The sequence below is a fragment of the Juglans regia genome, chromosome 4 (genome assembly GCF_001411555.2).
Source record: "Juglans regia cultivar Chandler chromosome 4, Walnut 2.0, whole genome shotgun sequence".
Classification (NCBI taxonomy): Eukaryota; Viridiplantae; Streptophyta; class Magnoliopsida; order Fagales; family Juglandaceae; genus Juglans; species Juglans regia.
In genome coordinates, this window is record NC_049904.1 from 3949993 (window position 1) to 4022081 (window position 72089).

Sequence of the window (72089 nt, forward strand, 5' to 3'; positions counted from 1 at the left end):
CTCTTGCTCATTTTCCAGACCGTAACATACATACATACTAATGTTAGTATGTATGTATGTATATGTATGTATATGTACATGTGTGTGGAAACCTCAAATTCCCTATATATCAAATTCCCTAACATTAATCATCTTTATTTTATAAAAAAGAGGTCTTGATAGATATATACCTGTTTCGAAGGGCTGTGGCCATAAAAATATTAGTTGATGCAGCAGGTGGACCATGAATGAAGCAGGAAAATCATGATCACTAGGTTGCTCCAAGTGTGAATACCTTGCACCCTGACCAACGAGTTCATAGATGACAAGTATCTAGCAATGCTAATATTTTCTGCATCCCATCCAAAGTTTTTGGTACCATACCGTACTATGCCGTACCGGCCAATCGGCCGGTACCGGTGAAATAAGTGTTTCGTTTCGGCCGAAATTTTAGCTGTACCGGCCGGTATTTTATGTTTCGGCCGAAACACAAATTTTGGCCGGTACGCTTTTCAGCAGCTTGGTTGATGGCATTTTTGTAATTTTTGCAAACTCTAAGGGCAAGTTTGGCCTTTCACCACAAAATGAAAACCTATTTTGGCCTTAGTTTTGGTCCTTCAGATTTCAGAATTCTCAACTCTCAATTCTCAAACTTCATTTTCGGCGCCCAGGCTCCCAACATCTCACAAGTTCACGCAGCTGCAGCGCACCCGAGCTGTCCCAGACCAGCCAGCGGCCAGCAGTCCACTGCACGTCGCCGACCACCACAGGCCTCAACTCGATATTTTATTTTTACTATTTTTTTTGTTTATATTTATAACTTAATTTAATTATTTTTTTGTTACTTTTTTGATAAACAAATCAGAATTGTATTTTGATAGATGCTTTAGATTATATTGTTATAGTGTTTGTTTGTATTTTTATAGATATTTTAGATTATATTGTTATAGATGTTTGTTTTTATTTTGATAGATGTTTTAGATTATATTTTGATAGATGTTTTAGATTATATTTTTATAGATGTTTGTTTTTATTCTTATAGATGATGTTTTAGATTATATTTTTATAGATGTTTGTTTTTTATTTTGATAGATGTTTTAGATTATATTTTTATAGATATTTTAGATTATATTTTTATAGATGTTTGTTTGTATTTTTATAGATGTTTTAGATTATATTTTTATAAATATTTTAGATTATATTGTTATAGATGTTTGTTTTTATTTTGATAGATGTTTTAGATTATATTTTGATAGATGTTTTAGATAATATTTTTATAGATGTTTGTTTTTATTCTTATAGATGATGTTTTAGATTATATTTTTATAGATGTTTGTTTTTAATTTTTATTCTTATAAATGTTTTTGATTATATTGCATAAGTAGTTTAGATTTGATGAGTTTCTTCTTAATGACTTACTTATAAGTGTTAATTTTTTATACTTTAATAGTTATAAATGTCTAGTTGTCAATCAACTGGTGGTATGACTTCAACTCCAACACTTGCTCCTGTAAGATCAGAAGATCCAGTATGGGCCCATGCACGTGCTGTGCCAGTGGCAAGAAATAATACTGAATGTTTATATTGTAATAAAATAATTAGAGGTAGCGGGATCACTCGGTTGAAGCATCATCTAGCTGGAATTTCAGGCGATGTAGAAGCATGTAAAAAGGTGTCTGAAGATGTAAAATGGCAAATGAATGAGTTGCTTAATGAAATGAAAAAAAGCAAAGAGAAGAGAAGGAGAATAAGGTCAGAGATTGGAGGCGATATAGATTTAACATCTGATGATATTGATGATCGTAATAGTATGGAGGGACAGTCTCAGCTTTCAAAAGGTAAGGGGAAGTCGAAAGAATCTGGAACTGGAGAGTCAGTGGGGGGATTGAGTAGATTTTTTGCTCCAAGAACAACTCCTGGGGCCCAACCTTCAATTAAGAGTTCTATGTGTTCAAATGAGATGATTGTAAAAGCAAATATGGCTGTAGCACGCTGGTGGTATGATGCTAATCTACCTTTTAATGCTGCTCAATCTAAGTTTTATCAACCAGCTATCGATGCCATGACTGCCATTGGGCCATGACTCAAAGGCCCATCTTTATATGAGTTGAGAGGAAATTTGTTAAAAATGGCTGTGAATGAGATTCGAGATTATTTGCAACAAATTAAGAAGATTTGGAATGAGACCGGTTGTTCACTAATGGCAGATGATTGGACAAACCAAAAGCAACAATCAATAATCAACTTTCTTGTTTATTGTCCGAAAGGTACAATATTTTTGAAGTCTGTTGATACATCTGGTCTTAGAAAAGATGCTGAAACATTGTTTAATATCTTTGATGAGGTTGTTCAAGAAATTGGACCTGAGAATCTTGTGCAGTTCATAACGGACAATGATGCAAGTTATAAAGCTGCAGGAAAAAAGTTACAACAAAAGTATGGCTCTTTCTACTGGTCCCCATGTGCAGCTTATTGCATAGATTTAATGTTGGAGAATTTTTCTGATCCAAGATATTTTCCCCTTATTGATGATACCATAAAAAAGGTAAAAAAGATAACAAAATTCATCGATAACCATGGCTGGGTTTTGGCATTGATGAGAAAAGACTTTACCAAAGGTCATGATTTGTGTCGTCCTGCAGTTACAAGGTTTGCGACAAATTTTTTAAGTATCCAATGTTTGCTCTTGTTTAAGAAAGAACTCAGACAAATGTTTACTTGTGATAAATGGATTGCATCAAGTCATTCTAAGAGCAGCATAGGGAAAGAGATATCTGAGATTGTTTTAGAAGATAAAGAGTTTTGGGTTCAATGTCAATTCATTGTTAAAGTTAGTGAACCTTTGGTTCGTGTTCTACGACTTGTTGACGGGGATGAGAAGCCTGCAATGGGATACTTGTATGATGCAATGGAAAGAGCCAAAGAGAACATAAAAGCAAGATGCAATAACAAAGTCATTTTATTCAGTCCATTCACCAGGATCATTGATTCCAGATGAGATAGGCAACTTCACAGTCCATTACATGCGGCGGGTTGTTTTCTTAACCCTGGAATTTACTATAGCCCCAATTTTAAAAATAAAAATGATGTTATAAGAGGCTTCAACAGCTGTGTTATGAAAATGGAACTTGATCCCGATAATCAAGACAAGATCATTGCAGAACTTGACTTGTATAAGAATGCAATAGGTGAGTTTGGACATTCTTTAGCAATCCGCCAGCGTGATAAGATTAATCTAGGTATTATCATTTATCAATATCATTTGTTAAATAGTGTGACTTTGTACTTTAAATTTTATCTTATTTTATTTTTACTTGTATTTAATTAATAATTTATAATTGCATTATTGTTATAGTTGCATGGTGGACCCAATTTGGTTGCAAGGTTCCAACGCTTCAAAGGTTTGTTGTTCGAGTACTAAGTCAATGTTGTAGTGCAACTGGATGTGAGAGAAACTGGAGCACATTTGATTTTATTCATTCGAAGAAGAGAAATAGATTAGTGCATAAACGTTTGAATGACTTAGTATTTGTTCGTTATAACTTGAAGCTGAGAGAGAGGTAAATTTTTTTAATACTAATGTTTTCACTGTTGAAAAATATATAACATTTTCACTTATGTTTGATTTTATTTTGACAGGAGCATAAAAATGGGAAGAGATGCTTTAGATCCAATCAATCTTGAAAACATTGATTTGATGGAAGAATGGGTAGGTGAAGAATCTGAGCTTCTTGATGGAGAAGATTTGGATTGGGCAAGTATTGAGGAGCCATTGGCCTCACTAAATGAGGAAGACAATTATAATATTGGTGTTGATGTTGATGACGGAGATGACGTTGATGAAAATATTTTGATTAACATGTCGAATCCTGATCCTTATTGTCTTTTTGATGAAGATGATCATCTTTGATGACGTAGTGAAGTTACTGATTTTATCATGATAATATTGGTATTTATAACTTTGTGTTAGTTGTAACTTAAAACTTAAGACTTGTATTGAGAATATTGAGTTTGACTTATTTTGTTGTTATTTTGGAATACAGTTAATGCTTGTATATATATATAATTTATCCAGGTTTAAATTATTCCAAAACGGTATACAAAACGGTATCGGTACGGTACCGGTACCGAAACGGTATCGTGACCGAAATATTATGCCGGAACGGTACACGAAACGGTACCGGTACCGAAATATTTCATTCCAGTGCCTTGACCGGTATGGCTTCCGGTACGGTATTCAAAACTTTGATCCCATCCACCCAACCATGTATGCCATCATAAAAGGCACCCACAAAATTTTATAGATTCCTTCCCTCCCTATGACAACAAAAGCATTTCCCACCCGTGACAGCCAAGTAGGACACTAAAAAACAATACTGCTATGCACAGTCGCCTCATACAGACGGCGTGCAGTCGGCTGACGTGGCATAACGCCACGTCAGCTAATTTAAAAAAAAAATGCGAAACGAAGATGAAAAGCGGAAAGGGATTAGAAATCATTTTCCCGCTTTGTGTTGGTCCGTGAGCCGTGCGAGACCAGAAGGAGACCAGAAGATAGATCCTGCTACGGCCTTCTTCGTCGTTTTGGTCTGCAGTTGAAATCGATAGATCCTGGATCGAACGTCGTTGGGTGCCCAAAGCAAGGCCGGTCTGCGTTGGGCTGGGTCAAGGCGGAGCGCCGTTTGGGCTAACTTGGTGGGCTTCGTTTGGGTCAGGTTCGTGGGCCATCATCCCGGGTCAGATAACTGGGCCAGCTTTTCGGGTCAGCTTCGTGGGTCGGTTTCGTGGGTCATCTTCATCCCCAAACCGTCACACCGTGGGTCATCTTCATCTGTGAATCTGAAATTTTCACTTTGCATTTTGATTAAATGTTTTGGTTTGCTGATAAACAATGAAACATGTTATGATTTAGTTGTTTTTTTTCTTCCATTGTTGTTGTGATTTAGCTGATTTTTTTCTTCCACAGCTTGGTTTTTTTCATCCAATTCATGTTGTAATTTAGTTGTTTTTTTTTTTCATTGCTGTTGTGATTTATTTAGCTGTTTTTTTCTTCCACAGTTTCATTTTTTTCTTCCGTTGCTGGTGATTTAGCTGTTTTTTCTTCCACAGCTTGGTTTTTTTCTTCCACAACATATAGTGATTTAGTTAGTTTTTTTTTTTCATGTTGTGATTTAGATTTGATATTGTTAAATACAAGATTTTTGCATTGCATAGAGTTAGATATGTGAAAATTTGTTAGCTGAAAAATTAATTTACTTGTTAAATATTGTGGTTTAATTATTATGAGAACAAAGGCCCAATGAAATATTGTGTGTTTTTCGTGGAAGATTAGTTCTAGCTGCTAATTTGTTAAATTAACAAATTAAATTAGTCTAGTTTGTTTTTACAGATAAAATGAGATTATTAAAACAAACGAGGCGCGGTTCTTCTGTGTTACAACCTAGCTTGAAACACACCACTACAAAATGCATTGACTAAGCCATACTCCAAACTCATAAATTTTTCCATATGACATCAATCTTTTCAATCAAACAACTCGATTTTTTTTTCAAGATATTCATAGTCTCTAAAATCATAATCCTTGGTGCATACTTCATAAAACGTGTATGGTAATGTGATATGTTCATAGAATGTACTTGACCTAAAGCTTACATTTAAAATAAATAAATAAATAAATAAAAAAATAAATTGGGTTGTTAATTAGTTAATTTAATGCATACTTAACTTGCATCAAACGACATTTAAGTGCATTCATATAAAAGGTGACAAATTCCCATTACCTATTGACTGAAGAAATTAGAAGAGTTTGAATTGATTAATATATTTGTAGTTGCAAGCATCAAAGATATATAATTTACTCTGTATGCATGGACGTTAATTAATTAGGCTCAATGAAATCATGTCTGGCATGTGTAAATCTTATGTGATGCTAAGCAAATTTTGATTAGTTTTTTTTTCTTCTAAGAAGTGTGTACAATATTAGTCTTCACTCTTGGTTGATTAAAGTAATTTTCCTGATAACTTATCAAAGACTGACTTTGGATATTGAACAACTTGTACAGGGTATGGGAAAAGGAGAAGAACACCCATCTCCGCTAACACCATCTAGCTCAAATCCGTCAAACTCAGTATGCTATTTCATAATTAAAGTTCTTAATTGCAGCTCAATGTTTAAAATCCTAATTATTATTATTATTATTATTTTTATGTTAGGACATCCCTCAAAGTGGTCTACTAAACTATCAACATTACATGCACGGTTACTTTGGACCAGTGCCTGCATGGTCACCAGCTTTCTTGCCATATCCAGATGGAACTAATAATCCAAGCAACATTCAGGTGGTTTTTCAACTTCCTTCTTAATTTTTAGTTATAAGATAATTATTTTTGAAACAAATTAAATGTTTTAATTTTTTTGTTTTAAGCAAAACGTTGGTTACCCATTTCAATTTGGAATGGGACCTTCGAGGCCATTTATCGCTAGAAGCTTTGCAACGAGCGCAAAAGTTGGTCAAGAAGATAGACCTGATTGTCTACAAACTGAAGCGCCATGTACTTCTGCTATAGTAGATGAAGAAATTTTGTTGGATAGATCAGATGAACGGGAAACTGACGATGGCACTACCGGTACATCACAGGTAGTGCCATCGTCAGATGGTGATGATATCATTGAGAAATCAAAATCGGGGATGGAGTTCAATTCGTTTGAAAATTTGTTCAGCTATTATAAGCTTTATGGTAAAAAATGTGGATTTGAGGTGATGACACAAAAGAGTGAAAGGTCAGAGGATCAGAGTGTGAGATATGTCACCCTCGGTTGTGCACGGGGAGGGAAGGCCCGAATTAAGAGTTCCAATCTCGCCAACCCACGTCCGACGGGAAAAACGGACTGTAAGGCAAGAATTAATGCCTTAAGAGTCGAGGGAAAGATGTGGTTGACAACAGTGCACAATACACATAATCATGGCCTCAGTCCAATGAAATTCCACTTCTTTCGATGTAACAGAGAAGTGAGTGAGTACTTTAAAAGAGTCCTAGACACAAACGACTTAGCTGGCATCCGATTGAATAAGAGTTACGGATCTCTTGTCGTTGGAGCTGGTGGCTTTGAGAACCTCCCATTTTTGGAAAATGATTGTCGCAATTACATCGACAAAACACGACATCTACGACTTGGCGCAGGTGGTGCTGGAGCACTTCAAGATTATTTTATGAGGATGCAGTACAAGAATAACAGATTTTTTGCATTGATGGATTTAAACAATGATGGGAGGTTAAAAAATGTTTTTTGGGCAGATCCACGTAGTCGGGCAGCCTACCAGTATTTTGGAGATGTAGTTACATTCGACACCACATACCTGACGAATAGGTATGGGATGCCATTTGCACCATTTGTTGGTATAAACCACCACGGCCAGTCGATTCTTTTGGGAGCTGGGTTGATTTCCAGTGAGGACACGGAGACCTTTACATGGTTATTCCAAACCTGGTTGCAGTGTATGGACGGTATAGCTCCAAAGACTATTATTACTGATAAAGACAGAGCAATGAAAAATGCAATTGCTATTGTCTTTCCAGAAACTCGACATAGGTTATGCCTATGGCATATACTGAAGAAAGTCCCTGAGAAGCTTGGGTCATATGCTGCATATAGAAGTGGGCTGAAAACTCAACTGATGAAATGTGTGTACGACACACAAACTATTGAGGATTTTGAGAAATGTTGGGCCGAGTTTATTAATACATACGACTTAAATGACAATGCATGGTTGAACAGTTTATATGCGGAGCGTGAGAATTGGGTACCAGTTTTCCTGAAAGAGCATTTTTGGACTGGAATGAGTACAACCCAGCGCAGCGAGAGTATGAATACTTTTTTTGACGGTTATGTTCATTCAAAGACAAACTTGAAGGAATTTGTCGACCAGTTTGACAGCGCGCTGAAGAAGAAAATTGAGAATAAAAATCATGCAGAATTCCAGTCATTTAGCCAGGTCATTTCCTGCATATCTAGATCTCCAATTGAAAAGAAATTCCAAGAGTTGTACACTAAAGCAAAATTCAGGGAAGTTCAGCAGCAAGTAATAGGTGTGCTCGATTTGGATCTATCTATACTTACATCAGATGGTTTAAAGAAGAATTATTTGGTAGAAGATGAAGTTCGTATTGAGGAGTTCACTAAAATGGTTACATATTCAGTGAATTTTAATGAAGAAGGTTGCAATGCTAAGTGTTCATGTGGGTTATTTCAGATGAGGGAGATTCTGTGTAGGCATATTTTGGCCGTATTCAAATCTAACGGTATAAAATCATTGCCACACCGGTACATTCTAGACCGATGGAGGAAGGACATCAAGAGGAGATACACGTTAATCCGCACTAGCTATGATGCAGGGGATCAGGGGCCAAATGGTAATAGATATTCAATTCTGTTGAATATGTGTTATGGGATGATTACATATGCGGCGGATTCTAATGAGCAATTTAAAGATGCAAAGAAGAGGATACATGATATGACTGAATGTTATCGTGAGTAAACACGCAACAGATCTTTGACCCAAACAGGTTTGAAGGCGACGATTTCAAATTGTCTATTAATCTGGTTGAATTCTTTCTAAGTACTTAATTTATATTATTTAATGATGTCGTATTTAACAATTCTTTGCCCATAACAGATTCGAATGCTGGTTTTATGACAGTGGACACAACTGCAATTGTTGATTCACAACAACTCAAGAGTCCACTTGTTATCAGAGGGAAAGGAAGACCCCCATCTCTGAGGAGAGCATCCAGGATGGAGACAGATATGCGAAAGGTTAAAGCCAAACAGAAAAAAGCCCAAGTAACAGGGAAACTCAAACAGGTGATTCCTTTAACGTGTGAATGTGTGTTAGCTTTATAATGTAAACTTTGAAAAAAAGTATTTGAGTTTTGTTACGTTATTATTAGCGAGATGAAAGTTCCAATCTCGGTGATACACCAGCCATGGGCATGCGTAGGAATTTATTTGGGCCATCAGAAGTGGGTTTCATCAATCCTGGACAAATGCAGGTATAAAAAATAGATCTATTTATAAGCCAAACCATAATTTCGCCTCAGTTGAGATGTCCACTTATCCTGCCTTTACTATTTACTAAGAATTTTGTTATTTATAAACAACCTGTTATAGACAGCTCAATAATTGACACTAGTGGAATCCAACACCGAGAAACAGTAATTGGTAGCCAAGAAAGTGTAATATTTCTAAACTTTACACAATTTAATTGTAATATTTAGATAACATTAATATTTAGTCTATTAATGGTAACAGATTTTTTTGGATTCGATGGCGCACGACCGGACGTCCCTGGATTGTGATGGATCACAACCGGTGCAAAAAAGTTGAAATGAAATTTTTGCAAGATTTGCAAGATACCCAAGGTGATATTATGTTATTTTTGTGCCATATGATTGTTACATATTCTGGATTGTTCTTCACGTACTTAACTAGTTATTCAAATGAATTTTAATAACTTCATTCCAGGAACATGTGCGAAAATGGAAACAATAATAATAACATAAAGACATTATCAGAGTTTTGAATTAAATTGAATAATAATAATAATAATAGAAATGTTGTAAGTATGAAGCATATAAAAATATTTAAAAATGGATATGATGAGACCCATCCATCTCTATTAATCTTGGATATGCCAAGCGAGAGCCATCTTGCATGGTGGGACATTGTGATCAATTGAGTGGTGTTTACACTTTGTTGTTCAAGAGTGCCTGATGAAAGTACCCATTTTCATATTCCTAGAATAAATTAATGACCTAAAAAAGTTATCTTTTTATGAAGCTAATACTCTACTTTCAATTTATCTCTACAATTAGAAGAGTACTTCAATTCCTGAATTTATAGGAATTATAGGATAGGCGAAGACGAAAGTAGAATCAATTACAACTTCACGACTTTAAGCTGTGCATGATGCACATGCACCCATTTTCATCTTCCTTGTGATCCTTGGTCAGAATAAATTAAAGATCCAAAAAGTTATCTTTTTTTTGAAATAAGAACATCCATTGTGTTACTTATGAATTAACAATGTACATCTTACCATTGATGCCCTCCATCTGCCCTTGGCACCAACTGATTGGGTTTCATTCCTCCTATGATTTATTATTGTAGAACTGTCATAACAGGGGATCGATGATCATGAGGTTCGGGTCCTAGTATTGATCCCATATCATTTTATATGCATGGCATTGAGGAGGTTTTGTAACTATTTTGTAAGTAGAAATGTTGGTTGGTGGCATTGAGTAGTTTTTGTAACTATTTTGTTGGTGGCATTGAGGAGGTTTTGTAACTATTTTGTAAGTAGAAATGTTGGTTGGTGGCATTGAGTAGTTTTTATAACTATTTTGTTGGTGGCATTGAGGAGGTTTTGTAACTATTTTGTAACTATTTTGTTGGTGGCATTGAGGAGGTTTTGTAACTATTTTGTAAGTAGAAATGTTGGTGGGTGGCATTGAGTAGTTTTTATAACTATTTTGTTGGTAGCATTGAGGAGGTTTTGTAACTATTTTGTAACTAGAAATGTTGGTTGGTGGCATTGAGTAGTTTTTGTAACTATTTTGTTGGTGGCATTGAGGAGGTTTTGTAACTATTTTGTAAGTAGAAATGTTGGTTGGTGGCATTGAGTAGTTTTTATAACTATTTTGTTGGTGGCATTGTGGAGGTTTTGTAACTATTTTGTAACTAGAAATGTTGGTTGGTGGCATTGAGTAGTTTTTGTAACTATTTTGTAAGAGGTTCTTGACATATTGTAATTATCTTGTAATTATTTTTTAAGAAGAAAGGTTGGTTGGTGGAATTGAAGAGTTTTTGTAATTATTTTGTAACAAGAAAGGTTGGTGGTTAATGTTTTGTAATTATTTTATATTCACAAAGCTTGGAAAGTGATACTATTTCCAATTATTTTTGGAAGGGTGAAATAACAACATAACTAATTCCAGGTACTTGTGATGCAACAGATTTGAGTAAAATGCAATTGGTATGCCCGAATAGAAAGACAAATGGAATAACTAATACATGAAAAGCTCTCGGCGCAGTGCATAGCAGTATTGAATATTGATTGCTAATACGTTGCCTGGGTCAATAGAAACACAAATGATAGAAATGGTCTATTGCAGAAAGACAATTGGAATTATTGGGTCAATTGCCTGGGTAAATGTTTTAACACAAATGAGAGAAATTGTATGAATGCCTCGGTTCAATAGAAAGACAAGTGGAATAAATGCTCAATTGCCTTGGGTCTTTTGAAACACAAATGGTATAAGTAAACAGGTTTGAGTAGGACTTTTTGTGTTGTGTTAAAGCTGGGTTCATGTTTGCATTTGGCCAACTAGCCGAGTTCCAGCAAGAAGAATTAGTTTCCGTGGTTGGAAATAGTACCTGTATTAATTCCTTAACTTACATACACAAGCTTGAAATAACAACATAATCCTTTAATTGTCCGTTCAACACAAAAGCTAAAGTAACTTATACAAATATAATAAAAACATAAAGTAACTTATAACACTTTAACTACAATGGAAAGGCTCTAAATAACTAATAACACTTAATAACTAATAACACTTAAACTAAATATTTAACGCACTAAATAAGTAATAACACTTAATAACTAATAACACTTAAACTAAATATTTACAGCACTAAATAACTAATAACATTTAACCTACAAATGCAACATAAATCACTACCGAGAGTATAAATAACAAAAAACAACTACAAAAAGACCAAGGTACATCCGGGATAACGTGCGTGAACGCCTTACTACAGCTTCTCTCTCAAGAAGCACCAACTCCTTTTTCAGAACTTCCTCAGATATACTGTATAGCACCGTCTCTATCTTCTTGATGTCATCCACTATCTTAAGGAGCTCATTTACTTTATTTTTGGCATCGCTGAGTCTCTTCTTGAGCTCTTCCTCCTTCATTGATAGTTCATTTTTTCTTTCTTCTAGCTCTATGTCTTGATCACTATCTGCCCACTTGAAATATTTACAATATGGTAATCCCTGATATTTGCACACAAAAACAATTCAAATGTTAGACGTACGTAATATTAATCATATCATTAAACACGTTATATTACAAGTCCTGTAGCTACCTTCATGTTATAGTTTGGACAACCTAAGAAGGGTCGTCCTGGATTTGCCTTAGTACTTGAGTATCTCAATATAACTTCAACGTCACAGAAGCACAAGGGAGATGCCAAAGTATGTTTGCCAAAGGATGCAGAAGACAGTGATGATGACGACATTCTAAGTGAAGAAGGCAGAAATGAATTAGACTTGCTTTTTGAAAGTCTCTCAATAAAGTAGATATTTAGTCTATTTATTTATTAGTTCAAATAAATAACTATATAATTTGCCTATCTAACTATAGAGGAAGACAAGTTTTTAGAGGAATACTCCAATATCTGTCATAAAAGACATACCTAACACCAAAAAAAAAAAAAAAAAAAACTAACAAAGTCATTGAAGTCATAACTAGGAGAGAAGTTTTCTTTGACTCAACTTTTCTTTCTTTTTATTGTTTCCTCTCTCTTCTATATACTTGATTGAGGGGGTAAGAAAACCTAACCAAAATATATAACCTTGCCATGCAGCTTCTAATGAAACTGAAGTCAGAAATCTACATTTATAAGACGTTGGACAAATCAAAGATACAACATGCTTGGATATGAACAATTTTTACAATTGATGCACAAGCAGAAATTAAGAAGAGTATTAAAAACTGATGATTATAGTGAATCATCAACATCAGTATAAATAAGATACATGTTAAAATATATATATATATATATATATATATATATAGCTTCAAAAACAACAAATAACAACTTACAATCCATATATATGTTCTTTATCCCTTGTGTCTCATAATCGGGAGATATGCACAGCGGAGCTGAAGTTGACCTGATACCACTTCCTACTTTCTCTGAAGAATGACTTCCGTGGAAATTAAGGTTAATTTTCTGTGTAGAGTCATTTTGTTCAGGTATTGAATTAGTGGAATATGGTTCAATAAGCTGTCACAGAGAATATAGTCCAAATTAACTTCAAGATTTGTAGAAAATTATATAGATCAAATTTTCAAAAGCAGAAGTTAGAAAAAAGTGACCAGTTACAAGAAAAGATAAAGGTGAAAATTGATATATCTGCTGCCCAAACTCCAACAGAATTCTGATAGTATGAGCAAGCTAGAAGTTTTCCATCATGAATGCATAAGTCACCAAGTGTTGACCATCCCATATCAACAGCATCATGACATATTATAGGTTCCCATGAGTAAACCTACAATATACAAACATGGATATATAATTATCATGAACCATCTTCATATGATCCCACAAAAATTCAGGATGTGGACAACCCAAACCTTCAAACTGTCTTCCACCCCTGAAACCAGGGTCCTCCCATCAGGATGAAAGGCAATTGCGCGTACTCCTGTAGCCTGGAAAGGATTAACGTATTTTTCATTGACAAGTAGGATTATACCTTAACTACTATTATCAATAAGAACATCATCAAATTAAGAAGGGAAGATAAAGAGATCTTTCTAGCTAAACCAAAGAATGGATTTTAATTAAATTAAAGTAAAAAGGGAGGCTTGGTTTATGTCTTTTGAATTTGAGCGTAACCCCAGCAAAAGTATTTGGGCTATGCCTGATTACGTTTAAAGATAAATTTCTTACTTATAAAAAAAAATATCTATATATTTTGCAAAATTACCAAAAGACATTGCACAAGAAATGAATAAGTCAGATTCATATCAAACTTTAATTGCTCTTTCCTTTTTTCTTTTTTTTTTCTTTTTTCACAACTCAAATCCAGGGAACAATTAAGAATGTTGACTGTGGTAACAGTACAGCAACAAAATTGGGTTCTTAAAATGAGTGGAAACGTACGGCTTAGCACATCAAAGACATTATCAGAGTTTCAGTTTTGCATTCATATGGCGTTTTCTTGTGTTGATATTGTGATGTTGTGTGAGTGTCAACTCCTATTGCCAAATATAATTTTTCTAAACTAAAAACTCCATAAAAAAACACAATGACGGAAGGAATTGAAAAGAATGTGTACTTGCCTTCAACCTGGATCGGACAGGGGCGAGTCTCTTCCTTGTTCCTTAATTTCTGCTAGGATTAGGGTTTCGGGATGAAGGGAAATTAGTTGGTTAGTGCTAGGGTTTCGGGATGAGGGAAAGATGCGGCTTAGGGTTAGGGTTAGGGTTTCAGGATAAAGGGAAATGGGCTGGGTTAGGGTTAGGGTTAGGAGGGATGGAGCGTCGTTTGGGTCATATTCGGATGTGAGAACTCGGGATTGTGGGAAATGGAAGGGGGCTTCGAGTGAGACGAATGACGTAAGGGGCAACTGGAGCTTCGCCGCGACGACAAACAGAGAGGAAGGAAGGGGCTTCCGGAGCTGGAGCTGGAGTTCGCGACGCAGAGATGAATGACGGAAGGGGCAGTGGAGCTAGGGTGAGAAACAAAATGCCACACCGAGAGAGGAAGGAGAGGAAGGAATTTCGTGAGGAATGAGGGAATCGGGGTGACTCGAAACACAGAGAAGGAGGGAGAAAAGGGGTCACAGGAGGGAATGGGGAAAAGTTAAACAACGAAAACGTGGAAAATTGAAAACGACGTCGTTTTCAATTTTTCACGTCAGCCCGTTTGCATCGCGACTGCACGACTAGACTGCGCCCAGAGTTTTTCCACTCAAAAAACCCACAAAAAAATGTCACCCAACAAATTTAGATAGCTCCCGGAGTCTCCCTTGAAGACTCCCCCGGGGATTGTTGCTAAGACGTACATTGAATATGTCATAAACTTATCGAATTCTGCTTGCTATAGCAAACTTTCCTGAGCATTGGACTTCAAGAGGGCAGCCAGCGTGATCTTTTCGTCTTGGTCGTCTGTAGTCACTTTCTCTTTGTTGAAACGGCTCAGATACGCTTTCAAGCTCTGTCCTTCTTTTTGCTTGATCGTCAGCAAGTAGACAGTTGGTCTGCAGTGCCTCCTGCTCACCAAGAATTGTGTAAGGAACTGTTTGGCCAGTTCCTCAAAGCTGCTAATGGATCCTAGACATATGTTCTGAACCAGCCTCTAGCTATTCCTTTCAACATCAATGGGAAAGTATGGCACGCGACCTTGCCAAGAAATCCGTGGAGGGTCATGTGTGCTTTGAAGTTTTCAATGTGATACACAAGGTCTCGCGACCCGTCATATAAGTCAATCTGAGGAACCTTAAACCTCGGTGGGAGGGGAACCGCCATCACTTCCTCGCTACAAGGGAGGTCAGTGCGGGTGAGCAACTATTCCACCGAAGAGGATTCTCCCATCCTTCTTGCCATCTCTTCATATTTGTCAACAAGGCTACGTACTTCATCGTGTAGCCTTTACTTTTCCAAGCCTTCCATATTTATATCTCCTGCACTGTGTGCATGTCCTTCTACCTGTCCATTCTGAACAATTGGTATGACGGCGCTATGCTGCTTCTATTCTTTGTTCTCCTTTTGTAACTACTCCACTACCATCCCAGCCTCTCCCAGCTTCTGTTTGGCCTCTGCCAGCCTCGCTTCTATCTCCGCTGCATTCATCTCTTGATCACGGGTTGTTTGAGATCGCTTAGTAGTTGGCAAGTGAAAATCACGCTGAAATCTGCAAAGATCCCACAAAAAGCGCCACTATAAAGGATGTGTTTCACACCACCAACTATTTGAACGAATGGCAATGAACAACTCGACGGTACTGGGTGCCCAGGAAAAGCTCTGATGCCTAATTAGAGATGTGGTCTCAATATATAATATCTCAATCAAATTCAAGAGAGTATTTGTTACCTTCATGTATCATTTATAGAGACGCAAGAACGTGTCCACAGAGTTGATAACCATATGTTCCTTGCATTTATCACTAATTATTCCTTAGCAGAGGAGGAGATGAAAGAGATAATCGCTCTAATTTATAGGGAGTTATCTCCTTGCAAATAGAGGCTCTCCCTTGTTGATACTATGTTCATGTGGGCCTTTGGACCGCGAGCCTTGTAGGTCAAAGTGGTAACCTACCAGTAGTGAGCCTGGCAACAAGAAGACCAAAATATCCCCTCCGGTATCCTTTTAGGAGATGCATTTTTCTGAAAAACAAACCTACCCAAGATCTATTTTTGTATTATTAGGTAAGCACTGACGTTCGAATGCATTAATTGTCACTTTGCTTGAATTATACAGAACTTAAGCAATTTCCAACAAAAAAGCAAAAATTCAAAAATTGACGGCAGAAGCGTGATTCATATGGTAGTTGATGAATACAGAGCAGCTGCTAAGCGGTCAATCCGCTTTATGCACATTAACAGCCCACCAATGGCTGGGCGCCACATCAGAAATACCATGATAAGCTACCTACACTCTTCCGCACAGAATTAAGTTGTAAAACATTTGAAACTTACCAGCGGCTACACAGAAATACAGAATTCATCTTCACTCCCGCGTGCGTCCATCGACCAGCAACTCACCATCGCCAAAATCTGCCGCCAGAATCCACCGCCAGAATCCACCGCCACTAGTCCACCACTTGAAGGCCGTCGTTGTCCTCCTTGGCCCGTGAGCAAACACTGACTTCATAAAAAACCAGTCCAATAATTGAAAATTCGTTGCCCACTACGCTGCCGTTGGGAAGTCCGTCGCCCACCATAGTTGCTCGAAAATTCGGTGGAGTTGTTCATGGCTGACTCCAGTGACCTTGGTCATCCAGAGGTATTTTTTTTTTTTTTTTTTTAACATTATAAATCTTTACACTACTAGTGTTTGACAAAATGCTTGAAAGAGTTCACTTCACATTATATTTTGAGGATCTAGCTTGGCTTTCAGTTAAGGCTATTTGCTGCATTCTATTTTGACCGGATCTGGACAAATGTAGTCTTATGTGAAGGTCACAACACATCAAAACAATGTATACAGTGGTGATCAATAAGCCTGGATACAAGGCTGTCTGTCTCTGGAATGAGAGCAGATGTCAAGCTGTTCCAAAAATGAAAAGTCAATGACTCGTTCAGAATCTTCCTGAACAAAGCATCTTGTTGAGCTTTCTCAGTCTCAGTTGCTGGTGTAGAAAAATATCTGTTTGCAGCAAAAATCGGTTAAGTAATAAATGAGGAAAAATATGAGCGCCAACTGAAACAAAGGTGCCACACAACTTGTTTGAAAACATAAGGCTAGAGCCATAAAATAATAAAAAAACGAAGTAAACATATTTAAATGAGAATATTTTTTCTTAGTGCTTATGCAACCATATCTTTCATAGTTTTGTTGATTTTTACACTTTAAGAGTGTAAAGATATTTTTAGTGTATATTAATTATGACATGCAGCAAGAGTTGTATTTCAGCTTGCTTGTAAATTTTCTTAATTCCTTTTTTACGTTTTGGTTTCCCGGATAGATATAAGATATAGCTAGAGAGAGGGAGAGAAAGAGATATATATGAAAATAAGAGCTAAAAAGTACCCTGATAGCTTTGTTGATTTTTCATTATGGAGTTATAATCATGCTCGTCTTTATTTATTTTTAGCTTTGTTGATTTTTCATAACTAATGGATATATAATCATGTCGTTTTGTATTGAAGGAACCAATTTATAATATTGATAGTGATGAACTTGAGGCTGAAAGTGAAAACATTCAATGTGATGTGAATGTTGAAGATAGTGTCAATGTCGAAAATGGAGTGAATGTCATTCCCTCTTCAAGTAGTGGTCCGTTAGAGCCATTCATTGGTATGATATTTGAGGAGGTCGAAGACGCCCAAACATTTTACAAGGCATATGCAAGGCGACAAGGATTCGCAATCTGGACGAATCATACTCGATTGTCGAAAGATGATAAAACTCTTTGTGCAGTAGACTATGTTTGCACAAGGGAAGGATTTCGGCGAGTAAGTCGGAAAGACACAGATCGACAACTCCCTGAACCCGCTGAGACAAAGATTGGATGTAAGGCAATGATGGGAATAAAGAAAGATGGTGAAAAGTGGATAGTCAACAAGTTTGTAGTTGGACATAATCATATTCTACTTACACCGAGAAGTACTAGCTTCCTTTGTGGGCATAGGGGAGTTACTAAAGTCCAAAAAAAACTTATTATGACTTTGAATGAATCCGGTGTACCGACAAGGAAAATAATGTCGGTGTTGAGTAAAGATTCAGGTGGTGAATTTAATGTTGGTTGTATTGGCAAGGATGTAGAAAATTACTTGGGAAGCAAAAGGAGGAAAATATTTGAAGAAGGGGATGCACAAAGGTTATATTCATACTTTCTTGATCGACAACTCAAAGAACCTGGGTTTGTTTTCTCCATGCAAGTTGACAAGGATGGGAGTATGGGAAGCTGTTTTTGGGCTGATGCGAGATCAAGAGCTGCATATCAATATTTTGGGGATGTTGTTACATTTGATGCCACTTACCTTACCAATATTTATAAAATGTCATTTGTGCCATTTTCTGGAGTTAATCATCATCACCAGACCATAATGTTCGGTTGTGCTTTGTTGGTTAATGAAACGGGAGAATCATATACATGGTTATTGAGAACATGGCAAGAAGTAATGCTTGGGCGTGCCCCATCAACGATAATTACCGATGATGACAAGGCGATGGCTAAGGCAATTGTAGAGGTACTCCCGAATACAACTCATAGGTTGTGCTTGTGGCACATTTTACAAAAATTTCCCGAACACTTGGCCCATGTATACAACAAGTTTCCGGACTTTCAGAAAGATTTTCGTCATTGCATACATGAGACAATTACTACTGATGAGTTCGAGCAAGAATGGGCTTTGATTATGGTGAAGTATGACTTAGGAGAAAATACTTGGCTGCAAAATCTGTACAGCCGACGGGATAAGTGGGTACCAGCCTACTTGCGTTCGACATTTTGTGCTGGTATGTCAACAACTCAGAGGAGTGAGAGCATGAACAAATTTTTCAAAGATTATGTTCGTTCAAGCACTATGGTTAGTGACTTTGTGCATCAGTATGAGAAAGCTATAGATGCACGTTACTTTAAAGAGAAAGAGAAGGATGTGCGGACAAAATCTACGCGGGCGATAATGAAGACACCTTTTAAAATTGAAGAGGAGGCGGCGATTGTTTATACAAGAAAGTCTTTCACGATCTTCCAAGATGAGCTGTTCAATAGTCTACGGTACCAAGCAAGAAAATTGTATGTGAGTGGTGAGGCCAAGACATATGGAGTGACAGCTCATGGTAAAGAAACACCTATTTATCACGTGACTTTGGAGGGTGATGAAGGACATGCTACATGTACATGCCATAAGTGGGAGTTTATGGGGATTCTTTGTAGACACATATTATGTGTTTTTGGCAAGAAAGCGAAGTTAAATATATTGCCACAACATTATGTTCTAGACAGATGGACTATTAATGCTAAGAGTCGACCCATTCCCGACATACCATGTTCTGATGACCAAGTGTGGCAAGTACAAGATGAGGCTACGATGAGAAAAAGCAAGTCAATGATACAACTTTATGACATTGTTGAACTTGCATCACAGTCAGCTAAAAAACACAATCACTTTACACTTGCTTTGGAAAAGGTTCACAAAGAGTTACTTGCAATGGAAGATCATGTAGAATGTTCACAAACGATGCCCATCAATGAATGTATACCATCTAGAAGTCAAGTTATATCAAACTTCTCACAAACGGTGCAGGATCCTCCACAGGTGCCCACAAAAGGGCGCCCAAAGTCTTTGAGAGCGAAGAACCCAAAGGAAACACAAACAACAAAGAAAAGACGTTGTAGCATTTGCAAGAATGAGGGACATGCTAAAAATAATTGTCCTTCAGTGAGGTATAGTAGCCTTGTACTTATTTGTATTTTGTTGGTTTTTAATTAACGAAACTAATAAAGTTTGTTGTTATTTTTGTAGGGATTTTGGGCCAACAACTGACAACATATCAGAACACTTGGATTCATAGTTGCATTTTGAATATATATTGTATGTGAAATATTCCCTCTCTTTAGCTTAGCTATATCTATTGTTGAGCTTTAATCTACAGCACTCTTATATGTTTCTTTTTCATTTCAGCACGTGTTAAGGCATAAAAAGCTTTGGGGTAAGCTAATTTTGATTTAACTGATTTGCAGATTGCGTTGCAGAGTTTGGGAGAGTTTGCAAATCTTGGTGTACCAGCAGCGATGTAAGAATGGCGAGGAGAAGCTGTTTTTTGGTTTTGGTTATAAGTGGGAGGAGGTGCCGAATTATGTATTGAAGGCAACTGAAGAAAGCTTTTGGAACTATATTGTATTTCTTGTATTTATATTGGTTTGTATTGTATTTATTAGAGAAATTGAACTATATTGTATTTATTTCTAGACATATTTTTACACTTCTATTGGAACCATCTTCTATTTATTTAGAATTGAATATTTCGGTTTGAGAAAATATTGTGATGTGCAATATTCAACTGTTAATAAAAGTAGTCATTACATTAATAAAAGTAGTCATTACAGTAATAAAAGTAGTCATTACAATAATAAAAGTAGTCATTACATTAAAGTACACCACATTACATGAGTTGTAGCACTGACTGAGATCCATTGTAATTTTTTGGATACATAACAATTACACCACAAACTACTATAAAAAATAACCATGACAAAATTAACACTTTCAAGACTCCCTTGTACTTCTTCTCCATTGCTTTAAATTTGGATTCTTCGATGCGTAGCCGCTCATTAAGTACCCTGTCGTTCCTCCGTTCAGCTAACTCCAAGGCCGTCTTACAACAGTTGTTTTGCTCTTTTTGGAGATCAATCCACTCAAAAAATCCACATTGTTTACCCATCTTATAGTTTGGGCAATTGAAAAATCTTCTACCAAAACTATTAGATTTTCCAGAAATACGTAGCTTCGCTTGGCAGCCACAGTAGCAAAGTGGTCTCTCAAAGCTACCTTTATCTTCCCCTCTTGCAGTCCAAGAACTTGAACTAGAATGAGAGCTCGAACTTCTCCTTGACTGTCATTATATTGAAAAGTCATTAATTTTAACAATGCTAACAGATGGTGCATAAAAGAAACTAACAGATGAGGACATGAATGCATGAATTAGTTGAAAATCCCATGCTCAGCCTCTTAATTCAGTGCTAACCACAATGACCTCGACCCTTCCATTTATCTAATTATAGTACTACGTACTCTGAAAGTCAAAAATATAATTTCCAGATTTCAACTGGGTGACCATCATCGTTACATGTACAATGATATACAAAAACAATTGTTACATTAACACCTATACAAAAACAATTGTTACATTAACACCTATATATAAGTGTTAATTGTTATAGAAGTTTTTTTTGTTTTTTTTTACGTCAATTTCTTTTGCAGCATTGAGGTGGCTTGTGCTGCACATCCTACTGCTGATATCTTTATCAACTTTGCATCCTTTAGAAGGTCAGCACTCATCGAATGATGGATTTCATTAGTTTACACTTTGTGATTAATTATATTTGACAACTCTACAGTGCTGCCGCCTCATCGATGGATGCTCTGAAGCAGCCAACCATTCGAGTTGTGGCTATTATTGCTGAAGGTGTTCCGGAGTCAGACACGAAGCAATTGATTGCATTTGCACAGGCAAACAATAAGGTAAGAGAAAAGTTGCATATACTTTTAAATTAACTTTACCAGGCAAGAGATTAACGAGCAGTACTAATCTCAAACCCAGAATTAGTACAATGTCAATAGGCCCATGCCAACGCTAATACTAACGAGCAGTACTAACGAGCAGTGTTAATAGGCCCATGCCAACGCTAATACAATGTCAAACCGAGAATTTGATCAACAATTTGATCCACTTTAATGATAATTTTTTTTCTTAGAACTTTTATCAAACACTTTCTGTGCATCATGTTTTCTGAGCTTCCAATCGGTTTTTCCCCTTTCTTCTTCACCCGTTTACATTAACACTTACAAGCAAGCACCAAATTCACACTTAAAAGAATCAATCATCTCACACAACAAAGCTCATTGACAAATCATCATTATCGTTTTCTATTTAAAATGTGAAAGGGGCAAACCAAAATTAAAACCAGAGATCTTACCGTTTTCTCTGGAAATGGAGTTCCCTCCATGCCATCGTACGGGTCGAGCTCCGTTGGGGGTCGAGTTGTCGCTGGGTCGAGCTCCGTCGTGGGGTAGAAATACCTCAGGTATGAGAAATACCGTCTAGGTCGAGGTCCGTTTGGGAATGGGATGGAGCGGCTACGCAGAGATGGAGGAGGAGACGACGATGGAACAGGTTCTATTTTGTCTGTGTCGAGCTCTGGTTGGGAATCGGATTCATAGGATGGGGGATGGAGGGTAGACGACGAACTGGAGAATGTATACGAAGCACATGGGTCCATTCGGGTGTAGGCAGATGCAGCTTAAGTGAAATAAATTGTTTACGTGGCAGTCAAGTATTAGTGGGCTGTTTATTGAAGAAGGTCGGATGGACCGGCCACCAGGTATTCTCTGATGAATATGGTTGAAGTCATGACGACAAATACTGTAGCCATTAAAAGAATTTGCTCTCAATCAACTTCATCAACAACCGCAGCCATTAATTAGAAGGTGTAATTAATTAGACAATTAGTCTCCATTGTTTTTACAATTATTCTCGTCTTATATCATTTAATTATTACAATGAATTTCTCAAATTTACATAAAAAATAAAATAAAAAGTTTAAATTTTTCAAATTTTAAAATAAAAATAATATTAAAAAATATTTTTTAATAATATTTAATTTAACTTTCAACTACATCCCATCTACGAAAATAAATGAGGCCGATTCTTAGAAGATTGGTATCGTTGGGATAATGAGTTAAGATGAGATGAGTTGAGATGAAAGTTAAAAGTTGAATAAAATATTATTTTTTAATATTATTATTATTTTGAAATTTGAAAAAGTTAAATTTTTTATTATATTTTGTATAAAAATTTAGAAAAATTATAATAATGAGATGTGATGAATTGAGATGAAATGAAACGCTTTTTGTATCTGGGTTTTGTACGTAAGCAATGCTTTCAGGTGATCATATGTAGAATACTCTGAAATATATAGAAAAATAATGTGACCCATAATGATCAGCTTATAAAAAATGGAAATTAGAACACGTACGGACCGCGTGCATGATGATCACTCGGTGAAAATTAAGATGTTAAATCTAGATCTGTAAATTATTGACGATTGCATTTGAATATATAAAGAAACGACACAAAATAGAGGGATTAAAATATAATAAATCTGTTCTGAGTAGTACTATTAATTATTGTTAATAGAGAAAGTAGTACTTAAGTGCTTAATTAAGCGAGATAACTCAATTACTGTGGTTTTAATTAATTAATTATGTCTATATATGTTGATCACTGGCTAACTATCATTTGTACTCATCCAAAAGTATTTTTTCAATGATTACAATATATTATTAAAGCTCAACTCATTTTCTTACTGTCAGCCGAAACTAATATATATATAGCTGAATATTACATGAGAGTCTGAGACTGTGCGCGTATGCAAAATATTAATTACTTTGCTACTAATTAATTATTAATAATGCAGATAAGTCTCCTCTCTGGTCTGGTCCTTTGGCGATTCCAGAGATGGTGTTTTAGTTTTCTTTCAATTTCGTGAGTGCTGTGAGTGGGTCATGAGTTATGGTGTTCCAATTGATACAGGATCTATCAGGTTTGAGACAGTGGCATTACTGTCCAGTACCTTGACAGGGCTTAGGCTTTTGCTAGGAGTAGGATGTGCAATCCATTTGTCCTTCCATATGTGTATCTCACTGCCATTCTCAACCCTCTAGTAAGCACCTACTTCAACAAGAGGTCTGGTTGAGAGGAAGCTGCTCCATATAAATGATGGCTTGGATCCCAACTTTGCTTGCTGAAAGGTGGATCTTGGATAGTATTTGGCTTTCATCACTTTGGTTGCACAAGATTTGGGTTGCTGGATCAATCTCCAGCATTGTTTGGCAAATATGGCTTTGTTGAATGCCTTGAGGTCCCTGAAGCTCATAACCCCTTCTAATTTAGATTTCCCCATCCATTTCCAAGAAATCCAATGGATCCTGTTCTCTCCGTCTTGTTGCCCCCACTAGAAGTTATGGAATACACTGTTAATGTCTTCGAGAAGAGAGTGAGGCAACTTGAATACACTCATGGTATAGGTGGGGAGGGCTTGGAGCACAGCTTTGATGTGGATTTCCTCCCTTGCCTGGGATAGCATCTTGATATTGTGATTGCTTGTTCTCAATCTTACACTATCTAGGATACCTTTGAAAGATTTGCATCGATCCCTACCAACAACAGAGGGCAACCCAAGGTATTTTACTTAAGACATAGCAGACCTCATCCAAGCAATGGAAAGGATGTACTTCTGAGCAACCTGAGTTGTATTCTTACTGAACATAATTGATGTTTTCTCAAGGTTAAGCCTTTGTCCCGAGGCCAACTCATACACTCTCAAGAGGCTAAATAACTTACTCCATTCAATGGCATTAGTCTTACAAAAGAGAAGGTTGTCACAAGCAAAAAGTAGGTGAGAAATTCTGAGTTGGCCTTTAGCAATTGGAACACCATGAATCAGACCATTAGCTTCAGCTTGATTGATCAGGTTGCTAAGTGCTTTAGCGCACAAAATAAAAAGATAAGGGGAGAGGGGATCACCTTGTCTTATACCTCTAGTTGGATGGAAGGATTCTTGAGGTATGTCATTCACCAAAATTTCATAGGAGACTGTCTCAATGCATTGCATAACTAGTTCCACCCATTGGCGGCAGAATCCCAGCTTGTATAACACAGCTCTAAGAAAACTCCACTGAATTCCATCGTAGGCATTACTCATGTCAAGCTTCAAAGCCATGTAGCCCTCCTTACCTGACATTTTACATTTCATAGTATGTAAGGCCTTGAAAGCCACTATAATATTATCAGAGATAAGTCTGTTAGGAAAAAATGCAGATTGGGTGCAGGAAATGATTTAAGGCAACAATTTCTTTAGCCTATTGGCTACAACTTTAGAAACCAGTTTATAGAGCACATTACACATAGAAATGAGTCTAAACTCAGTCACTTTTGTGGGGGCCTTTTTTTTGGGAATTAAAGTGATAAAAGTGTTGTTAATCTCAGTAATACTACCTTTGGAGTTTAGGACCAATAAAATTACATCATAGACCTGAGCTCCAATGATAAGCCAGTGTTTTTGATAAAAAGTTGCAGGGAAGCCAACTGGTCCTGGGGAGCTTAGTCCCTCGATTTGAAAAAGGGCATCCTCTACTTCTTATTGAGTGTAAAGACTTGTGAGTAGATCATTCTGAGCTGCTGTGACTCGAGGCTTTAGTGAGGCTAAACACTTTGATTTATTATCTGGTTCTGAGGTGATGATCATGTATTTGTAGTAGCTTTGAAAAGTGCACTAATGCCTTCTTTGGAGTGAACTTCCTTGCTACATCCATTAACCAATTTGTTAATCACATTGGTTTTCCTCCTTTGAGAAGCTCATTGGTGGAAAAACTTGGTGTTTCTGTCTCCCTCACTTAACCACTTTTGTTTTGCCCTCTGCTTCCACTTGAGAATTTATTTTTCAAGTAGTATATTCACCGTTCTTTGCACTTTCTTAATTGCATCATTGAGGTGTCCTCTATTTCCCTTTTGTAAATCAGTTAATAGAGCTAATTGAGCCTTCATTTCTTCTTGTGGCTTGCCATAAACCATCTTCCTCCACTGCACTAGTTTCTGTTTGCAGATAGTAAGTCCCACAAATGCATTGCTTGGTTTGTTATCTGCCTGTCTGGGATGATTCCAGGCTTCCTCCACCACCTTATAGCACTCCTTTCTCAGGGCCCAGCTTGCCTCAAATCTAAAGGGCTTATCACTCTTAGAAAGTAGGGGTTGGCTCCCATCTAGAGTGACAAGAATTGGACAGTGATCAGAGCTTAATGCTGGGAGAGTGAGCACCCTCGAGTTAGGGTAGGATTTAGATCGTATGGCATTGCAGATGGCTCCATCAAGCCTCTCTTTAGTAAAAGCCCCCCCTTTAAATCTTTCATTTGAGCAGTGAATTTATTGCCAATGAATCCCGTATAACACAAACCACATGCTTCACTAGTGGCTTTAAAGGACTCAATCTGGTTGTGAGATCTTAGAGGGTCCCCACACTTCTCTCCAAAACTGAGCACCTCAATAAAATCCCCTACACACAACCACCCTTTATGATTCAGTGGCTTGAGAGCTTGTAACAACTACCAGCTTTCCTTCTTTTTAGTTGTGATGGGGCAACCATAAAAGCCTGTAAGTAGCCAATCATTACCTTCCTCAACCCCTTTAACCATTAGGGATATATGGTTTCGAGTATAGGAGTGAAAAACTGCCTCAAAATCCTCCTTCCAGAGGTATGCAATCCCTCCACTAAGACCTTCACAGTCTATTACAAAACTATTTTTAAACCTTAGAGTCTTTTTTATGCTTTCAACTTTGAGCCGTTTGCACTTTGTTTCCATCAAGAAAACAAAAGATTGGTTCTTTTTTTGCACCATTTGATGCAGGTCATGAACTCTCTTGGGGTCCCCAAGCCCCCGATAGTTCCAACTAATTCCACTCATTGTGCTTGGTGGGGTTGTTCAACAACCTCCACCATGTCTGAATTGTACAAGTTCTTGTTATGTCTTCCATCAATTTTAATCTTTTTACCCTTGTTATGAGCATCACAAGCAGGAAGGGGACTTGTAAATGCCTTGCTCTTCTTTTCCAGGAGGCACTTTCCTTGGAGTGTTTCAAAGCATGGACTTGATCAGAGATGAATTGGTCTAGGGAGTTTATTTGTAACCCTAGGTCATGTGAGTCCTCATAGCCATTTGTTGTTCTGTTGTCATTGATGGTGTCGAGAATGGGTTGTTCAGCTTCAGTATCTTCCTATTTTAGGTCAGTAGCCTCCACTCCTAGTATGTCAAAGGGTCCCTCTAAAGGGTTTAGAGAGACAACTGCTTTCTTATTTTGCTTTCCTTCACATTCCTTTTTGAGTAACTGTTTTGACTTTGTCAGGTCCATTGACGGCAGCCCCTCTGAAATTTTTCACGATAGGTAAAATTTTGTCTCACAAACTCACATGAAAACCTCACGATAACCATTTCATCTCTCACAAAATCACACACATAGTCCCTGTCTCTCATGCTGTCAACTCTGAGAGAAATTTTGTGCTCGATTTAGTTTGTGCTCTACCACTTTGGGTCTCTATAACTCCATTGTTGAATGTTGAGGTAGAACTCGAAAACCCTAGCCCACTATACCAAAATGGTTTCAATGTATGGTTCTCTGGGGTTTATATAATAGCGATTTTTGTACAGGTTTCGGAAAGAAAAAATTGTAAAATGAGTGACCAACCCATCACGAAATACTACTTTTTTATTTGTATTTTGTAAAATTAATGTGTTCTGTTATTCAATCTAGTTTTTCCATTTCACTATGCTATGAATTTGATATGTTGCTTTGCTTTACTATCAGTAAGCATTCCATACAGATTCACTTCTTGTGAAATTTATGTGTTCTGCTATTCAATCTAGCTTTGGCATTTCAATATGCCTAGAATTTGACATAGCAGATGCTTTGTTTCACTGTCAGTGACCAACCCATATAGATTCTCTGCTTCCGTTCCTTTTTGTTTTGTTAAATTTATGGCTAATTTATTGAATCTAGCTTGTCATTTTATTCTTATGAATAATTTCACATGCAACTCTAATGTGCTTTGTTTCATTATCAGTTACCTTGCCATTGACATTGTACTGCCTATTTGATTTCTATTTTGTGTAATTGTTGTGTAATTTATTCGATCTAACTTGTCATTTCATTCTGTGTAATTTAAGATGCTGATGTAGTAGTTAAAATCAACGAGGTTGCCATTTTCGATGAACTGCTTGTGAAATTCATGTTTTGTGTACTTTCTTGGGTTTATTCAATGTAGCTCTACATGTATGATTTTATGAAGATTTTCACATGCTTATGTGCTTGGATTTTTGCATGAAATTTTTTTCTGTTTGGATAAATGTTCTGTAATATATTCAAGTGAGCTTGCATTTTTTCTATGAATAGGTTTGGTAACTTTTTCTATTTTCAGAGTTAAAAATCATAAGTTTTGTGGATTGTAAACTTTGATAACTTTTTTGGATGTTCAAAGTTAACAATCAAATAAGGAAACAATATGATCTAAAATCTTACTTATATCTGCTTCTTTGTTTTCTATTTGGGCAAGCTGACACTTCATTTTGCTCTCTTATTACTGTGTTGGTTGGCTTCACCAGTTGTTGGTTTTTTGGTTCTTGTTCTTGATTCCTTATTTGCTTTTTCTTAGTGTCATTGTTTTGTTCTTTGCAGCTTTAATTCTTGACTTAGTAGAGGCTGTCGTAGGGTCTGTATGTGTAATTAGATTGTGATGATGGTTAGGCTGTAATGATGGTTAAATTGAATGTGATAAATGTGCAAAATCACAACTTCTGTAAATGAGGAGAGCTCGATATGGCTGGGTACCCCATATGGTCATTTTTTGTGAAACTTTCACAAAGTCAATTGTTTTGCAGCGATTTGAGCTTGTGTTATATGCTTACCAGTGCCTGAATAAAAAAACCATTATGAGTCTCCTCCCAAAATTTCTTTTTCACTGTTATGCAATTAATGTGTTTCTCTATCATTTTTACTGTTCTGCTGTCATTTAGGCATGCTGTTCAGTTTTGTTGGTTGTATTAATTTCTCATTTTTCCTGTTTTGCTATTCAATTCTGCCGGTTGGATTTCTTTGCCATTTTGGTTGTTCTATTATTCAGTTCTGTTAGTTTTCTTACTTTGCCATCTTCTTAGTTCTATTATTAAGTTCTTATAGTTGGATTAATTTTCCATTTTTATTGTTCTGTTATTCAGTTCCATTGGTTGAATTAATTGCATCTCTTTACTATTCAATTGTGTTTAAACCTAAAAGTTTCTTATTTTCATTCTTATATTGTGATTCTTCCATGTTGTTTCAACCTAAAGTCTTGGATTATTTTTATAAGCCCCCAGTTGTAAAGTTCTTTGCTTTCATTAGATTATTTACTTCTTTGAAATATATCAACTATTCTATATTCGTGCTCTAATATTGCATCTTGCTTAACAATTTAGAGTTGTTGTTCAAAAAAGATGGTATGAGATCTCTATAGGCATGCTTACCTAAATCACAAAATTATACATGTTGTTCAGTTTTGTAAAACTTAGCTGTTAGATATCTACATGTATGTTGTTCAGTTTTGTGAAACTTGGTATTCAATTTTGTGATTTAGGTATTCTAACTACACTATAGGGATGCTATTCAATTTTCTGACGTTGGATTACTTTGATGAGTTTGTTGTTCAGTTTTGATTGAGCTGTGATATTCAATTTTTTTCGTTGGATTAGGTTTTTATTTCATTAGTTTTGATGTGAGATATCTATGCGAAACATCATTTCATCTTCTTCAAATCTACATTCTTTCTTGCAGTTGGCTATGTTGTGTTTGATTTTTGCATGCTTTTATAATGGGTTTTGTTGGTTGGGTTATTTTGGTACCCTTTGGTGTTCTATTGTGCTACACCCCATGTTGTTCAATTTTGTTTGGTGGAGTAGTTTGTTCATTTGGTTCTTTGTCCTTGTGTATCCCCCTTAGCTATGATGACGACAAAATTGAGTGGGGACAAAAGAAAGTTGGGACATACTCTATGGCAGGGTAACTTGGATGGCCAATTACTACTAGCAACCGATTGATGCAGCAATTGAGGATGTGCTACATTTCCTACATGTTACCACTCCTTTCCTGAGCCTATTCCAAAAATCTCTAATCTATTGTTTTTAAGTTTCAAACATGTCTACCAACTATTGTGTGTCTAGAATTTGTTAGAGATGAATTCCCAAGACCATGAACATATGTACTTCACGACCATCTTCAGTCAGGACCCTCCCATTGACCACACTTACATTAGTCAAACTCAACAATCTCCTGTGATGTTAGAAGACTCTCCACCCCCGCCCCAAATAGAGCATCTCTCAATAAAAAAAAATCAGCCAAGGGTGTGACCTTCACCGAAGAAGAAGACAAGTTACTTGTCTCAGCAAGCCTAAATACCTGTGTAGATGCCATCTAGGGAATATACTAAAAACACACCCAACTTTGGAATAAAATTTTGATTTACTTCAATGAGTTTAAACAAAGTATAACTGAGCGGAATGTTGGGTCCTTAATACATCAGTGGTCGGCAATTCAAAAGGATACCAACAAATTTTGCGCAAAACTGGCCCAAGTTGAAGGGTTGAATCAAAGTGGTATTATCGAGCAAGACAATGTATAACCATCCACTACTAATAACTTTTTATAGGTGCTAATGTTTTTTAGTTTTTGTTACCATTCTGTTTGGTAATTATTTTTATGTTTCTCTCTATAATTGCCAGTTTGACAAAGCGAAGATTATGTACCAATCGCTGGAGAATACTGCTTCCTTTCAGTTCGAGCATTGTTGGCACCTATTAAAAGACCAATCCAAATGGATTTAGCGTTGTACAAAAGAAGGTCCAGTACGAAGGTCGACAATGTTCTCGGGCCCGACTCGTACCTTAGCTACATTTGTAGATGCAGTAAATGATATCGAGGCGGAGAATGTCTTCGACAATGATGTCGTTGAATTGGAGCAACCAATGGGAAGGAAAGCTGAGAAAGTCAAATGTAAGGCCCAAGGCAGGCAAACAGTGGACATTGTTCAATTGAGGAAGATGAAGTATACTCTTCTCGAGGAGTCACACGCTCAGGAGAAAGAATTTTTACATCTTAAGGCCGAGAAAATGCAATATGATCAAGAAAGAGAGGGACACAAAATACGAAACGAGGATAAGAGATTGAAGTCGGAGTCCGAGAGATTGGAATTTGCCCAGTTACAAGCAGAAGAGAGAGCGAAGAGTGAGTGGGTGGAGAGAGAGGAGCGAATTATGTTGATCGATGTGACCACCTTGCTTGGACAGCAACGGGCATATTTCCAGCAACATCAAAGGAAAATCGTGGTGAGACGCAATGCTGAGGATCAGTGACTTAGTTTTTTTATAAAATTTATCTGTTATTACTTATTGATGCATTCTCCAATTTGTATAATGTTTTCAACATTAATCAGTGAGTTTGCATCATTGGTTAGCTGTTATTGTTAAGAAATTTTGTAACTTTGTATGTTATACTTTGTAACTTTGGTAGTATATATTCTAGAAGCTTAACGTTTTTTACAATGATTTTGTGCATGGATAGAAGATGGTAACCAAAACATTACAATTGCTTAAACTATTACAGATAATGAACATAATACCGCTTTACATGGCATGTTCTATATCAAGAGAACATTTTTTAGAGAATGAAAGTTGAACAACTAGGAATATCTAGTCACTACTAATAACATCAGAAATTATAGTAGATTGCAATTATTCTACTTTTGGGAATATAATTTCCATTGATGCTCAATTAGGTTTGATTGGAGATGATGATGTGCCAAAGTGTCTCTAATTACATGATGACACTGAATGAACTCCATAAGTTCGATTGTCAGATTGTGCGAGAGTTGAGGAAGATCATCATCAACTTGATTGTACTCAAGCTCGAGACCCTGATTATCATCATGCTTGTCTTCGAGGATCAGGTAATGTAAAATAACACATGCTTTCATTATATCTGTTAGATCCATGATCTTGAACATTCGAGCAGGTCCATGAACGATTCCAAAGCGTTGTTGAAGGACTCCAAATGCACGCTCTACATCATTTCTTGCTGATTCTTGTGATGCTATAAAATGTTTCTTTTTATTCCCTTATGGAGATGGAATAGTCTTCCAAAATGTTGACCAATTTGGATAAATACCATTGCCAAGGTAGTACTCGATAATGTAGCTATTTTCATTAATATAGTAATTTACAAGAAGAGCATGCCTTTGGGCAAGTTCAGTGAAAATGAAATATCTCTTTAGCACATTGATATTGTTATGTGAACCACGTAGTCCAAAATGCATGTTATATCCAAAGATTGTACGAAGCAACAGCTTCTAGTATAATAGTTGGTTTACGACAATGGCTGAAGTATATATTGTTCCAAGCGGGGGGACAATTTTTCCACTTTCAATGCATGCAATCAATACTTCCTAACATCCCTGAGAATTCACATTATTCACAAAAAACGAGCATTCGAGCAATATTAGCGGCATTTGGAGACCGTAAATAGTCATTAGAAGAAATATTTATAGTTGCAGTTAGAAATCTTTTTAGGCTCTCCATTGCAGTGCTTTCTCCAATCCGTATGTATTCATCCATAAAATCAACAGTTACTTCATAAGCAAGCATTCTAAGTGCATCAGTTATTTTTTACAATGAAGATAGACTGAGTCTTCCAACATTATCTCTTCTTTGAATGAAGTAGGACTTGTAAGCTTCTACCTCATGTTGAATACGAAGAAACAGAGGACGACTCATACAAAATCTCCTTCGAAATAGATTCGAGGGATATACTAGTGCTTCTGCAAAATAATCACGAAATAACCATTTGTGCTTTTGAATATGATCACGCCGAATATACTTACGACATTAGCAATTGTGACGATGAGTTGATGTTGATCCGTTATCGTTATTAAGAACATCCTCCAACTCACCTTCAGAGGATAGGTTAAGCATCAATTTGTGAAAGAACGAACGAGTCATTTTAGAAATAGTGGAAAATGAGAAATAGATTGCTACAAATTAACTACAACATTATCAGTAGGCCGAGCATCCCAAGAATTGCAAACAATGTCCTCACACCCGTCAGCCCCAATCCACATAGCCTCAAACCAAAATAGCTTCCTTTTTCTCCGTAGTGTATAAACAGACCCACAAGTATCAAGGAGTAAACAATTATGATCAGAATGAGTAAGAGCAAAATTGCTGACCTTTGTAGAGGGATACTTGAGCATCCACTCAAGATTAGCTAGAAGCCTGTCAAGCCTCTCCTAAATGAAAGCCTTCACTTCCCTCATATTGGGCCATGTGAAAAAAGCCCCCTCTATTCTTAAAATCTGAAAATTACATGAATCAATGAAATTCTTAAAATTCCGCATTTAACATTCACAATGAATTCAACCACATTTTGTTTTTCAAAATTAGACACCACTTCATTAAATCTCAAAAACATATCCAAGGAATAATCAGAGAGACCAAAATAGATTTTAACAATTGTCAAATGCCATTTCTATGCCCAACCTCCGGGTGACCATACACAGTAGTCATACGCCATTTACAGTTTAAGTTCAAATCAGTGACCCATGCATCAATATAGTATTTAGAATATGAGAAAATTTCAAGATTAATGTCCTGATGCCATACCCCCACTACGACCTTCACAGTTCACTGCTAAACAGCCTGAAAACCCCAAAGTAAATTTAAAATTTTTCATCTTATGAATTAACGACTTTGTCTCCATCCTTTAGCTCCCGCCAGCTGAGGGGCCACAGAGTCTGCACGAGAGAGTTATCATCCCTTCTGATCCTAACCCAGGAGACGTCACCTAGTATATTCCACTCCCGAGTGACTAGAGGAGCTCCACCGAGACAATGCCCCATCTCGGCTTGGGGTCGTGATACACACGTACCCAAAAATAATTTCTCACATGAAAACCCAGTTTCAAATATATACATGAACATGTATGCAATTATGCGAAAACCCTGTTTTCATTTACAAACATAAGTGCTGCAAATGTCAGAGGGAGGCAAGAGGGAGACGAGAGATATTAGGGCTGTAAAATGGCAGAGGGTCAGAAGAAGACGTAGAAGTGTGCACGTAAGGGGAATCTGCTAACTCATGGCAATCTGCCATGTACAGTAAAGGGTCAGGCAAACATATAAAAGGGGATGCCCAGACAACTTAAAGAGGACTTTTTAGGATAGGACGATCAACAGACAGAAGGGGGACGGACGGATCAAGAGGGATTTTTAAGATAGATAGGAAGAGCTCAAACCTTCTCTATACAGTGAGATATGAGCATCCATGAGTGATTATAAATAGATATATTATATTGGAGACTTCCCTTCCCAGGCCCCTGTGGACGTAGGCATGTTGTCAAACCACGTAAATCTTGGAGTTATCTCTTTTTACTTTCACAACACTTATTTTCCATCCACCGTCATGGACGTACGAACTACCACCGTACAACTGCACCAGAATATTGCTGGGGGTTCCAAATAAATCACATCGTGGCACTACCTGCGTAGAGTTGCCCAAGCCCGCGAAACATGACGTCAACAGGAAGCCTTCTTTCTCAAATTGTGATACATGAATTGCCCATAATTCAGAGTCCCTATCCGAATGCCCCAATTTGTCACAATAGTAACAAAAGGTCGGTAACTTCTCATATTTTAAGTGAATCCAAACTGTCTCAAATTTGCATAAACATAGACGTTTAATGCGTGGAAGAGGCTGACGGATATCCAATTTAACGATATCCAATCTACAGAATTCTCCCTAGGCCGGTGTTGATTCTGGTAAATCGATATCCTCTTCTTCTCCAATAGAATTACCAATGATATGGATTACCGAAGTATTCATGCAATTCAACGGCAAATCATAAAGCCGAATCCAAAAAGACGCACAATCTATGCAGATAGTAGAAATCTGGCGCAATTTCCATCTTAATCCCACATCAGTATGAGAGAACTCTTATAAAAAAAACCATGGACCATGTCGAAGAACACGAGCTTTATCCGAAATCTCTGTAAAATGTGCAAGAAATAAACTCAAGAAATGGTTCGACAACCATGATTTGCTCAGATTCTATTGCAGACAACTGTAACTTGTCAATACTGAGTAATAAATCTTATGCCATTACGGAAAGAAAGAATGCCCACAACAGGGCAAATACAGGAAAGTAAAACTTGTATGTTGAACAAGAAAATACTCTCAAGTAAAAATTGCCAGAGCGTTTTACTGAGAAAGAATTTATTATGTGCAATTGATCGGGTTGTGTACTTGGCCTTTCTTGATCATCACGTCCGTACGCCAAGAAAACTCTACAAGCTGATGCAAGCTCATCATGATCAGTACAATAGGCATGGCTTGGCTTGTTGCGTCAGAGAGAATATAAATTTCTTAAGACTACGTACCGTATATATGTACCTCAATTATTCTAATTTTTTTGTTTTATTTATGCATGTCTCTCTTCCCTAGCTAGCATTTGATCATGTCTTCCAAAAGTATTTTTTCACGATACACTCAGTTTTAAATTAGCTCAAATAATTTTTTCGGCCATGACAGTCAAAGGTTGCATATATAGATATATATATATATATATATATACAAAGTGGCTATCTAACGAAAATTATTGTTTTAACAGATTTTCTTGTTTTCTGTTAACATTTTCTATATTCCGTTAAGTCTCGTTAATTCTGTTTGTATGGTAAAATTAAAAGTTGTGTGAAGAGTTTTTGGAATGCCTGTTGAATATACCACATATATTGACCCTTCGACTTCACCGATGATTTGCAACATGTCGGAAGACCAAACGTCTCCTCCACCAATGGTGCGAAGTGGCCAAGAATCACCAGGTTTACTACGCCTACCATTTATTTCTTTCATCATCATAAATTTTTGATACACAGACGGAGTGAGGCAAGTTTTTTTTGCTGTTTATAAGAAGTCTGCGTGTCATCTCAGGTTAATGTTTGCTATGCCTGCCGTTTATTTCTTTCATTATCGTAAATTTTGGTACACAGACGGACTGAGGCAAGTTTTTTTCATGTGTATTATTAAAGGCTGATTCTAACAAAAACCCAGTTGAAAGACAAATTTTTTTACAAGTTTATAGAAACAGAGTCAATCCCCGATATTCAATCATCCTCATCGATTAAGGATGGACTTCCTTACATAGACTACGAGGCTGCCGTAAACTTTAATTAGAACGGACGAGCCCACCGTGCAGCACTCTACACATCTGAAAACAGCACCCTCAACCTCACAGAAAGCCCTTGTTTCCTGCACCAAAAACAGAACAAGTTACGAATACCCTATGGTAAGCTTTTTTTCAAGAAACTGGGTTGGACTGGCCCATTTTGAACCGATGGGATGTGCCCTGGGAATGGCAAATTGTTTCCTTGACTTCGCTTGCTTGCGGATTAAGGTTTCATTTTTCCCCTTTGTGTGCGTGCTGAAAGATTATGAAACAAACTATCTATATGCATATTGTCTGAGGCGTTTCTTTGATTTTTGAGAAGGAGTGAAATTAATTTTGTTTCCCAGGCAGTTTTGTATTGACAGGGTTGGTAAAGGCAACTGCTATACCATATCTAAAACTTCGCAATTCTTGGATTCTCTAAGATTTCTTGCCTGTCTTTGAAGTCCGAGAGCATCGTGAGAGAGATGGAGAGTGAGAGAAAGAGAGAACACGGAAGGAAGATACAAAAGCTTATGACAGTGTAATGGTGATTGACCTGGGCAGTGTCTCACGGTTGGGCTATGGGGCACAACGACAAGTGGCTGGGAAGCTTCAGTCGTTGGCAGTAGAGGTGCAACCGTTGACTCTGTTTTTGGCCTCCTAAAACAGAGGCTCACCAGCTCGTGCTTTGTTTGAGGCTAAAGGGATACGAATGTACGAGATACCAAAACTTTGTCCTAACTATATACCCAAGATTGATTTAGTAGAAGGTAAATGGGAAGATGTGGGTGTTGTCGTGAAGTTTCATCTCGTACACGGTAAGGGCCACAAAAGTATATTGTATTATTATATATGAACTCTCTAACATGGAATATAAAGGGAAAATGGAATATATTGCATGCGTTTTTTGGGTTGCTTGGGAGGTGATTCTGAAAATTGATAGTTTTGGGCATCATTGCAGCTTGTATGGTTTCTCATATATAAATATATACACATATATGTTTCATCGATTATTGCACGCGTTGCCTTGGCAGTTTGATGTGGAGAGGGGGAATGTGGATACAAGGATTAAGATTTGCTGTGCAGGGAAGCCAGGGCTGCTGCTATCAACAGTGAATACCTTAGAAGCATTAGGCCTTCAGATTCAACAATGTGTCATTAGCTGTTTCAATGACTTTGCAATGCAAGCTTCTTGCTCAAAGGTACCAAATTTAATTATCTGGCAATTTCACTATGGTGGAAGTTTTTTATTATTTTTTTTAATCAATTTGTTGAACAAGTGATCTTATATACTGTTTTCACTCCTGAAATTATAGGATATGGACCAGGGAACCCTACTAAGTTCTAAAGACATAAAACAAACATTGTTCAAAAATGCAGAATATGGGGGAAGATGTCTTTAAGGATCAAAGAAGGAAGAAAGAAAGAAATTGGGGTTCATATTTTTTAGAGATTGGTTTTCAAATCTCTGTATTTTCAATGAGGTTTGCCAAGTGAGATGTTCAAGTTTTCATCTTTTTTTTTTCTTTTTTTTTTTTAATTTTCTGATCAACGTTTGAATAAGAGATTTCTATTCCTTGAGAGCTATCATGATCTATGTAATTTTACCTAAAAAGTGAAGATGTCTATTAATTAACGAAACTACTTTTTCTACATTCAATCGCCATAATGAAGGTGAGAATGTTTTGAGATATGTATTATCGGAGTCTATCAGATATACCTATACTATTATTATAGGCCCACCAATTAACTTATTGACTAAATTATTCATGTAATCCAACCAGCCAATGAGATTTGCAAGGCTTACATCATTTGTTTTAAGGTGGTGATAATGCCAACTTAACAATAATTATATTGGTAACTTAGACAATAAGATTGAGATTTTACCCTTCATAATCAATACATAATCTCATACTCAAGATATGGTCCCCGGATAATAAGATTGAGATTTTCTCCACTATGCCTTCAATTATTAAGTGAAATCAATCATTTTTATAAAATATATATATTTTTTTAGAAATAATCATTTCATAAAACTAGGTAAACATGCTTTGCACGTTGCTCCCGCCAAGTATGTATATATTTATATATGTAATGTGTCCACTCATATTTTTTTATTTTTTCTTAATGGTTAAGGAAGTGACTATTAGTGAATTTATATTTATGTTTTATTTTTTTTCTTAATGATTAAGAATGTTTAAAAAATGTTTAAAAAAAGTAAACAAAAAAAACTTATTTACACTAGTGTTCATATTTCAAGTGCATATTTGGTGTGTAACCTAGCTAGCATTGTCCAATATAGTATATGCAGATCATCAGAGGCTACCAACGTAATTTGACTTTCCCACATATAGGACCGGGACGTACACATTACACATTACACATTAATTTCATGGAGATCTACCATCTATAGATCAGAACTTTCGTTCATCAACAAGCTGATATATATATATATATATATGCAAAGAATGTCGTGCAAAGCCGTTAAAAAAATGCACGTAAGTTAGTGTTGGGTCTGTTAAGTCGAATGCAAAAACGGAAAGTAAATATTTCGTGACATATTCACTTAAACAGCTGGTTTGGAAAAAGATGAAATGAGATGGTTTTGAATAAAATATGAAAGTAAAAAAATATATTATTAGAATATTATTTTTCAATATTATTATTGTTTTAAAATTTGAAAAAGTTGAATTAAAATTTAAAAAAGTTGAATTATTTATTATATTTTATGTGAGAATTTGAAAATGTTGTAATGATGAGATCAGTGATAAAATATTTTCCAAATCTTAACATGGTCTATCTTTGTTATGGTATTTGAATGAATGAAATTATATTAGAAAGTACAAAAGCATAATATATAAGATTCAACGTAACTTGTGTAAAGGCTAGGTTGTTTACCGCGCAACTGTGATTAAGGAGAGTATGCCAATTGATGCTGAAAAACTCTACTTGCACCTGCGGTTGGAAACCCCACCCATCCCTTCACGTGTACAATAATAAAACGGTGCGTTGAAACATCACAGACGAAACACAAAACACCCCCATGAAAAACAGAATACAATACGAGAAAGCTAACTTGATGGAGGGATAGAGAAAGAGAGTGAGAGTTTTATAGAACAGTCGAGAAGGGTGGAGATACCCTGTGATGGTGGCTCACGGAGGCACGAGCTCTGTATAATGTGGGGAAATGTTAGGTTTCGTGATATTGACCAACGGTGGAGAAAAGAAGAGGAGAGGTGGCAGTTTAGGGGTCTTACCGAGATGGGCAAAGAGCCAGTGGTTAGAGCAGAAGTCGTTGGGGATAGAGACTGTGGGATGGAGGATATGCTGCAGCACAACACAACATAGATTAGCCGAGAGGGTGGTGGAGGACTGGGCTTCCGTGGTGGTTGGTAGAATGCTCTAGCTCGGAGTAGAAAAATAGAGTATGTTTCAGTCGACTATGGCGTGGAGTAATAGTGTGAGGTGGAGAACCTAGGCGGTGGTTGGGTTGTACTGGGTGGTGTTGTTCGGTTCTCCTCCAACGAAGGTTGTCGTTTGCGTGGGGCTGCTTCTAATTTGAGGACACGAAGGTGCTAGGCCGTGGGGGGGCTGGGCAATGGATGAAGTGAAGGGTTGGGCGTGGCTGCTGCAGTGTGGAGGAGGCTCCGAAGGTGGTGGTGAAAAGTTGTAGCGCACGATGAGGCTTATAAAGGATGATCCCTTGAATCAAGGAAGATCAATCAAGCTAAGCATAAGGCATGAAGCATGGTCGTAACAGTTAGAAAATCACAAAGGATTTATGACTTTGTTCGACTTTGTAACCAACAGAAATTTTAGCCACAATTTTAGTCTTCTTACTTAGAATAGAACATGTATACTTATCAGTGTATCAATTAGTGCATGAGTATACAATTGTTTTGTGAGCAACAAAGATTCTGTCCATATTCAATCTTCATCGGGGCTTTAGGCTCACGATTTGGCTATTTCACAAGGGTGGCGCTTCCGGCACTAGGGTAGTGCAGTGGCTTCGTCGTTGTGTTGGCGAATGAGGGAGGAGCATGCGGTTGTGGTTGCTGGGCATGGAGAATGAGACGGCATGGAGGAGTGCTCTTCGTTGAGCTTATAGACGGCACCAGTGGGTTTCATTTCGTTTCCCTCTCATTTTGTATTTTTTAGGCTCTCCATTGCAGTGCTTTCTCCAATCCGTATGTATTCATCCATAAAATCAACAGTTACTCTATACGCAAGCATTCTAAATGCATCAGTTATCTTTTGCGAGGAAGATAAACCGAATCTTCCATCATTTTCTCTTCTTTGGATGAAGTAGGACTCATAAGCCTCTACCTCATGTAGAATACGAAAAAACAGAGGACGACTCTTACAAAATCTCATTCGAAATAGATTCGAGAGATATACTAGTGCTTCTGCAAAATAGTCACAAAATAGCCGTTTGTGCCCTTGAATATGATAACACCGAATATACTTACGACATTTTCAATTGTGACGATGAGTTGATGTCGATCCGTCATCGTCATTAAGAACTTCCTCCAACTCATCTTCAGAGGATAAGTTAAGCATCAAGTTTTGAAAGAACGAACGAGTCATTTTAGAAGTAGTGGAAAATGAGAAATAGATTGCTACAAATTAACTACAACATTATCAGTAGGCCGAGCATCCGAAGAATTGCAAACAATGTCCTCACACCCGTCAACCCCAATCCACATAGCCTCAAACCAAAATAGCTTCCTTTTTCTCCGTAGTGTATAAACAAACCCACAAGTATCAAGGAGTAAACAATTATGATCGGAATGAGTAAGAGCAAAATTACTGACCTTTGTAGAGGGATGCTTGAGCATCCACTCAGGATTAGCTAGAAGTCTATCAAGCCTCTCCTGAATGAAAGCCTCCACTTCCCTCGTATTGGGCCATGTGAAAATAGCCCCCTCTATTCTTAAAATATGAAAGTTGAATCAATGAAATCCCTAAAATCCCGCATTTGCCATTCACAATGAATTCAACCACATTTGTTTTTCCAAATTAGACACCACTTCCTTAAAATCCCAAAAACATATCCAAGGAACAATCAGAGAGACCAAAATAGATTTTAACAATTTCCAAATGCCATTTTTGTGCCCAAATCAGTGAACCATGCATCAATATGGTATTTAGAATATGAGACAATTTCAAGATTAACATCCTGATGTCAAAAAAGCACAATGCCCCCACTATGGCCTTCACAGTTCACTGCTAAATACCTTGAAAACTGCAAAGTAAATTTTAAATTTTCTCCATCTTATGAATTAACGACTTTGTCTCCATCACAAACAACACTTTGGGAACTTCCTTTCGCACAACGTCACGAAGAACATGAAGTGCCCGTGGGTTGCCATGCCCATGAGAGTTCCAGCTCATTAGTTTCATGGTGATTGCCGGGGTCAAAAATCAGCCTCTACCGATAATACTTGCACTTCCACCAGACATCTATCATCAGAGGGACAAAGCCTCTTAGAATCAGTAGGGGACTTAACATCATCACAACCAACTAGCACATCATCAGTAGGGGCTCTTAAATGGAGTATTAGAAGAGGAAGACTTAGATGGAATTGGTTGAGTCACTTTGTCTTTTTGCTTGGGAGGAAGCTAACGACCATTACCCTCATCAAAACAGATTTAACTGTGGGCACAACAGTCCTCTCTGCCTCGTGTTGAACTGGCCCAATAATGAAAATTCCTTTCAGTGGTGAAGATGACAAGGGAATAGCATTAGACGCCTTCTCCACAAATGATATTGGAATCACGTTGCGCCCATAACCATGAATAAATGTAGAGGGACTAAGCAATTCATCTGAAATTGGGGGAATTAGCCGTGTAAAGGAATATTGTTGTGATGCCATAACTGGTGAAGAAAGGCCCACAATCCAAGTCTGATCCACCTGACAAACCAACCGGCCCAAGCCCACTTCGAGACAAAATTGAAGGCTCTTGGTCTTTCTCCTTCCAAGCTAACTTTGAACATTTTAAATGAAGAACCAACGTAATCTTCATCGATAACTGTAAAAACATTCTTCCCTGATAACCGCTCAACGCCGCTCTGTTTGAGTATGCCATGGCATGCGAGGAACTACCAGAAGAAGAAGAATCACCTTTCGTAGATAACATTTGATGAGCTTTTACATCCCTTCTGCGAGTAAACCTGCCCACATTCAACAATAAATTCCCATCCACAAGTAACCAAGCCCCATATGGGAAGCCTTCTTTCTCAAATTGTACGTGATATGTGAATTGCCCATCATTCACAGTCCCTATCCGAATGCCCCAATTTGCCACAACTGTAACAAAAGGTCGGTAACTTCTCATATTTTAAGTGAATCTAAACTATCTCAAATTTGCATAAACACAGACGTTTAATGCGTGGAAGAGGCTGATGGATATCCAAATTAACACGGACTCTACAGAATTCTCCCTAGGCCAGTGTTGATTTTGGTAAATCGATATTCTCCACTTTTCCAATCCAATGATACGGATTACCAAAGTATTCATGCAATTCAACAGCAAATCATAAAGCCTAATCCAAAAATATGCATAATGTAGGCAAATAGTAGAAATCTGGCAATTTCTATCATAATCCCGCATCAGTACGAGACTTTTATAAAAAAATCATGGACCATGTCGAAGAACACGAGCTTTATGCGCAGTCTCTATAAACTGTGCCAGAAATAAACTCAGGAGATGGTTCGGCAACCATGATTTCCTCAGATTCTATTGCGGACAACTATAACTTGTCAATACTGAGTAATAAATCTTATGCCATTACAGAAATAGAGAATGCCCACAACAGGGCAAATACAGGAAAGTAAAACTTGTATGTTGAACAAGAAAATACTCCCAAGTAAAAACCGCCAGAGCATTTTACTAAGAGAGAGTTTATTAAGTGCAATTGATTGGGTTGTGTACGTGGTCTTTCTTGATCATCACGTACGTACGTCAAGAAAACTCTACAAGCAAGCCATGCAAGAAAAACTCTACAAGCTGATGCAAGCTCATCATGATCAGTACAACAGGCATGGCTTGGCTTGTTGCGTCAAGGAGATTATAAATTTCTTAAGACTACGTACCGTATATACGTACCTCAATTATTCTAATTTTTTGTTTTATTTATGCATGTCTCTCTTCCCTAGCTAGCATTTGATCATGTCTTCCAAAAGTATTTTTTTCACGCACAATACATTCAGTTTTAAATTAGCTCAAATAAATTTCTCGGTCGTGACAGTCAAAGGTTGTGTGTGTATATATATATATATATATATATATATATATACACACACTAACTAGGTCAAAGCAACGTGCAAAGCATGTTTGTCTAGTTAGATCAAACAGTTGTTTTACAAAAATTATATAATTTTTACAAAATATGTAAAAATAGTTGATGGCATATATAACTTAGAAGACATTGCTTCAACTTTTATACAAGTAATATAATTAATATAATATTACAAAGGAACTTTAACAAACAAATTAACTACTACGATCAGTACTTTAACAAGATGATTGAGTTTGCATCATTAAGATGATAATGGTATTTAATGGCGTGTTTTGGGCCAAATGAGATTTATTTCTCATTTTTCCTATATATTTTGGCTTTGTATTATATTTTGCTAGATAACTGTATAACCTCGTTGAGAATATTTCACTGTTGTGGTTCTTTTTATAAAATTCTGGTACTTATGATTACTAAGTTGTGAAATTTATGATTTGAATAGTCAGATACTCCGATAATTTCATCTCATTTTATCTTAATATCTAAACGTAAACAATTTTTAATTTCAAATTTTTAATTTTTTCATTCAATCAGTATTTAATCATTACAACTTTGTCAAACTTTCAAATAAAACACAAAAAATTAATTTAACTTTTTTAAATACCAAAACAAAAATTATATTCCAAGAATATTTTAACTCTATAATATTTTTATTCAATTTTTTTTTCCTATTTTTCAAAACTCTATAAACATCTTAACTTAAACCATTTTATTACTATTCGCAAATCAATTTACTACTATTTACAGATCATCTCATCTCATCTCACTATCCAAACCAGACCTAACTACTCCACATTAAAAATGAAAATTTTCACTATGAAAATATTGCCAAAAAAGAAAAAAATTAATTTTTAAATAATATCAAGTTTTAAGTCACTACCCGAATAATATAAGATATATTGTGTTGAAGAGGTAAAAAAACAATTTAAATTTCAGATTTGAAATAGGAGACCTTAATTTAAGGCTAGAAACAAAGATCACGACATACTTGCCAGAAAAGACATTAATTTTTAAATTAGTCGGATGTACAATTACAAGGCACATACGCGTAGTTCTACAGGTATTTCTGAATATTATCAAGGTATTAGTTTTAGACCATCATCTAAGAATCTGATAACTCAGCATCTTTAAATTCACAATTTCTTCTTGAAAATACAGGTTGGTCCATGTTGCAGCTCGTAACTTTTAACAAAAAATATCAAGGTTTTGAATACCATGCCAAATCGGCCGGTATTTATTGTGTTGGAATAGTAACCTGTGCGAGAAAGATAGGGGCTTCATACCGGATTAAATATCAGTCATTTCGATGCGTTTCGGTCAATACCGGCCAGATTTCGATGTACCAGTCGAAATTTTGTATTTTTAGTGTATTTTTATAATTTCACTATATTTCTCACACCTTAAGACTATTTTCTTAACTTTTTTTAATTCTCTTTTCTCAAGAATTAAAAATTAAATCTTACTCCCATTTTCGTGATGAAAATAAGTGATTATTTTTTTTAATAATTGGATTGAGAACTTAGAAGTATTAATGAGTTTTATAAATATGTGTTTTAATTTTTCAAGACTTACATTGATGTTATTTTGAAATATAATTTATACATATATAATTAATTTATCTATATATAAGCTATATAAAAATAGTTTTGATATGAAAATATTTTATTACAGTACCTTAACCAAACGATCTTCAAAACGGTATTAAGAACTTTGAAAAGATATATATAAATATATATATATATATATTAAAGTGTTTAAAAGCTTTAATTAATAGTATTCCATTCTAAATGTCCAAACAAATACATTCTGCACCTGGAGATTATCATTTTTTTTAATAAAGTTATATATATATTTTTTTACTGTTTCCCTGCAAGGCAATTATGCACTCGCACGCACAAAAAGTTGTAGAGAGAGAGGAACAAAATGCGGTCATTATGTAGATTGTTGCCATTAACTTTAACGAAAAAACAAAAACAAAAACATTAAAACAAGATCAATTTCTGTCTCATATCTGTAATGTGCCCACTCATATTTTTTTGTTTTTTCTTAATAGTTAAAGAAATGACTATTAGTGAATTTCTATTTATATTTTATTTTTCTTAATGATTAAGAATGTTTAAAAAATGCCTAAAAAATGTAAACAAAAAAAAATTACTTACACTAGTGTTCATATTTAAAGTGCATATTTGGTGTGTAACCTAGAATTGTCCTATATAGTATATGCAGATCATCAGAGGCTACCAACGTAATTTGACTTTCCTATATATAGGACCGGGACGTACACGTTACAAATTAATTTCATGGGGATCTTCCATCTATAGATCAGAACTTTCGTTGCTACATATACATACATATATATGTGTGTGCGTGTGTGTGCGTGTGTGTGTGTGCGTATAGAGAATGTCGTGCAAAGCTGTTAAAAAAATGGTGTACGTTAGTGTTGGGTCTGTTATGTTGAATGCAAAAACGGAAATTAGATCTTTCGTGACATATTCTACTTAAAAGGTTGGTTTGGATTCAAAGATGAAATGAGATGGTTTTAAATGAAAGATGAAAGTAGAAAAAAATATTATTAGAGTATTATTTTTTAATATTATTATTGTTTTACGATTTGATAAAATTGAATTAAAATCTGAAAAAGTTAAATTATTTATTATATTTTGTGTGAGAATTTGATAAAGTTATAATGATGAGATCAGAAATAAAACATTTTCCAAATTCAAACGTGGCCTATCTTTGTTATGGTATTTTAATGAATGAAATTCTATTAGAAAGTACAGAAGCATATTGTATAAGATTCCACATAACTTGTGTAAATGCCGGATTGTTTACCGCACAACTGTGATTAAGGAGAGTACGCCAATTGATGCTGAAAAAAATGGTGTGTTGAAACATCATAGACGAAACACGAAACACCCCCCTGAAAAAGAGAATACGATAAGATAAAGCTAACTTGAGGGAGGGACCAAGAAAGAGAGTGAGAGTTTTACAGAACAGTCGAGAAGGGTGGAGATACCTTGTGATGGTGGCTCACGGAGGTACAAGCTCTGTATAATGGGGGGAAAGGTTAGGTTTCGTGATATTGACCAACAGTGGAGAGAAGAAGAGGAGAGGTGGCAGTTTGGGGGACTTACCGAGAGGGGTAAAGAGCCAGTGGTTAGAGCAGAAGTCGTCAGGGTTAGAGATTGCGAGATGGAGGATATGCGGTGGCACATTAAAACATGGAGTAGCCGAGAGGGTGGTGGAGGACTGGGCTTCCGTGGTGGTTGGCAGAATGCTCTGGCTCAGAGTAGAAAAACAGAGTATGTTTCAGTCAACTGTGGCATGGAGTAACAGTGTGAGGTGGAGGCCCTAGGCGGTGGTTGGTGGTTCTTGGTGCAAGGTGGTAACGACAAGGAGGAGCTTGGGCAATACTGGGTGGTGTTGTTTGGTTCTCCTCCAACGAAGGTTGACGTGTGCGTGGGGCTGCTTCTCATTTGAGGACACTAAGGTGCTGGGTCGTGGGGGGGCTGGGCAGTGGACTAAGTGAAGGGCTGGGCGTGGCTGCTGCGGTGTGGAGGAGGCTTCGAAGGTGGTGGTGAAAAGTTGTGGCGCATTGTGGGGCTTATAAAGGATGATCCCTTGAATCAAGGAAGATCAATCAAGCTAAGCATCAGGCATGAAGCACGGTTGTAACAGTTAGAAAATCACAAAAGATTTATGACTTTGTTTGACGCAGTAACCAACAGAAATTTTAGCCACAATTTTAGTCTTTGTAGTTAGAATAGAACCTGTATACTTATCAGTGTATCATTTAGTGTGTGAAAATACAATTGTTTTGTGAGCAACAAAGAGTCTGTCCATATTCAATCTTCATCGAGGCTTTGGGCTCACGATTTGGCTATTTCACAAGGGTGGTGCTTCCGGCGCTAGGGTGGTGCAATGGCTTCGTCATTGTGTTGGCGAATGAGGAACGAGCACGAGGGCACGGAGAATGAGACGGCGTGGACGAGTACTCGTCTTCGAGCTTATAGACGGCACCAATGGGTTTCATTTCGTTTCCCTCTCATTTTGTGTTTTTTATGTTTTTTTTTTTAATTATGTCACTATGTCAGCCGATTCCCCCAAAGGTACCCAACCCCGTGTACCTATAGCAAAGCTGATTGATGCTACTCTCTCTCTCTCTTTGTGGATCTAGAAATTGCATATTTATGTTCAAATATTCTATCCAAAGTTTTAAATACTGTTTCGGTGACTGCTTCGATTAAAATATTTGAACAAAATATTTCGATACCAGTACTGTTTCGGATATTGTTTTGGAATAGTCTATATATAATAAATTAATTATATATGTATAAATTATATTTCAAAATAACATCAATGCAAGTCTTAAAAAGTTAAAATACATATTTATAAAACTCAATAATATTTCTATGTTTTCAATCCGACTATTAAAAAAAATAATAACTCATCTTCATCACGAAAAGGGTTTAGGGATTTGATTTTCAGTTCTCGAGAAAAATAGATTAAAAAAAATTAAGAAAATTATCTTCAGATGTAAGAATTAGAGTTAAAATTATGAAAAAGTCAAACTTTTTATATAAACTACAAAAATCCACTAATTTTGACCGGTATACCGAAACCGGCCAATATTGACGGAAATATATCGGTATTTGATCCGATACCAAATGCATATATTTCCTGTACCACTCACTACCCAGCCGGTACGGCACGTTATTTAAGACTCTGATTCTACCACTTTCAAAGTTAATGGCCAGTCATGTCTGACCGCCGCCGCCAGGTTGAGATAAGATTTGGCTCATTTGGGGTTTAAAACTGAATAAATTTCCTTTAATTTGTTAATGTTGGCTTACCTACTGTCTATTATCTACGTGAAAAGTTCTTCACTTCTTTGAATTCCCTAACATCTATTTATTTTTTCTTGGTTTTTTAAAAAGTTAATCTTCTCTAACAGACAAGTCTAACGACCGGGAGTACAAGAGATGATCATGAACCATATGAAGAGGAAGCATAGAAGATGGTAAAATGAACACAACACATTTACAAGAAGAGAAAAAGGTAATTCGAATGTTCAGATAGAATTTGGAAAGAATTGAATAATATTGTACGTAAAATAAATTAATGAATATGAATGGAAAAAAAAGCAATACATGTGTGATCGATGATCAGTGATCATATATATATCAAATCATCAAACGAAGATCGACTTTAGGAGCCATCTTCCCAAATAATAACTTCAAATCATTCTCCAAGGGTGTCAAGTTCAAGTCCAAGCTGCAGACAACCCTCGTACTGTTAGATCTCTTCATCAGCACCGGCACTTTGGCGTGATCTAGAGGATTCAGAATGGAAGCTGATAACCCTTCATTCGCTCTATGCCGCTTCATATGCCCACCCAAAGCCTGCCCCATGGAGAACGTCTGTCCACATATCGAGCACTCATGCATCTTGGGTTTTTTATTCCCTGCAGAATTACTCTGCAACTTGGTTTGATCCTCGTGTTCTTCCCCCATCAATCTTGGCTTCTTGTGGCTGGCTCGGTGGCCACCCAGCGCTTGGAATGATGAAAACTGACGGTTGCATGTCTTGCATTCGAAGACTTGAACCGGAAGTGGACATGTTTTGGGCATTGTATCTGCTAAGCCGCGGCCATGAGACAGCAGCATCAGACACTTCGCCATCATGTCGTCTAAGCCGTCTTTATTCCCTACATCTTCTGATCTCATTCTCTTCATGGCCATCTAAAGAGGACGTATCTAACGTTCGTTGGGGACTCTTTAAGTGATTGTAGGCTGAACTTGATAACGTACTTTTACTGGTATGGAAACTTTGAACTGCACATATGTATGAGGAAGAAAGAGGCTGCAGCTTTGGTATTTAAAGATGAGGGGAGTTTGAAGGCCGGTGCGGTTTATTTGACTATGTCTTTTAAGGAATCATGTAAGGTGTTGGGTACGTAATTTCTAGCAGGAGGAAACTTTAGACTATTTGTTTGACTGGATCCACACTTTGTATATATGATAAGAAAGGTAATCAGGGGATGGTATCTCCACGAGAAAGTGTTATATTTTGGTACGCGTCGGCCGCTACCCATTCAGGAAGTCTCGTAGCTCAAGCGAAAAGTCGCTTTTATTTTTCTTGCGAGCTAAAATTACAAATCCACAGGAGCGCGGCCATGCACTGCCTGTGGAGGCCGCTGGATCGTATCAATCTGGGCCACATTATGTACGATGATCTAAATAAATCATATCATCACTCATGTTATTCTTAATTAAACAAGAATAGCACGGCACGGCTGCACGAGGACCTAAGCCTAAATTGATCATAAACCATAACAAAGGGTACTGTTTGACCGAATTTACCTCAAATATATAACACGTTCGTTCTATCAGGACATAATTGACGCCGTGCATGCAGCATGCATGAATTAATATATATTTCTAATAAAATAAGGTTGCCCTCTCGAAAATAGATCATTTTTTGTTATTCCATGCACTATATTATATACAAGTGTGTCTAGATAATTACCCAAATTCCGGTAAGCGAAATATATAAGAAAAATGATACTATGACTCCTAAATATATCCACTCGTGTATTTTAATTTTTTTTAAATTTTTTATTTTAATGATTAAGGAAGTGATGACTATTAATGAATTTATATTTTTTTTTATTTTTTTAATGATTAAGTATGTTTAAAAAATAAAAGAAAAAAAATCTATTTACACTGGTGTGCAATATATTTGAAATGCACATTTGGTAGAAAAGTTTTTTTTTTCTCTTTTTTCTTTTCACATTTTTTCACATATTTAAATATATTTAAAAAATAAAAAAAAATACATCAATACATTTAAAATCACTTCTTTAATCACTAAATAAAAAAAATTAACCAACAGTCAGATAGAGGTGTCAAACAAAGTGGACATAATAGTATTTTCCTTGTCCAATATATAGTAGTTTGGCGTACGTGGATGCGATTTTGGTCACCAAAGGCCGGTAGTATTTTGGCATTCATAAATAGTCATTTTTTGAACCATTAAGAAAAAATAAATAAAAATAAAGTAAAATAAAGAAGCGGTCAAAATGATGGGGGCAAAATGATGGGGCCATTTAGCATTTATCTTTGGTATATATACAAGAGAAGTAATATTATTACGTACAGTCGTGAAGTGCACATGAAATCTTGCGCAATCTTTTTGCAAATATCATAAGAAATTATATTTACAGTCGTGGAGTGTGTAAACGCTGTACATCTCTTTGAAAAAATAAATAAACGAGACCGGTCATATGAAAAAAAATAAAAATTTTAGTTGGCCGTCCAGCGTTTATTGTTGGTCATACTACTAGTGCAATTTATTTTTCTTTTTTATTTCAACCATTTTTAAACATGTTTAAATATTTAAGAAAAATATAAAAATTCACAAATAGTTATTTTTTAAATTATTAAGTAAAAAAATAAAATAAAAAAAATATATATATGAATGATCAAAATCATGTGACAAAATGACGAGGTAAGTTAGCATTTTTCTAAAAAAACATAAATAAGAAAATAAAAGTCGGAAAAAAAGGAGGGGAAGAGAGAGGTTGGACACACTAGATCAGGACATGAGGTTGGTCCTGTTGGATAAGATGTCGGATAAAATAAATTTTTTCGAGCCGCTACAAGCCTACACCGAACACTAATGTATGTAAATATCATTATATTATATATATATATATATATATAGTGACGTGCACGTGCAGGAATCGCGTCAAAAATAATTCTTTTTTCTTTATAAAAAAATAATTCTACAAGCAAGTCATTCTAAACCCACTACAAGAAAACTGCTTATTTGCGACCAGTTAATTCCAACGAAATGACTATTTGTAACTAAAATTAGTTACAAAAAGTCTTTTAATCGCAATAAATTAGTCGCAAAAGTCTATTTTTCTTGTAGTGACCAATGACTAATACTCTAAAATATTAATTAATATGATGTAACTTGTAATTACAATATGCGGAATGTCATTTTATTTTAAATATAATATAGTAGAACAAGTACTTGTAAATATGGTCTTGAAGACAAGCTAGCAGTAGTACTAGAATTAATCCAATCATGTGTCATGTTGGATAGGAATTTCCAGCTAATTGGTTGGTCACGATCAGGCCCAGTCAACCGATCGAAGTCATCTTTGGCTGGTGTCGTGCGTAAGTGCTCAGATCGAAAAAGAGCACGCCATGTTCATGTTCTTAATTAATTTCTGCAAGTTGTTTTTCGTGGCAGATACCGTCCAACTTGTGAATATTCATAATGCATGTAGTACTTAATTGCCTGCAGGTTCGTTAATTAAATTTTCCTAGCTGTTTGAATGGAATTCAATCTGAACACATGTTGAGACAAGAAAGCTTGAGTAAGAAGCATATATAATATATCACCTGCTAAAGTACTGGAGACCTGTCCAATATTTATAAGAACATCCTCATTTTCACGCAACTTCTATTACCTCCTGAGTCCTGACCCAGCTGATTGAGGAGAAAAGTAGTCGAATTGGAGGGTTCTTTTACCCCATGTCACTACAAGAAAAATGGGCTTTTGTGGCCATTTAATTGCGGCGAAAACGTTATTTGTGATCAAAACAGTCTCATTTTGACTGTAAATAGTCATTTCGCTGGAATTAAATGGCCACAAATAAGCAGTTTTCTTGTAGTGTGTGGATATATCTCTTGAGAAAAAAAAAACAAAAAAAGAGTCAAATTGGAAATTAATTACGGGACTAGATCATAAATTCAGAGCCACCTCAAGCGGAAATGGCCGGTCACTAACTGGCCAGTACCCCCCACACACACATATATATACGTACTAATATTGAGAGAGAGCCAAGCCATATATGCCTGCATACAAGCATTGATAAATGGACATGAGAAAGTTGGGAAACATTGAAGCGAAAGGACAGTACGTATGTAAAAGAAATATTTAATTAAATGAGATAAAATGATGTGTTGGGTTTGTAGAGCCTAGTTTATTCTTATGGCGGCCCGATTTAATGAGCCCACTTGACAATGATTTGTTACAATTTATTTTGTGAATTTTCAATGAGGTTTATGCCTAATGGAAACAAACTTGGACAAGCCTTGTGGGGGTCCAAGGGTGAAAGCTCTGGAAATTTTTTTTGACTTAGTTTGTAACTCAAGAAACGCTAAACAAAAAATTTGCTCAACGTTTACGTGAGAGGTTGCTTAAGTAAAACTCACATAGAGAGTTCACTCAAGCGAACAACTTAGTAATTGTGAAATTAGGATTTACACCATACAATCCTATAAATTTTATTATGAGCAATATAGCTGGTCTAGAATAGTGTATTTTGTTATTCCTCAAATAAAAAAATCATCCAGAACTTTATGGACGTAGGTATGTTGCCGAATTATGTAAATATTTGCGTCGTGTGATTGAGTTCTTATTTTACTTACTTGTCTGTCATCCTTTTTTCAAATGTCAAGTAAAGATTTGAACTTAATTAAGATTTCTACTTAATTTATATTATGCAAAATCATCATTTATTTCAAAAACTTAAAATTTGAACCGATAAAAAGAGGCTGCTCATGTAATCAATTGCATTATATATATATATATATATATATTCTTAACTCATAAGTTTTGCATAGAAGGGACACAGCTCACAATCTGTTCTCAATAAGATGTAACAATTTTCCATAGAAGCGTGTGCATGCATGCGGTGCAAGTTGCAATTTCTTAACACTAATCTGAACGACAAAATTGGAGTAATAACAACTGAAAATTATATGCAGATAGGTACGTTGCTGATGTAATTTGATTTTCGCATAAGACACGTTATGATGTATCGAGAAAGAAAAAATGTACGTAGAAATACGCTACACATGCAAAGCAATGACGCCGTGCATGCAAAACCTATATAAAAAAAACAAAAAAAGCGGTGATCGCGCGTTGTTCGATGACTGCAAAAATGGAAAGTTGTAGTACAAGGGAAGTTTCCTAGAAGATCAGTAATGTTGTCTCCCACCCAGCAGTCATTGTTGGGTTTAGGCAAAATATGTATTTTATTTTTTTTATTTTTTATTTTTTTATTTTTATATTTTTTTTAAAAATAACAAAAATTAATATATTAATAATTATTTTTTTAATTAATAGCGTTGCATGCAAGATACGAGCTGGTACGTAGGGGCCTGTATATACTCTAGTAGATCTTTTATGACATGTGCCTGAAAGTCATAATATATTAATATACGCGGAATTAGTTTAGTTCTAAAATATAGATATATGAATGAAATTCAATTCAGAATAAAAGAAGCGTGTAGAAGATACGTCTAAATTCCACGTAACTTCCGCAAAAGGCTTATGTTTACCTCTCGACCAGCTTGATTGCGAAGAGTACGCAAATTGATGATACTCTCTCTCTCTCTCTCTATAAATAATATATATATATATATTATATTCTAAAAGAATAAAAATCAGAAATTACAATATATGTTCTTAGATATTCTACCACCTTCAAAGTTAATATATGGTCAGTGTCTGACCGCCGCATTACTCTATGGTGGTTTTTTCTTTAATAAAAATAAAATCTCTTTGCAGAAATTGATGGAAGCCAGGCAAGCATTTTCAGGTTGAGATGATAAGAGTATTAGTATTGGTTTTATTAAATTTATCTTTAAAATTTGATAAAAAGTACATATTTTTCATAAATTCAAAACTTCCTTATTCAAAACTCTACATTAAATTAGCCATTAGATTCATCAAAATAATAATATAATATTATTTTTTAATAATAATTTTTTTAATTTTTTTTTTTTATATTTTACAATTACACTAACCATATATACATTAATATGGCCAGAAAATAAAACCACCATGCAGTAGTGTTAGTAAAAAAGGTACTCAAAAGAAAAGATGAAAGAATTACATTACACAAATTATAGGAAATGTAAGAAATATAATTTATAATAAAATAATAGAAATAGAGAATGAATAGTGGATCTTCAAATATAGAGATGAAGATGAAGGTACTATAGCTCAAAGCTTGAGCTTTGATAGTATACAGAATCCAATGCCAGCATTTTAACCCCCAAATCATCAAATTTTGATGAAAATTTCTTTTTGATGAAACCAATGTTGATGCTCTAAGATTGGCCCATTTAGGGTTAAAAAATTATCCATATATTTCCTCTGTTGTTTGGTTTACCTACTATCTATCGTCTACGTACGTGGAAAGCTCTTTGAACTCCTAACATCTATTTATTTTTTCTTGGTTCCTTAAAAAGAAGAGGTTCGGATTCAGAAATGAGTTGAGATGAGTTGAGATGGTTTATGAATAGTAGAATAAAAGTTGAATTATTTATTATATTTGGTGTTGGAATTTGGTAAAGTTGTTTTGGTATTTAAAAAAGTGGAATTGTTTATTATATTTTATGTGAGAATTTGAAAAAGTTGTAATGATGAGATGAGATTAGATGAGTTGAAATGAATTGAGATGAGTTTTGAATCCAAATATCTCCTATCTTCTCTTAGAACATTCTCATCCAGTTTCCTAAATTTTTTCCTAAGTTTTAGCTAAAAATGACACTCCCTATAATTTTATCTTAAATTTTACTCATCTTCAAAAAAATCTTCTACATCTCATTCCCTATCATTTATCTATTTTATTAAAATAATATTTTTCTATTCTTTCTTTATTACTTTTTTTTCTCTCACTTCCATTTACAAACTTAATTACTCAATATTTTTTCTTATGTTTTGAACTATTATTCTAGTGAATATTTTGAACAAAAATTTAAATTATTTTTTTACGGGTATGATAATATTTTTAAAATTAAATTTTTTATATTTAAGTAATTATTTAAATTATTTTTAGAATTATTATTTAAAACTATAATAAATATGTATGAGAGAATGTGTAGATGATTGGTAGAATGATTTATTTTATTTATTAGAATAAAACATTGATAAAAGATGATTTAGCGGATGAATAGTAATTTTCTATATTTGGAGAACTACTGTTCATCTCCTAAATCGAAATACTAAAATAGGAAATGAGATGGGAGGGAGTGTTTCATATTTTTCCTAAATAACGTCCTATAATTTGGGGTTTATTTTGTTCATTCTAGTTTATTCCAAACGTAAAGTTTGTTTTGTTTTTTAGTTTCTTCCGCCGTATATAAAGGTTTTTTAAATAAATTTGGGATAGGAGACACTGTTAAACATGTGTCCCTGACTCTTCAAAAAAAAAAATATAACATGAGTGAAATAGGCCGGCATGGGATGGGAATGTTAAGACCGGACCCAAGAGATGAACCAAGTCATGAAGAGAAAACATAGAAGATGGTAAACTTCAACTCAACACATAGAGAAACGCTAATTCATTAATGTTCAGATAGAATTTGGAAAGAACCGAAAGGTATTATATATACTGTACGTACATAAATATATATATATATTAACGAATATGAATGGGAAAAAAAAAATCAATACATGAGTGAGTGATCACATAATCAAATCATCAAACGAAGATCGACTTTAGGAGCCATCTTCCCAAATAATAACTTCAAATCATTCTCCAAGGGCGTCAAGTTCAAGTCCAAGCTGCAGACAACCCTCGTACTGTTAGATCTCTTCATCAGCATCGGCACTTTGGCGTGATCTACAGGATTCATAATAGAAGATAACCCTTCGTTCGCTCTATGCCGCCTCATATGCCCACCAAGAGCCTGGCCCATGGAGAACTTTTGCCCACATAGCGAGCACTCATGCATCTTGGGTTTGTTCCCAGAACTCTGCAATTTGGTCCGATCCACCTTGTGTTCTTCCCCCATTAATCTTGGCCTCTTGTGGCTGGCTCGGTGGCCACCCAGCGCTTGGAATGATGAAAACTGACGGTTGCATGTCTTGCACTCGAAGACATCAACCGGATGTGGACATGTTTTGGGCTTTGTATCTGTTGTTAAGCCGCCTCCATGAGACAGCAGCATCAGACACTTTGCCATGTCGTCTAAGCTGTCTTTATCCCCTACAATATCTTCTGATCTCATTCTCTTCATGGCCATCTAAAAAGGACGTATCTAAACGTTGGGGACTCTTTTATAAGCACGTAATTGTTAGCTAGCTGAACTTGATGAAGTAAGTTGCTGGTATGGAAACTTTGAACGGAAAATATGTATGAGGTAGACAGAGGCTGCAGCTTTGGTATTTATAGACGATCGAGGGGAGCTTGAAGGGTGTGGTTTATTCGATTATGTTTTTCAAGGAATAAAGGGTGTTGGGTTCCTCGTAAGAGGCAACTTTGACCATTCGTTTGACTGCTTCCACACTTGTATGCTAAGAAAAGCTACAGGATATTATCTCTTAATCGAGGTACCGTGTCGGCTGCTACACTTAATTGAGAAGTCTCGTTCTCATATTAACTCATGTGGAAAAGCGACTTTTATTTCTCTTTCCAGCTGCTGATAAATCTACAGGCGAGAGCTATATGACATATATGCCTACCACTATCCATTCAAGCTGCGCAGTTTTTTGTTCTTTTTCGAAATTTTATTTTTCATATTTTAATTAATTATTTTTAATCAAAATTTCCTTTTTTTTTTATTTGAATAGTTAATATAAAAAATTATTAAAAGTACAATATCACAACATAATTGAATGAATAAAGATGAAAAATTCAAGATGATCAAGACTAGTAACAATATTGTTTTTTTTTTTTCTAAATAATATAAAATAATCCTAATTAATCTGAAGTCTCAAAGCTTGTTTGGTTGCCAAAAGTGTCCTACGTGTGAGAATCCAATGCTAAAAGAAGGATAAGACTAAAATCCATTATTATAAAAGAAAAAAGGATACCTAATTGGCGAATTTTCATTTGCTTTTAATATTTCCAACAATAAGTTCTGACACTTTATACCCCCAACTTGATACTTCAATGCAATAGAGTATTGATGCGCACGTAACACATTTTTACAATATATTTCATAATAATATTGTAAGATAAGGATATTTTTATAAAATAATATTATTTTTATAAATGACTCGTTTGAATACAGAAACTATCTCATTTCAACTTATCATTATAATTTTTCTAAATTTTTACACAAAATATAATAAATAATTCTACTTTTTCAAATCTTAAAATAATAATAATAATATTTTAACAATATTTTATTTAATTTATATAAAATCATCTCATCTCATCTCACTATCTAAATGAGTCCAAAGTGTTTTACAAAATTACACATCATTTAACACATTGTTGTGAAATATATTGTGAAAAATGTTATGTATAAATCATTTTCCATTACAATATAGACCCTCCTTTTTTTTTTCTCCCTAAAACAAAATAGGTGACTAAGTTATAAGTGAGAATAATTTGGTTATTTCATGCCTAAAATCTAGGAAGATTATTCGTACATTGCAATTTAAGTTCAGAAGGATGCCAAATGCAGTCCAAAGTGATGATTTGAAGGATCAAATTTACAAATTCGACAATTTGTTTTATAGAAAGAATGTAGAAGGAAAGTCATGTGATCCAACCAAAAATAGGGATAAGTCATCAACAATTTATTTCATGTCAAATTTTAGGCGGGACTCAACAATTCAATTCATGTTAGAATTTTAGGCAGGACTTAAATTTAGAGGGATATAAATCTTTACCTACATTTAGATTGTGTTTAGATAGTGAGATATTTTCAGATATTCTATAAATAATATTGAAAAAATAATGATAGAATATTGAATAATAATAAAAAATAAATAAAAAATAATAATAAAATAATGAGATATTCTGAAAATACTTATTATCAATACCTAGACTAGACCTTACAGTCTAGAATGAGTAAATTTTTTAAATAGTATTAAATGTTGAATAAATCGTGTATGACTTATTTCAAGCATTTATATTTTTCACTTTAAATCATAAATTTTTGGTGAGATTTTTTAAGAATCTAATTTTAATAACCAAGATGGAATAATATAGATAGACACGAGCTTTTAGGAAAAAATTAATTGTTTTGTAAATAGTATAAGGTCTGTATATTGTAACTAATAACTAGTATAGAATTTGAACAAAAAAACCAATTCCAAAGATGGGATTGAACAATTCAAATTGTATTTTTCTGAGATGTTTCTTCATGTATTATTATTTTATTTTATTTTATTTTTTAATGTTTCCGTAAAATTGGCGGCGGCATCAGTTGGACCTTCCACACCATAACCACACCATAAAGCAAGAATAACAAACTTTTGGACGCGGCCCGCAGGTTTTTTATTCTTTTATCACTTTAGGCTGGTATGTTAGTCTGACGTCACTCCTTATATTCACACGGTGCTCACTGTTCGGTTCGGACACGCCGCAACTCGCTTCAGATGACGCAATCATTATAGCTATTCAGCCTAGAGCGGTGCTACTGTCACCGAAAACATGTTCGTATAGTTTATTTTATTTTTTTATATATATTTTTAATCATAGTAAATATTTTTTAAAAAAATAAAAAATTAACGATATTATTAAAAAATATTTCTTTAATCATTAAATAAAAAAAATTATAGAAAAATATTCAAGACCCATTTTCGAGATCTCAAGCATTTCTCTTTAACCTATGTCTATCCACTCAGATCTGGTTTATTTTTATGAACCATCTAAAATGATCTGGTTTATTTTTTTTAATTATTACAATTTTTTCAAACTCTCAAATAAAATAAAATGATATTAGGTATAAATCACAAATAAACAAGCCTCATACAAGTTATTTGTAAAAAAAATAAAATGATTTGTTAAAATATTTTATTGAATTTTATAAAGTGAGAGAAAAAAATTGAATAAAAATATTATAAAATTTAAATTTTATTTGAATATAATTTTTATTTTAAAATTTTAAAAATTTAAATACTTTTTATGTTTTGTTTAAACGTTTGAAAAAATTATATTGAAATTTGTATTTGAATAATGAGTAAATAAAATATATTAAAAATTAAAAAATATTTTATCTTTAAACGATGATTAAAAATGAAATATATAAAAATACTTTGTTACATGAACAAAGCCTTGACGTGCTAAATTTACATCAAATTTAAAATTTTGAAGGATAAGAGAAATAGATATAATATTTATTATTGTTAATATAAATATTTCTACTGTATTATAATAAACAATAAATCCGGCAAAAGTTGATAACAAGATTGAAGGCAGTTTCTTGTCGCAGGAAATGTAGAACCAGGAAACCGGGAAAAGTAGCCGCTAGTAGCCCCTTCGAGAACAAGTACAGCTAGCTACGCAGAATGCTTCATCAACGTGTGGACCCCACATGACCCTCCATAACTTTGCATACAAGTTGGAGCAACTTCTGGCTTGAGTGTTTAGCAAACTTGAACAAAAGAAATCAAAACTGTAGTCAATTTTGACAGACAAAGCCAGATTTTTATGTTCCTGTTTGAACATCCTCGTTTGTTTGTACAGTTGAGATAAGGTAAAGTGAAAATAAAATAAAATATTATTAGTATATATTTTTTAATATTATTTTTTTTAAAATTTAAAAAAAATTAAATTATTTATTTTATTTTATATAAAAATTTAAAAAAATTATAATAATTAAATCAAATAAAATGAGACGAGACGAGACGAGAATGACAGTGAAAGCAAACGAGGCTTTTCCAACTACGGGATATATCTTGCAATTACTACGCAGTGCACGGTTAATTTTCAACTTCATAAACATGCGTAAAGGGCACGAACAAGATAGCCACCAAACGATTGTTCAACTTTTGGATGAGCAAATCGTAATTCATACAAGGATATTTGAATATAAATTAAATTATTAAATTTAACTCTCGGCCTATTGGCTTAAGTATAATGAGATACAAAATTATTTAACATGATATCTAAACAAAGATTTCATATATAGTCAAAACATATCATCATGACATGTAAAACACTCGGCTCTTGAAAAAAAAACTGACAAACATAAAAACAAGCATAGGTTGTTTAGAACTTTAAGAGAAAAAGTAAAATAAAAAAAGGTGGAACCAATCACACAAACCATAAGTTTATGTGATTATGTCACAAAGTTGTAGATGAATTTATTTAGATGACAATTAAAGATATAGTACGGTAGATATACAAGGATTTAATACAATATATGGTAAACCATAATTGGCTGTCAAGTAAGATTAACAAGAGAAATGAGTAAAAAAAATTTTTGAGGGCGGACCCCCACAAGACTTAAGTCTATGATTGCCAACTACTAGAGTCGGGCTTATTGTTGCAATGGTGGCTTGATTTCCTATTGTAAACGATATTCTAGAGACTTGGCTTGACTGTGGCTCGACCCAAGCTTGACTTTGGCTCGAGCAAACTTCAGACAAAACATCCGCTCAAACGAACTTTAGACATAATATTCACTCGACACTCCACTTGAGCCAATATTCAGAAACCCTATTTCTCATGTCGTCTTATATATAAACTTATTTTTTGTAAAGTGAGTTGCTGCCATAAAGAGAGAGAGCTCATTTTGTGAGATTTTGAGAGCTCATTGGGTGTATTGGGGCTTTTGGGATTGAGGAGTGATTTGTGATTTTTCTCTTATACTCCATTTTGTGATAATGAACTCTTTGAAATCGACTCTGCCAGTAGATGTAGGCGATTGTTCAAGTTGAACCACTTAAATCTTGGTGTTCTTTGTGTGATTATCGAATTTTTGTTATTTACTTCCGCTATTCTATTTCAAAGTCATATCTAGATACCTGGTTAATCCCAACAAACTGGTATCAGAGCGCCAAGTTTTATAGAAGATCTTTGTTCTTGAGAGATGGCTTAGATGAAATTTGATGTAGAGAAATTCGATGGTCAAAACGGTTTCAGCTTGTGACACATCAAGATGAAGGTCTCGTTATGACAACAAGGATTAGCGAAAGTCTTGGAGGAGAAGGTGACGAATGAACCTTCTACATCATCAAAGGAAGAGAAAGAGAAAGCTCATAGTGCGATTTTGTTTTCTGTTTCTGATGTAGGTTTGCACGAAGTGGCTGATGAAGAGACCGCCTCGGGTCTTTAGAAGAAATTAGAGAGTTTGTATTTGAAGAAGTCACTCACCAACCGTTTGTACGTATTTGAAGCAACGGTTGTACACTCTTCGAATGAAGGAAGGTACTCATATGTCTGATTATCTAGATGAATTTAATAAAATCATTATGGATCGAAGGAACATTGATATTAAACTTGAAGAGGAAGAACAAGTTTTAATTTTGTTGTTTTGTTGCCTATGTTGTTTGATAACTTTGTGAACTCGATGTTGTATGGTAGAGATACCATCTCCTTAGCGGATGTAAAATCTGCTTTGAATTTTAAGGAGTTGAGAATAAAATTGGGTGTACAAGGCATGTATAATCAAGATGATAGACTGTTTGTGAAATGTTCCTCTAGTGTTAGATTGGTGGAAGAGGTTTGGATCAGGGTGGGAGTAGTTCTAGTGGTAGCTCTAAATTTAACAAGAAAAACATTAAATGCCACTATTGTTACAAATTTGGTCATTACAAGAATGAGTGTTCAAGATTGAAAAACAAGAAGGAAGGTACAAGTTATTTCTAGACATTCCAAATTCAGGTATTACTCCTTTATGGCACATGTGATTGGGCTGAGTGAACGAGCTGGTCATTTTTGAGTAGGCAGTTTTTTACTTTTGTGTAATCAGAAGATAAGGAAACCTTTTTTTTTTCTTTGTTGTGTTAGCATTGTATTTTTGTGAATCAGTGCAGAATCAAGTTTATTACAGTTTATTTGTTTTGATTTTGGGGAACATCTTGTGCAAAGTGGTGCCCTATTCTTACTCAGGTTGTTTGGTGACCATTTTGAGAAAAAGCTAGATTTGTTTTTTTTTGAAGCAGTGAGTGACGTGTTTGATAAGTTCAAACACTTGTGAAGGCCTTGAGAATCTGACAGGTAAGAAGGTAGAACGATTTCAGATACCGTACAATTGGGCTCACTCCATAGAAAAATGGTATATGACCAGAGTGAATCAGACTCTTGTGTGAAAGCCCGTAGTATGCTTTTGGTATGTCAAACTTGTCTAAAAATTGGGTGAAGCGATCAATACAGCTTGCTATTGGGTGGACCTTTCTCCTTCCACAGCTTTTGGATGTTTTTTTAGGATTGACAGAATTCAAGCCAATGTGAAAATTTGTTGGAATGTTGGCTTGATTTCCTATTGAAAACGCCATTTCAGAAACTTGGCTCGAGCGAACTTCAAATAGATTGTTTGCTCGACACTCCGCTCGGACGAATGTTCAGAAACCCAAGCTCTCATGTTGTTTTATATATAAATGTATTTTTGGTAAAGTGAGTTGTGGCTAGAAAGAGAGAGAAACCATTTTGTGAGATTTTGAGAGCTAATTGAGATTTTTGGGATTGAAAAGTTATTTGTAATTTCTCTCTTGTACTCTATTTTGTAATAATGAATTCCTTGAGATCCACTCTGTCAATAGATGTAAGCTATTGTTCAAATAGAATCACTAAGATTTTGATATTCTTTATGTGATTGTTAAATTTTTATTATTTACTTCCGCTAACCTATTTTAAAGATATCTCTAAATATTCGGTTAACCCCAATACTTATCGGTCCAAACTTCTACTTCCCGACTCAAATCGCATTAAAAATCCATAAAAAAGGGGTAACGCGTCCTTGTTGAATCAAACTATTCAACCGGACATCCACAAAATACAACTAGGCTCTACACATGAAGGCCCAAGATAGCATGTGTTGCTTTGATTACCTTTCCATCATGTATCAAGAGTACAGCTAACCTTTTTCTAGTCAAAATCAATTTAGATATGTAAAAGTAGTTCTTAAGAGCATTAGCATTGATCTATGTATATGCATATGTAAAATTATCTCTTTTACATATCCATTTTGTCATTCAAACAAAATTTTCACATTGACTTATGCATATTTGAGACAAAATAATAATAAAATATTTTATTATTATTAATTTTTTGTTAAAATCAATTTTTTATATATATTTTACAATTAGCATCCACAAATGTAATAATAAAAAATATAATTTTTTTATATATTATATTAAAAATATAATAAAATGAAAAAATATATATAATATATTATAATAATAAAATGAATGTGCAAGTGAAGATATTGTGTTGTTGAAGGATGGAGAAAAAGAAAGGATCGTGAGAGAGAGAGAGTGGGATGAGAGATAAATAATGATTAAAATATGATTTGTAGGGTGAATAGTGGTTATCCAAATTTGGATAAGAACTGCTCATAGGTAACTAAATATTTAGATATGCATAAACCAATCATGTGGAAGATTTTAGAACTATATTATGCAAATATGACTTTGTATATACATATGCATAAACCAATGCTAATGCTCTAAGTATAGGCCTGAGACTACTCCCAGACGTGGGATACTGCTTTATGTGAGGGCCCATTTCAGTCTGTTCTCGTAACTATTGTTTAGTTGTCAATTTCGCTAGTTTGTATATTGTAAATATTTTAGATATTTTGAAAATATCTCACTATTATTTATTATTTCATTATTATTTTATATATATATATTTTATTACTATTTAATATTATATCATTATTATTTACAGAATACTTCAAAATACCTTACTATTTAAATGATAGTGAGTTAAGATGAGATGAGTTGAAATAAAAGTTAAAGGTTGAATAAAATATTATTTTTTAATATTATTATTATTTAGATATTTAAAAAAATTAAATTATTTATTATATATTTTTGTAAAAATTGATTTAAATTATAAAAATAAAATAAGATAATATAAGATGGATTGAGAGTATTTTTACAAAATGGTCTATGAACACACCTGCCTTTATCAACTCTTTCAAATACGCCCATTCGATGATTGAGAAAAAAAGGAGCTAAAATTGCGACAGGGGCGACACGCGCGTACGGTTCTTCTATGTTGTGCTCTCCAAATTCTATAAATACGTATATTTTCAAGTACGTATTATAAAATGTATAGATTCATTTGGAGATTATTGTTTTTCTTGTTGATTTGGTTGTATTTGGGTAGCTGAGTCAGAGTGATACTATTATTTAATATTTTATTAGCAGTTTTTACCTCATTTTTATTACTATTCACTATTATTATCATTATTTTTTTACTATTTTTTTATTACTATTTACAGATAATTTAAAATCAGCTCACTACCTAAATATACCATAATCATCAGAAATATCTCCAGTAGAATCACTAGCTCGAGGTTGCTTCTCTATTTCGCAGGCAATGATCGTGGACGTAGAGGACACTGCAGGCACAACTGAGAATTGTCTCAACATGATATACTTTCCCCATTGACTCTCCTGCATCGACTAAAGCTGGTCCAAGCACAAGTTTGCCCTAATTAGAGTGTCTTTTCTTCTCATTTTCACGGTCCAACATTATATATATATATATATATATATAAATCTGCCAAGTGTCGGGAAACATACATTGTAATAGATAAAATCATACATTATAATAGATCCTATGTCCGCAATACCAATCTTACTAAAACAATTAATTTAAGGATGACTTGGCATTTTCCCACGTACTGTGCAGGCAACATAATATACTAAGATTTTCCATAACGCTAATTAATCAGAATCACGAGGATGTTTTTAGACGAATGTGGAATTTGCCATGCATTGACATTCAATGTAAGAATGATATATCATTAAGTGCATGGGCAGCTTTCTCCCTTAAGATACTTGAAGTACTTCACATTCTACCAGCTATCATAAGCTGCCTAGAAATCTTTTTGAAGAGAATATAGCTTGATGCCTCTTAGACCTTTTATATATATATATATATATATATATATATATATATATATAAATATATATATATATATATGTATATGTATTGTGAAATCATAACTTGTCTTAAAAGGTTAAACTCATGGAAAAAGTTAGGTATTAGATTTATTCATTTATATTTATCTTAACACTCTCACTCGTGTGTAAGCTAGACTCTTTGATCTTAATGAGTTGGGCCAACACGTGAAATATTTAATGATCAAATGAGGGCAACTGTAGAGTCATGGTTCAATCTTAGGATCTCTGTTCAGATAACATGTAAAGTCACCACTTATCTCAAGAGTTTAATCCATTAAAAAGATATAAATTTAATCATTTATATTTGTCTTAACACATATAATATGAACTAAAGTGTTAATTGTACAAAACTTGAACTAGTACATGTTAAGTAAGATTCAAAGAACAAAGAGTGGAAGAACTCACTATTCTTAGATGTGATCTAAGGTTTCTAATTATATTCATGAAATTTTCTCCGATCGAAGCCTGTTTTTCCTCTTGCTAAAAAAACTTGCTTTGTATATTTCATTCTCTATATCCTTTAATACAGTGAGAGGTTGAGTGCCCCTTTTATAGAAGTATGAAAGAGTATTCTAGATTTAATGGAAACTGTATAGCTAGTGCTATGCAGTACGGCATGCACACTGCATGAGCTACAACGGATGATTAGTGGAGGTGGCCTTGGCAAGTGTCAGTAATGTTTGAGAGGATTCCTTTGAGTGCGCATGCAGAGAATTTGTTGTGGCAGGTGAGTGCACTGCTGGTATGGAGTCTGTTGTGGTATCGTACGCTTCAATACGTGAATGTGCATGCAGGTTTGTATGGGCATGAAATGTAACTTGAACAGGCCCCCTCAAGTCAAGTTGCCTTAAGCGTAGACTTGAACACAAAGTCTGGAATCTTGTAGACGATAATGGCTTAGTTAGGACATCAGCTAGTTGTTCTTTTTCAGATATGAATGCTACTGTTAGCGATTTGTTTAGTACTCGATTTCTTACAAAATGAAAATCAATCTCTACTTGTTTTGTCCTAGCATGAAATATTGGGTTTGAAGAGAGGTACGTGGCCCCCAAATTGTCACAGTGCTTTGTAGGTGCAATTGTAAGATAGATGCCAAGATCTTTGCAAATGTGCTGAATCCAGATGATTTCATCTGAGACTTTGGCTACAACTTTAAACTCATCTTCGGTAGAAGCCCTAACAATTGTTGGTTGCTTCTTAGAGGACCATGAGATCAAATTGGAACCAGAGTAAATTAGGTATGCACTAGTGGATTTCCTATCGTCGGGACACCCAGCCTAAGAATGAATTGATGTTCATGGATGATGATTTGCAGAAGAATAAACTAAGCTGTGAAGTTTGCTTGAGATATCGGAGAATCCGTTTTACCGCTTGCCAATGAGGTACTGGAGGAGTATGCATGTATTGACATACCTTGCTTACCGCAAATGCGAGATCAAGTTGCGTGAAGCTAAGATATTGTAATGACCCAACAATGCTTCGGTATAAGGAGGGATCTTCAAAAGGATGGCCAGTGTGTAGATTGAGTGGTACTGAAGTGGCCATGGGTGTTTTAACAGGCTTTGCATGAGCCATGTTTGTTCACTGCAAAAGATCATAAATGTATTTGCTCTGAGTGAGTAAGAGGCCCTCGGTGTATTTTGCTTTGATCCCCAGAAAGAAATTGAGAGAACCCAGATCAGTAATTGGAAATTCAGCTTCTAGTGCATGAAGAAGTTCCGTAATTAGGGCGATTTAGAACCTATTACAAGCAAGTCATCCACATAAACAAGCACATAAAGTGCACTGGGTCCATCTTTTCGCACAAATAATGAGCAATCGACATAGGAGGTACTGAAGCCAAGATCAACGAGTTTCTAGTTTAGACGAAAGTACCAAGCTCTTGGGGATTGCTTTAAGCCATAAATGGCCTTTTGGAGCTTGCATACGTGTGTGGGAAATTGAGGATGAATAAATCCGGGTGGTTGTTCCATATACACAGTCTCAGACAAAGGGCCATGAAGAAATGCATTTGCTACATCATATTGGTGAATGAGCCAGTTGTTGGTGACTACAAGAGCTAGAGCAAGGCGAATTGTGGTTGCCTTTATGACTGGACTAAACGTCTTATCATAGTCTAAACCATACTTTTGAAAGAACCCTTTGGCCACCAATTGAGCTTTGCGACGCTCAATGGTACCGTTTGCATGGTGTTTTGTTCTAAACATCCATTTGCATGAGATGACATTAGGGGCCTCAGATGGGGAAACAAAAGTCCACGTATTATTTTTGAGAAGGGCATTAAACTCCGTGGACATGGCATTGTGCCATTCTGGGTATTTTTGAGCAGTGGAGAAACAGGTTTGGGTTTCGCGAATATCTGATGTGGTGGTGATATGAGCTCAGGGTGGAGGCCAAGTGATGATGCCATCAGTGAACTAACGTGGGTGAGCTAAGTCAGTTTGTGAACGTGTCGTGATTGAACGGACAGGGTGCTAAGCATGAAGTGTAGACATGTGAGGAGTAGACGAGATAGAAGAGGAAGATGACGATGGTGGTGGGCCTAAACTGGATTGGGTAGGTGAGGAGGGGCCCGTATGAGCTAAGAGAAGGGGAATGTATGAATAGGTGGGTTCAGTAGATGAAGTGGGCTGAGAGCAATTTGTTTGGGCAAATGGAAAACATGTTTCATCAAATTTGATGTCTTTGGAAATGTAGGTCCATTTGGTGGGAATGTGGTAACAACATATGGGAAACACAGTGAGTAACAAATGTGGTAACAAATCATGCAAGAAACACAGTGAGTCAGTGACAAGCAACCATAAAGAAAAGGAAAATTAGGTTATTGGGACAAGCTGCAACTGTAAAGGAAACTTGCTTCACATATCTTGTAATTATTTTCAATGTTTCCACCATCAGTCTTCACAATTCAGGTTAAGGTTGATATGGGAAAACAATACATGTGAACGGTACTGTAGCATGAAAAGTGACCTGTACGTGTTAGCATGAAAAACCCTCACTGCGTAAGTCTTGGTAGAAAAGGACGTGATCTTTCATCCACTTTCATGCACGTGGCGCTGTGGCATGAGGTTATATATATTTATATATATATATATATAAATATTTAAAAAAATTCTATTCATAAGCTTCGTATAACACATATTATTATTTTTTTAATTTTTTTATCAAATGTGTGGTATATAGATGATAAGTAGAAAAATTCAATTATTTTTAAAAAAATAAAACAAAAAAAAATTTAAAAAAATAAAACTAATAACAGAAATTGCGCTATATGGTGTATGAGGCTTATAAATAGTAATGCTCATATATTTATATATGAGGAATACTATGCATCATTCATTATTAACTCCCACACGCCTCATTTATAACTTTTTCATAGAGTGTGAAAGTATATTTCATAAAGTGTGGGGATATTTTACATAAGATGTAAGGTGTGACGTAATGAATAATGACTGGTGAGAAGAAGTTTTCTATATATATATATATATATGTATATATATGCTATCTTTTCTTTAAATTCTGGTTTTTTGCCATTTTTTTCTTTTAAATTCTACGTGAAGCTAATGATCTTATTGAAACTTATTGTAGAAGAAGTTCATTTGTAATGAAGAGAAATTAGTACTAATTTTTCTTTAAACACGTATACTCCGACTCTGAATTCAACTATGATATTATACATATGATATAAAAATATGTAGTTATCTATATGTTTATCATATATAGTTATATAGTTATATAACTAAAAATTATATAGTTAAATTCAATAATATACTAGTATGAGCTAATTATTATAAAATAATATACTTATACTGTAACATGAATAGACTAATAATAGTTTAGTATATATAAATATCATAGTATTTTTATCATACATGATCAAGTATAGAAATAAGTTAGACACTAGTAATAAAATAAGACTAATATAATAAGTTAATAACACATAATACTAATTTACTAAAATATAATAATAATTAGACATAGTAGAAAATCTAGTATATAATCAAGTTAGAACTAAGTTAGATATTTGTATAATAACATGTAATTAAATAGTACTATAGAATAAGTCTTATATAAAAATAAAGTAGACACTACTATAGAATTAATTAATTAAGAAGTCTAGTATCATAAGTTACTAACACATGATACTAATTTACTAAAGTATAATAACATGTAATTAGACACCAGAAATAATTTTAGTATAAAAATAAGTTATAAATAAGTTAGACACTAGTATAATATAATAATACGTAATACTATAATATGATAGCATGTAATTAGACACTATAGTATAAGTCTAGCATAAAATAAATTAGATATTAGTATAGAAATAAATCAACAGTGAACGATTTAGTTTTAAATTTTTGAAAACATTGAAATTTAAAAGCCTACAAAAATATCTTTTAAAATAGGCTAAATATGAAACTAAAAAAAAGTCCAAATCCAAATCCGACTCCACTCCTACAAGTTGGAATTGGAATTCAAAGTTGGAAGTCAGAATCGGATTTAGGGGAGTCCGACTCCAATTGGGTCGGTGCTCACCCCTACCACCCCCCCTCCCCCCAAGAAGAAGAAAAATCCCTAGGAGAGATCTTGAAATTTAGGCCCTTTTGGATAGTGAAAGTGTTTCATCTCATTTCATCATTACAACTTTCTCAAATTTTCGTAAAAAAATATAATAAACAATTCAACATTTTCAAATATCAAAATAATAATATTATTAAAAAATAATATTTTAACAATATTTTATTCAACTTTTATCTAAAACCATCTTATCTCACTATCCAAACTGCACTTTAAATTGTATTTTTTTAATAATATTTGAATATATGTCCTATGCAAATCTCACCCCTTCTCTAGTATTATTTATTAAGCATTACATACTATATGTGGCACTTTTAACTAGTATTTTTAAAGAGTGATGATATATACAAATCTCAAATATGTAAGTCTGATGCAATCTCTTTGTAAAAGCTGGATTCTACTATGAAAATTAAAGTATAGAAAAAATTAATTTTTTAGTAGGATCTATTTTTTTTTTTATAAAGGACTTACATAAGACTTGTACAATTTAAACTTGTATCTAGCATGACTCATTTATAAAAATGATTAGAGTATAAGTGAAATGACCTAAATACATTATATTTTATACTAAATAAATACTATAATCTTCAAGTGAAATCAAATGGTATCCTATTCGAAGATGAAGAGATGGTGAATGACTTGACCTATGTACTACCAAAGAAAACGTATCAACGTTATTTGCTTACATATGTTACTCATAACCTTGGCCTAGAATGGTGGATTTTGAAAAGGATGCCCTCGAAGTTCCTTGCAAATCAAGCCACACAATATTTAATTTTAAAAACAAATAATAATAATAATAATAATAATTTTAATTTTTTTTGTAAATCAAATTATATCATTTAAACAGTATCACTCGAATTTAAAATATTATAAAAAAGTCATGTCAATAAATATTAAGCAAATTAGAATTTTAAAAGTTTGATTTGGTTTATCTTATTTCTTTCTTCTATATTTAGTTTGAAATACAGTAATCCAGAAAGCTATTCACAAATAAATTAAAACAAATTAATCAAATTATATATTAAAAAAATGAATTCTGCTACATATTATCATTTTTACGTACTTTTTATACATTCTACTGATGTGATTAGTTAAAATAATTATTTTATATTAAAAAAAGTAATGTAGACAATCACATTAATAAAATGTATAAAAAATACGTAAAAGTAATTGTATATAAAATTTTTATAAAAAAATTAATAAGTTTCTTTCAGCGAGTATTTGACTAATTATAATCATATACGAGAATAGGATGACGATGCCATGGGAAATGCCGAAAAGCATTATGGGCCTGAATGCGAGGCCGGTTTTTATTAAAATCACAAAAACTTTGTGATCGAGCGAAGCAGTCAGGCCTCAGGCCCTCAACTCTCAGGTGGCCCAGATCTCTCAAGTTCAACCATGGTTAGAAGCACACCATGAATCTGGGAGTTTGGTTCCTCCTCGCTTCTGGTTTAGCTTCCAGATCTGCTTCCTGATTAGGGTTTCTAGCTTTCGAATCTCTCCGTTTTAATTCTGGATCAGTTCGAATCGGATCCATGGCTTCTTGAAAGTTCTCGATTCTGCAGATTCATCGTGTCATCTCTCTTGCGAAGAGGGAGAAAAATAAAGAAAGAAAAAGGGAAACGCATAGAATGATGGAATTCCCGCTCAAAAACATGGACAAGCGCCCGAGGAAGAGACCTCGTTTAGCTTGGGATGTGCCCCCTCCTCTTCCTCTTCCCAAGGTATTAATCTTCTCTCTGTTTTCTATTTCATTATACGTATTCTGTACGGTTTTACGGGATTTCGCTATCCTTGATTGTTGATTATTGTTTAATCCTGCCAACGATTTCTTAATTTTCATCTTAAATTAATTGAGGTCTTTTTATTTATTTATTTATTTTTATTTTTTAAATTCGAAAATTCGTTCTTGATGTGGTTCTACAATTTTTAGCTTACGAGAAAAAGCGTGATTTTCACTGTGTAATTGCTGAATTTTTTTTTCGCCTTTTTCATTATTTTGTAACTGTCCGCTAGATCTAAGAATTGTCAATTGGTTTTAATTTTTACCTAATTTTCTTGACGTGGTCTGTTTTATATGAATGGTTGATGCTAATGTTCTATTTTGTGCTTTTCGAATGCAGGTGATTCCAGCATACAATTATGCACATTCTTCATCTGTATTCTACAACAGGGGAATGCCTCGCTATGGCTCCCCACCTTGGAGACCGGACGACAAAGATGGCCATTATGTTTTTGTGATCGGGGAAAATATAACTCCTCGCTGTAAGCATATTCCCAATCATTGTAAAATATAGCCCTTTAAATGGAAAAATGATGACATATCGCAGTGAGATAATAATTGCTCTTAGGTTTTGGGTGA

At 35.0% G+C, this 72089-nt stretch overlaps 6 protein-coding genes across 8 annotated transcripts in view; 3 read left to right on the top strand and 3 right to left on the bottom strand.

Moving 5' to 3' along the window:
- Positions 1-2107: 2107 nt before the first annotated feature.
- Positions 2108-2977, top strand: LOC109006736. Its single transcript, XM_018986113.1, has one exon. It carries the CDS (start codon positions 2108-2110, stop codon positions 2975-2977), a length of 870 nt encoding a protein of 289 aa, XP_018841658.1.
- Positions 2978-16743: 13766 nt separating this feature from the next.
- LOC109006734 (protein FAR1-RELATED SEQUENCE 5-like) lies at positions 16744-20239 on the top strand. Its single transcript, XM_035689125.1, has 3 exons — positions 16744-16776; positions 17643-19757; positions 20183-20239. Exons 1-3 carry the CDS (start codon positions 16744-16746, stop codon positions 20237-20239), a joined length of 2205 nt encoding a protein of 734 aa, XP_035545018.1.
- A 4173-nt stretch (positions 20240-24412) lies between these two features.
- LOC109006733 (uncharacterized mitochondrial protein AtMg01250-like) lies at positions 24413-24943 on the bottom strand. Its single transcript, XM_018986110.1, has one exon. It carries the CDS (start codon positions 24941-24943, stop codon positions 24413-24415), a length of 531 nt encoding a protein of 176 aa, XP_018841655.1.
- A 23451-nt stretch (positions 24944-48394) lies between these two features.
- On the bottom strand, positions 48395-49133 carry LOC109006757 (zinc finger protein ZAT11-like). Its single transcript, XM_018986132.2, has one exon. The coding sequence runs from the start codon at positions 49030-49032 to the stop codon at positions 48475-48477; it is 558 nt and encodes a 185-aa protein (XP_018841677.1). The 5' UTR covers positions 49033-49133; the 3' UTR covers positions 48395-48474.
- Positions 49134-55639: 6506 nt separating this feature from the next.
- Positions 55640-56454, bottom strand: LOC109006756 (zinc finger protein ZAT11). The gene has a single exon (XM_018986131.2). It carries the CDS (start codon positions 56344-56346, stop codon positions 55795-55797), a length of 552 nt encoding a protein of 183 aa, XP_018841676.1. The 5' UTR covers positions 56347-56454; the 3' UTR covers positions 55640-55794.
- Positions 56455-71048: 14594 nt separating this feature from the next.
- LOC109006772 (serine/threonine-protein kinase AFC1) overlaps positions 71049-72089 on the top strand; it is a 5601-nt gene continuing 4560 nt past the window's right edge. Inside the window, exons 1-2 of one of the 3 annotated variants that reach the window (XM_018986150.2) lie at positions 71049-71451; positions 71851-71992. In XM_018986150.2, coding sequence (XP_018841695.1) covers positions 71359-71451; positions 71851-71992 — 235 coding nt within the window. In that variant the 5' untranslated portion in view covers positions 71049-71358. Of the gene's footprint in view, positions 71452-71850; positions 71993-72089 lie in introns of those variants that run through there. The other 2 variants (XM_018986152.2, XM_018986151.2) reach the window with 2 other exon arrangements.

Excerpts from the sequence above, each read along its gene's own strand:
- LOC109006736 (XM_018986113.1), top strand. The coding sequence starts at position 2,108 with ATGGCTGTGAATGAGATTCGAGATTATTTGCAACAAATTAAGAAGATT.
- LOC109006734 (XM_035689125.1), top strand. The coding sequence starts at position 16,744 with ATGGCTGACTCCAGTGACCTTGGTCATCCAGAG. Across the intron at positions 16,777-17,642 it reads GTGACCTTGGTCATCCAGAG|GAACCAATTTATAATATTGA; the intron begins GTATTTTTTTTT and ends TTTGTATTGAAG. Across the intron at positions 19,758-20,182 it reads CGGTGCAGGATCCTCCACAG|ATTGCGTTGCAGAGTTTGGG; the intron begins GTGCCCACAAAA and ends ACTGATTTGCAG.
- LOC109006733 (XM_018986110.1), bottom strand. The coding sequence starts at position 24,943 with ATGGCTTTGAAGCTTGACATGAGTAATGCCTACGATGGAATTCAGTGG.
- LOC109006757 (XM_018986132.2), bottom strand. The coding sequence starts at position 49,032 with ATGGCCATGAAGAGAATGAGATCAGAAGATGTAGGGAATAAAGACGGC.
- LOC109006756 (XM_018986131.2), bottom strand. The coding sequence starts at position 56,346 with ATGGCCATGAAGAGAATGAGATCAGAAGATATTGTAGGGGATAAAGAC.